General features: G+C 41.2%; 1 protein-coding gene across 2 annotated transcripts; it reads right to left on the bottom strand.

Annotated features, from left to right (window-relative positions):
• Window positions 1-36,248: 36,248 nt before the first annotated feature.
• Nuf2 (NUF2 component of NDC80 kinetochore complex) lies at window positions 36,249-66,174 on the bottom strand. Of its 2 annotated transcripts, XM_059280870.1 has the most exons (16): window positions 65,982-66,174; window positions 65,735-65,886; window positions 64,332-64,407; window positions 59,809-59,945; window positions 58,465-58,539; window positions 57,412-57,488; window positions 56,882-56,943; window positions 51,512-51,609; window positions 49,870-49,943; window positions 48,207-48,303; window positions 47,104-47,166; window positions 45,320-45,457; window positions 42,573-42,713; window positions 41,693-41,868; window positions 40,592-40,727; window positions 36,249-36,850 (listed from the first exon to the last, which is right to left on the bottom strand). In XM_059280870.1, exons 4-16 carry the CDS (start codon window positions 59,929-59,931, stop codon window positions 36,716-36,718), a joined length of 1,395 nt encoding a protein of 464 aa, XP_059136853.1. In that variant the 5' UTR covers window positions 59,932-59,945; window positions 64,332-64,407; window positions 65,735-65,886; window positions 65,982-66,174; the 3' UTR covers window positions 36,249-36,715. The 2 variants fall into 2 exon arrangements, with proteins under 2 accessions (XP_059136853.1, XP_059136852.1); XM_059280869.1 differs by lacking the exon at window positions 65,735-65,886.
• Between the last annotated feature and the right edge of the window lie 5,915 nt (window positions 66,175-72,089).

The raw sequence follows: 72,089 nt of genomic DNA, 5'->3' as shown, positions 1-72,089 counted from the left end.
ACATAATAAATAAATAAGTCTTTTTAAAAAAAGTGACATCATTTAAACTTCAGGCATCCTAGAGGTGCTGGGATGGGTTATACCATGAATACTGGGAACATAAAAGGGGTCTGAGAGGACCACTAAGGCATTGGGGTCCAGGGTGGACTCTAATGTCTCCCCATTACCTCATTGTATAGGAACTCAGGCTTCAGCAACTCTTTTAGGAAAGACAGACTACTCTTGATTTTCAGAAGTGAAAAATGTCATGCTGGTGGGATAGAAGGGAAAAGAGAAGAGAGGAGCACTCGGAGCACTGTGCCCAAACAAGTACCACTCCTCAGAAACGCATGCAAACCTAGGAAAAGGGAAATAGTGAACATGTAGTATTTTAGCTCTATTCCCCCACAGCATAACAGAGATAGTGAATAGACAAATGAACAAGCAAAACTACTTTAGTCTCCTTCAGTTGTCTCTCTGACTCTTTCATTTTGCTCAGCCTTCAGGCTCATGCACGTCTCCTATGTAAGTGTGTGGTTCACCTAGCAGCATTTGGTCTCCTAGGTCTCACTAAAATGAAAGGTGGCCTCCTTGGTTGTTTTCCCTGTGTTTGGCTTCCAGCCCAAGTATTCTGCTTTAAGGTCAGGAAGGTATTCTTCTGTATGTCCCTCTGGCCTCAAACAAGCCCCTTACTTACCCATCCCCGCCTTTGTTCAACCCAGCATCACCAAGAAAGGTGTGATAAAGATGATGTGGTTTCCTTCGTCGCTCTTTAGTGGCAAGTTCATTTTTTTATAATTGGTCAACTCTGAGATTTGGGAACTAATGTTTCAATTCTCTTTGCTATCACAGTGATGTAATGAGCTGTCACAGACAAGGAGTTAATACAGCTCCTGGTCATGTAATTACATTGATGATAGTCTCCGTGTTTCTTCCAATCCTCCGATTTTCTTCTTTGCACAGGTTTTTTGCTTCTTTAGATTTTCCATTTATAAACCTTTACAATCCCCCTAGCTGCTTACAACTATTTTTCCCCAAATTCTCAGGCTCAGTCCCAGCTCCAACTTAAAGGAAAGGAGAATGGAAACACTGTAAAGGTGTCCAGCTTAGAAAACACAGATGGAAAGTATTGCAAACCAATGATGGCTTGAAAGCGATTGTGAGTGAAATTCTGTAAGTCTTGGGACACTCTCTAGAACTAAAGCTTGAAAGGAAACAAATCAAATCAGTGTTACCTCAGAAGATATACTTGCCTCAGGGATCACAGCAATCTTGGGCTATCTCAGACATGGGCTCTGCAGCTGTGCAGTGTATTGGAGAAGAGAGGGGAAATAACCCATAGCATTTTGAGTACTGAATCAATTGTCTCTTTGGGATTTATTGTTGTTGCTCAACATTCAGGTTCATGCAAGACTCCTAAGAAGGTATGTGGGTGAGCTCATAGCATCTGGTGTCCTGGAATCTTGTGGCTATAAATATGCTTGAGAAAGGGTTCCTGAGCACTGATTATGTTGTAAAAAAAAAAAAAAAGGGGGGGGGAGGGAGCAAATAAAGAAAAAGAAAAAAGAAAAACAAATCAAACAAAAAAGCAAAACCCCACCTTTCAACTCTTGCTGTACTCTGACAACAGGAGAAAGAATTATAAGACAACAAGATGACATTAGGCAAGCAAGCTAACACAGATACCTACCCTTCAGAGTATCCTGGGTTCAGGAGTCATTCAGTTTAACTCCTTGCAATACCTCTATTTGCATTATTAGATTATTAGAAATTAGAAGTGTGCATATGCCATATAAGACAGAATAAGATTTGTGCTCAAAGAGAAGTAGATAGCAAAGGAGCCTCTGACAAGAAAAAGGTCATTTGTGTCTAGCTCTATTCAGCTCTAAAGACTAATCAAATTATGAATCTGGAGGAAGATAGATGGAACTGGGAAATGCAATACTAAATGGGGTAACCCAGACCCAGAAAGGCAAATGCTTTAGGTTCTCTCACATATGAAAATCCTACCATTGAAGTTTTTGATTTCTGTGTTTAAGTGGGAGTGAGTATCTGTAGATATCAGGCAACAAGAAAGGAACCATGGGATTCCTTCCTTGGGGAAGAGGGGGGAATAAAATAACAATGATTTTTTAAAAAGTAAATGGGGGAAATACTAGGGGAAGAATGGTTTACATGGGGATAGGAGAGGAGATAAGGGAAATGGAGGGGTTGGATGGAGAATCATCAAATACCCAGGGCACATGAAAAAGCTATATGGAAATTGACTACTTTGTAAGAGAACTAAAAAACCATTTAAAGAATTTGGATGGAAGTACCCTGCATGAGAGGACTACACTGTTTCCCAAAGTCATAGCTTTTGTTTGTTTGTTTGTTTTTTATTTTTTATTTTTTTTTAATGAAAATCTCAATGCCAGATATGAGATACTTTCCTATGTGTTATTGGCCAGGGAGCCAACAGAGGCACCCAAAACAGTGGCAGTTATTGCCACTGCCCTTGGTGATCCACTAGAACCAGATGGAAAGACCCTATTGCTGGAGACAACACACACTTGGGATATAGGACAAAGAGAAATCAAACTAGAACTGAGCTGGACGTTTCCTCTGTATGTCATAGTTCACAGGGCCAGAAAGTGCTATGCATGCAGCTGCAAGGGAGGAAAATTCATCAACATTCTTGCCTAGCTCTGGAATGTACATGCTATGATACTAAGTGGTCAGGCAAGCTCCGTCCACTGATACAATAGGTGCATAGTTGTTTGGTGGTGGGGTTGGGGGGCAACCAACTGCATTCTGATTAGATAAGTTTATTCTATTGGAAGGAATACATACCTGGTACTTAAAACTTAGTCAAATGCTTGTGGCTGTGGAGGTCACAGCCCCTAGGAGAAGAGGGTTTTAAGATACTTTGCTAAACCTCTAATTCTAATAGAGGAGAAAGAAAAGGGAAAAAAATCTAAACAGTGGGTCAATCAATAAAATTAAAGGAATTGGTAAATATTTCTCAGTAATAATCTTTAATGGAAATTTCTCAATTTACCAATAAAGAACATGGGGTAGCAGAGTGGATTAAAGAAAAAGTTCTGATTGTTGTCCACAAGAAACATACTTCGTTTGCAAGGACACCTACAGACTGAGGGTCAGGGGATAGAAGTCTGTCTATCAAGCAAATGGAAACTGGCCTGGCTGGTCTGAAAGCTGACAAAGTGGACTTCAAACCAAACCTAATCAGAAAGATAAATCCACCACACATTGACAAAGGAAATAGACCCTCAAGAAGATATAATAATTATATATGCACAAGAAGTTGAAACTTTCAATTTCATAAAACAAGTACTAATGGACATAAAAATGACAGACACTTCCTAATATAATATTATTGGGTGGTTTCAATACTCCACTCTCATCTCTAGATAACACATCCAAACTAAAATAATTAAAAAAGAATCCTAGGAGTTAAACAACACCAAATAAGGATCAAATGGTCTTAATAGTTACACATAGAATATTCGATCCAAATGTTACACAATGCATGATCTTTTCAGCAGTACATGAAACCGTCTATAAAACAGACAGCATTCTAGGCACAAACCAAGTCTTACTAAAACCAAAAAGAATCATAATAATATCTATTGTATTTTCTCAGATCACCATAGTGCAATAAAACTAGAAATCAATACCAATAGAAAGTGTAAATGCTATACAAATTCTTGGACTCTGAATGTTCTTGAATAAACAGTAATTCCCCATGGAAATCATAGAGGAAATTTTAATATTCTTAATCAAATGAAAATGAACACAGCAATTACCAGAACCTTCAGGATATAGCTAAGGCAATTCTAAGAGGAAAATGTATAGCTCTGCATGCTTACATTAAAAAATGAGATATAGCCGGGCCGTGGTGGTGCACGCCTTTAATCCCAGCACTCGGGAGGCAGAGCCAGGCGGATCTCTGTGAGTTCAAGGCCAGCCTGGGCTACCAAGTGAGTTCCAGGAAAGGCACAAAGCTACACAGAGAAACCCTGTCTCGAAAAACCAAAAAAAAAAAAAAATGAGATATATCTCACATAATCTACTGATATATCTTAAGGATATAGAATAACAAAAGTAAGCAAAACCTCCATGTGGTAAGAGGCAAAATATAATAAAGATCCGAGCAGAAATTAATAAAATTGAGACTACAAGATCAACACCTAAAATTAATCAAACAGAACGTTGCTCCTTTGGAAAGGTAGGTAACAGCAAACCTCCACCCAAGCTCAGCATTGATGACACAGAATACTCAGGTCATTAAAGTTAGATGTGAATGGAAGGATGATCCAACTGATTTGAAAGAAATCCAGAGGCTTATTAGAGGACTTTTTGAAAACTTATTTATAAAAGAATTGGGAAATAGAGAAGAAATTGATGTATTTTTAGACACACATCACTTGCCAAAATTAAATCATGAAGATGCAAACTACTTAAGAGCCATAATAAGTAGTGAGATCATTGAAGCATTAATTTAAAAAAGAAAACTCTCTACAAAGAAAAACCTAGGACTTGATATATTCAATGTCAAATTCTACAAACTTTTAAGGAAAAGTTGACATCAATACTCCTCAAACTTTTCTATACAATAGGCAAGAAAGGGACTTTAGCAAACCCTTTCCGGGGAAAAATTGAAAACATTTCTAATCACCTTCACCGTTCTTACTCAAACTAGTACTCAAAGGCTTAGATTGCAAAATCCAACAAGAGAAAGAATGCAAAGGAACACAAATGGGACTGAATGCAAAGTAGTCTTCTTAGTAGATAGCATGATCCTGTATCTTAAAATACCATGAAGACTCCACCAGAAAACTCTTAGACCTGAAACACTTTCAGAAAAGTATCAGGATGCAAAGTTAATATACAAAAAAAAGTAGCTTTTCTATATATCAATAATGAACTTGCTGAGAAATTGGCTTTAAAAAGAGCTAGAGAGAAACCTGGCAGAGGAGATGAAAGACCTCTGCAATGACAATTTTTAAGACAATGACCAAAGAAATAGAGACACCAGTGTCAGCCATGGCTGACCATGGTATAAAGCTCCTCTCCACTTGGGTTGAACAATGACGATTCCTAAAACTATAGTAATTTGGTTTCCAGATCTTAAGTAACTTCTTTCTCTAGATCTTGCCCTCCATTCTCTATTGAAGCCTAGCAATGGCCACCAGGATAGGTATTCATCAATGTCTTACATTCTCTAAGTCACCACTCACTTTATTGGATTAGCTACTCCAGTCACACACAATGGTCAGCTGCATCCAGTCCTCTTCCTTCTTTCCCTGTCTCCTTCTTTTTTGTCCTATAACTAGCCCAGCCTGTATGAAGATGGTGAGTAGCCTGGTTTCTTGAGCTAGATAATTTCCTTCTGTATGGAGATCTTAAGTAGGAAGTGATCTTCATAATATCTATTCACTCACCTATATCTTTACAAAGACTATTAAAACATATTAAACCATTTCCTTTAAGACCCTTCATTTTTCCTCTTCTCACCCCATCTTTGGTCAGGTGGATTACTGATATCAAAGTCAGAAGGTAACTGAGAATCCTTTAGTTCAATTCCCATTTGTTGGTAAGGGAACTGAGACTTAGCAAGCTCTAGGAGCCAAGCCTGGGCCAGCAGAGGCCACACCTGTAAGTCACACTCCAGAACTTCTCATCTCACCAAGATGCTCCTTAAGAAGTGATTTCTTCATTTTCACTGTTTCCACCCCAGGGCTAGTTTTCTCATCAGCATTGTTAATATACTTTGGAAACATGCCTGGCATGCCATGGAGTAATGGCTTTGCTAAGCAATGCCTTCATTTAAGCCATTTTCCCTTTATTTTTATTTTTATTTTATTTTTTGCCACTTTCCCTTTAAAGAGTAGAAAGTCTACTTGGCTCTCCTCCAAGGATTCTTGGAATATTTAATCCAGTGGGGTACCCAGAAAATAATGTCTAAGCCATGCCTTAAGCTTGCTAGCATGTAGAATGAAGGGTGACCTGCTAATAAACACCAATGATTGTATTGAATGGTCTCCTGTATATGTCTTTGAAAATAGATGAGGTGATGCCAGCCTTTGCCTCCTTGAAGTGGGTTAGATATTAACTGGCTCGGGGAAATGGAAATTACAGTGGTACATTCAAATCCAAAAAAAAAAAAAAAAGTTTTTTCTCATTTGTGAATGTTAGCTTTGAATCTTTAGATGTGTGTATCTTGCCTGTTAGAGACTGTTCTCAGAACCTAGCCAGGTGGCCCCCTCTACAGTTGCTTCAGGTTACAGCTTTTACTTTTTATATTCTTATTCCAGAAGCTTCTTACTTTGTCATCTCAGGACTCTCCTGCCTAGGTCAGGAGATCACCAAAGCTAGTCTTCCATGTGATTAACTCAGTTTTCTGATTGGAACTTGGCTACATCAGCTCAATTCTTTTTGTCATGTAAGGTAACCTTTGTGGGAGTGACAATGTTCCTTATTTACAGGCTCCACTCTACACAGAGAAGAGGTCACACAGAGCATGTATAGCACAGGACAGAATTCTTTGGACCCTCTTTAGAATTGTGCTTATCACAATGCATATGTATCTTAGCTTCCCTTCAAATCCATAAGATTCTCCATGTCATGGATCAGAACTGAATTAATGAAACACTAATTGAAATGAGTTTTCCCCACTTTTAGTGTCTCTAGTTATCAGTTTATATTGAGATACTCTGGCACAAACTGTAATTAAGCATAGATCTTCATAAAAAAGGTAGTTTGTAACAGTGATTTGTCAATACGGCTGACACTTTAAGGAAGTGAAATTATATAAAGCCAGTATAATGACTAATTCTGTCTCCAAGATAGCCCATTCACCAAGTATTTATGGGTTAACAACTCTTGTGTGAAGTGAGCAACCTCTGAGATTTTTATGGGGCTCAAAGTTAGACACCATTTTTTTTCCTCAAGAAGGTCGCAACATAGTGTTGGAGAAAGCTATAAAACACAAGAAAGATTATTATACAATACAAGACAGGGTAGTCGTTAGCTACCCTGAGTGATGCAAAAATACAGTGCAGAAATTTGGGAGTTAGAAATCAAGACTGGCTGAATTAAGAACAGGAGTCAGGTAATCTGAAAGTGTGATGGTATGGTAGCTCCTAATAGTGAGTCAGAGGAGATTCAACTTCATCTGTTAGAATAGAGTTCTGAAAGGCTTTGATCTGTGACAGGGAGCCATGAAAGCTGCATATGAAGAGCTTGAGTGTGAACAGTAGCTGCAAGATAGATGGAGAAGATGATGGAGAGAATCTAAAAAGCTGAGGTAGTGAAGGCTTGGACCACATGCCAGTATTAGGAATAGAATGAAGACTCACTAAGACACATTTTAAATAGTAATAGGAATTGATCCAGGGTTTGACCTAATAGATAAAAATGGGGTTGAAATCTATACATTTTTAACAAAGTTAAAATCTATTGCTTTTAATTTAGGGGGCTGTGGTAGAGATTGATAGCTGCATTTCAAAATTCAATACCATTTCCTTTCTGGTGAAACAGCTGAGTATTTCTATGCTTTAGTAGAAATTGCTTGTAGCCAAGACACCAAGACCTAGTGTCCAGCTTTCAACTTTTGTGCCATGCCCCTATGTGGATGGGATTGTGCAACTGAAGCAGAATTTTTAAAAAAATGGCAAGAGTAAAAGGTTAGTGGATGAACAGTAACCATAAGTTAATTGAAATTCAAGCACCTAATGAATCCAAGGTCTTTCTTGGAGCACTCATCAGTGTTACACCCTGAGATTTCACTGAAGCCTTGGGTCTGAACACAAATGTGCACTTTGTACGGGTGTGCCATCACACCACAGCAACACATGCTTCCCCAAATATATTAGCTCACATATGAGACAATTACATGTTAAGAACTGCAGCGGCTTTTGCTGCTTTTGAATAAGCAGAGTGACTTAATTACAGAAAACAAAGACTTTTAATATTCCCTACTGTCATTCCTCAGCACATAAAGAACAAATTACTATAGCTTTGGGATGCATCATGTTAGAAGGTTTGATTTTAAAACATCTCTGTTTGTGTTACTGACTTGAATTTCATAAATGTCATTAAATAGATTTTGGCCAGGGAGCAGGACAGAAATCCAACAATTTCTGAAATGGCTTTAAATTTCTGCCATGGTATAATATGTCTTTATGTGAAGCAGCATTAGTAATTACAAAATCAAAATTTGATCAACTCTGAAAAATGTCGAAGACACTCTGTATCCGGTAATAGGATCTCTTCAGCCAAGATTTAATGTTTTGTGTGAAACTAGCTAAGCACATCCATCTCATTAGTATAGTATTAGTTACTTTCCTATTGCTGTGCTAAAGCATCACAATCAAGGCAACATATAAAAGAAAGCATTTAATTGGGCTTACAGTTTCGGGGGCTTAGAGTTTATGACGGCACAGAAAAAGCATGATTGCAAGAAAAGCTGAGAGCCCAGGTCTTGATCTACAAGCAGAAGGCAGAGAAAGCACACTGGAAGTCTTTTGAAACCTTAAAGCCAGTGACACATGTCCTCTAACAAGAACAAACCTCCTTAACCTTTCCAAACAGTTCCACCAAGTGTTGACCAATTGTCTCAGTTACTGTTTGATTGGTGTGAAGAGACACCATGACCACGTCAACTTTTATAAAAAGAAAGCATTTAATTGGGGCTGGCTCACAGTTTCAGAGGCTTAGTCCATGATCATCATGGCAGGGAGCATGATGGCATGCTGGCAGACATGGTGCTGGAGAAGTAGCTGAGAATTTTACATTTTGAACTGTGAGCAGCAGAAAGGTAGGAGCTCATGGGGACTGGCTTGGGCTTTTGAACTCTCAAAGCCTTCCCTGAGTAACACACTTCCACTAGCAAGGCCATACCTACTTCAACAAGGCCATATGTCCTAACACTTAAGTAGCATCACTCCCTCATGATTAGGCATTCAAATATATGAGCCTATGGAGGCCATTCTTCTTCAAACCTCCACACCAAGCATTCAAATATATGTAGCTATGAGGTCGATTCTCACTCAAATCACCACGAGCATGAAATTTTTCTTTTCTCGTTAATAAGTGGTAGTAAATATATATACCAGATAATTGTTTTAAGATAAATTTCTTTACAATTTATTATCAGTAATTGTTTGACTCGTATGCCTACTTATAAACCAGTCTATCCAATGTCTCTGAAATTTCTTAGATGAAAAGGAAGTATAAGAAGAAAAGGATACCAAAGACCTGATCTAGCCAAAAGAGTAAATAGGGACTATGAGCATTCTCAGGCCTGGACAAAAAACTTCCTGCGTGTATAGTTCATTCTCTTTCCACTTTCCACCTCCCTAATTTGGAAGCAACCTTCAAGTCCCCAAAGTGGCATCCGTAAGAAGGGCCACAATGCAGCCCTCTCCCAGTCTCCGCTGTTATGTAAAGAAAAAGCTAACTTCTACTGCATGTGAATCATTGTGCACTGTCTGCTTATTTTAGGAACCAGACTACCTTACCATAGACTTAGAAAAGTACCACTAGCAGAAATACCGAAAAAGGTGAAATGCTGAAAAATGCTAACAGAAATGAAAGAGAACTTCACTTGGCAGCTATAGAGAGCACTAAATCTAATATGCCTGGAGTCGCATCACGTCCAAGCACAAGGAGAGAACTCAGGAAGAAGCATAGATTGATTCTTTGCAAATTAGTTCGCTAATTCTATGGAACAGGCAAATTCTCAGCTTAATAGAGTATAAGAACGTAAGAGTTGAGGACTGGGTCTCAAATACAGACTTGCGTTAGGTAATGGAAAAACGAGGGAGAGCTAGTGAAGAATTGAGAGGGGAGATTCGGGCGCACAGGAAAGGAACAAGGTTCAAAGGTAAAATACCACTTCCTAATTCATGGAGCATCTTCCACTGGTCCATGCAAAGAAAGTCAAGGTGCAGCACCCTCCCTGACCTGGGGCCGTGCTGCGGGGAAAACCAGACACCATCGCTGGAATTGGGCTGCAAGGAGAGCCAGACACTACCGCTGTCTTGCTTAACTCCTTCATCTTCCTCTAACACCCGGAAACACAAATGAGACTGCCCGGAAAACAGGGAACATCATCATCTCTGTGTTTATTTTGTTGGACAATGGGTTTATCCACATCTGTGTCTTTCATTTCTTTTACGTTGCCGCCAGGATGTCTTTTCTTACACAGCACAATGAGATGAGCCTGCCGTCATTCACTGTCGTCTGTGGAAGTTCTGACAGGGTTTGGCTGGGTTTTTGTTTCTAGCTTCTATTGACATCACATGAGCAAAACTTCAGAGGTGGCCCATGTGCTGGAAGAATTATCTCCTACTCAACCATTCTGTGGCAGTAGAGTGTGCGTTGCTCATAGTTTTAAAGAAGCAACTCCCTAATGGATATGGTTTAGGTCTGGGTTTAGAAAGCCGACCACGGTGATTTTGTTGCTGTTGTTGGTAGTTCTGTTGGGGTAGTACTTACCTAAAGAGAAAATAAGAAGATCCAAAAACAAAATTATCTTTAAACTCAATGTCAATAACACAGATTTTTTTTTTAGAGGATAATTTTTGGAGAAGAGTAAAGAGTATGATGTTTCTTATGTATAAATAATAGGAGATTCTGTTCATAGTTCAGAAAATACCAATCAAAGACACCCAGAGTCTAGAGGGTGAGCAAGAATTAGAAGGCCCCTGGGGTAGTCAGGTAGGAACCTTGGCCTGCACATCATCAGCATATGTTTAGCCTGCTAGATCTTCTGGCCCATGTCCCACTAGAACTTGCTCCAAGAGCTTTAGCATCATATTTCACTCATCATATTCAACTAATAGGTGGCCTATTAGTTAATTCTTTTTAATTGTTGTAACAAAGTATCTAACAACAGCAATGTAAGGGAGGAAAGGTTTATCTGGGTTTGCTTTGGTGGTCCAGTCTACCATGGCAAAGAAAGCATGGTAATGGGAACTTGAACCAGGTGGCCACATTGCACCTGCAATCATCAAGGAGGGAGGTGAATGCTGGCACTCGGCACATGTTCTCTACCTGATTCAGTTTGAGCCCCCAGGGCCACAGAATGATTGGTCTTACCATGGTGAAAACTCTGAAAATATTCTCACAGTCATGCCCAGAGGCCTGCTTCCTAGGTGATCCCAAATTCTGTCATATTGATAACCAAAATTAACCACCGGGACCTGGGGAGATGACTTAGTGGGAAAGATTGTTTGCTCTGAAAGCATGAGGTCCTGGGTTCGAATCCCCAGTACTCACATAAAAGCCAGGCATAAATGCATATACCTGAAACTTCATATTGAGAGGCAGAGGCAAATCCTAAGAGTTTGGTGGCCAGCTACCCTAGCTGAAACAGCAAGCTTCCAGTTCATCAAGAGACTCTGTATCAAGGCAATAACAAGGTCAGCAGTAGAGGAAAACATCCCATGCCCTGTTCTGGCATGTACATGCAGAGGTGATAACAACCATACTCTCATGTGTGTGCAACACGTACACACCACATGCACATACAAAGGTAAAATGAACCATCACAGGCTGGCAGGTACATAACCTGTCAAAAGGAGTGATTTATTCAAAGCCACTTGTATATGATACCAAAGGAAGAGACCATCACAATCAGTCCAGTCAAAAGAATTACTCAAATTAAGAAAGCTAATAGGGGGCTGGAGAGATGGCTCAGAGGTTAAGAGCACTGACTGCTCTTCCAGAGGTCCTGAGTTCAATTCCCAGCAACCACATGGTGGCTCACAATCATCTGTAATGAGATCTGGTGCCCTCTTCTGGCCTGCAGTCACATATGCTGTATACATAATAAATAAATGAATTTAAAAAATAAAGTAATAAGAAAGCTAATAAGTCAAATAAATGACTGATGGATGTTTACAAAACAAGAGAACTATTTGGCGCACTCTCTTTTGGTAATTTGTGTATTGTGTGAGGGCATAGGACCTTGACATATAGGAAAGCCCTGCTTATTCTCTTTATCAAACAAATCACCACCTTCTCCTTCTCCCCTGTTTTATTGGTGTAACTTCCCCCCAACTTTCAGTTAGATGAAAAACCAATAGTGGAAATGACTCAATGATCTTTTTTAATTTCCTAAGCTCTTTCAACCTCGATAGACCCTACCTTAATGCAAATGAAACTTGAGTAGATTGTACATTACCTACTGAAAAATAGTTTCAATTAGAAATTTAATTACACTGTCTTGAGGAAATGGAAAGGACACTTTCTTTGAATTTTATACATTATGGAAACCTCCAAAGTGCAATAAATCTGCTAATTGATTTCTGTACCTGCTATGTTTGATTAGGTGTATTTTATTGTCTTCTTGGTTTTAATTAACCCTGGGCTTGTCAAAACGCTTTCAACGACAAAGGATATATGATGAAGTGTGATAAACTCTATTAACACAGGCTGACTTTTGTCAGTAATTGCGCTCGAGTACAAGAGTTATTAGAAATTAGCCCAGAGGAGGGGGAAAAAAAAAAGAAGCTGTACTTTTGGTAACAATATTTATGACCACCATAAATCTGAGAATCGGCCCCTATGTGCAGATGATAAGCAAGTGTGAATGACCATAGGGCCCTATAGAAGATCAATTGCTCACTAGGTGTCATATAAATATTAACTGTGACAAAAAAAAAGAATTATGAAGTCTGGATGATAACAGCAAAAATTACGACAACATCCCTGACTGTTCACATTAAGGAAATAGACCCAGAAAGTGAACATAAGTAGGAAAGCCAAATTGTTATCATTGAGTCTGACCCCAAAGGATCCTCGATAGGAGCTCATGCAATCCATACAAGACCAAGCACTTCAACAAATCCATCAGTTTCCCTGATAATGGGGATAGTTTTTCATATGAAAATCATTCTGACCATTAATGTCCTATCAAGGTGCCAATATAGATCTTTCTCTTGAAAAAAATTGAAAAGAAACATTTATATTCTTCTATCTACTGCTCTAGATAGAGAAGAGAGAAAAGCCTTGATAATTCATCTGTCATTGCAGCTTACTTGTATTCTCCTTATAGTCCAGCACCAGAAATGTTTTACAGGCCTTTAATCTTGGAAATCCCATCAGAAGCATGCCTCCAGAAAAAATAACTGTGGGAAATTGCTCTTCTGAAATATTATCATATCAAAACCCCAAACATCTAAATGTGTGACATAATTCATTACAATCGGTGATTTTGCCTAATCAGGTTAGAGAAATACCTGTGATGCCTGGGCCTTGGAAGCAGTCTCTGAGTTGAAAGTCCACAATATTTGGTATCATGAGGTTGGTGGTAACCTGGAGGCAAAGGAACATAAGTGCAGCTCGATTAAAATATAAGCAAAGAAATTGCAGAAATTTGTGACATGGATAAAAAAGAGTAAACCTTCTGGGTAGCCAAGGAGAAGGGAATTAGGGAAAGTAATATTGGAAATTTGAGAGGAAATAGTCCCCACACTCAGGAGGCAGAAACAGTAGGGCCATGTCTTGGAGGCCAACTTGTACTACATAGCAAGTTCCAAGCCAGCCTGGGCTACAGCAAGACTGTCTCTAGGAAAAGTGATAAGAGGAAAAATGCATTCAATGACAGGTAGATGAATTGAATTTCTGAATGAAAAGAGAGGGTTTAGTAAGTTCCTGTAGATTTGGTACACATTATTGTGTGCTCTACATGCCAAACTCAGAGCGCTGTACCCCACAAATTCCCCAAAATGATATTCATCTTCCTGAAGAGTGAATACACAATATAAAGAGAACAGACACCAACAGCTCCTAGGAGGTGGCATAGCACATGGAATCTCAGTTTAAAGAGGACCAACCTTGGAAGCTGAAGTGGATGATAGGTGTCCTATTGTCCTATTGGGATAGACATTGCCATCTCATTCCCATTACCAATACTGCCTCCATACCTGGAAGTCCCTTTCCATCACCAGCACTGACTCCATTCATAGCAGTTCATCTCCATCACTGTCATACACAGAGGTCTTATCCATCACTGACATACATGGAAGGTCCTCTCCATCTTTTCCTGGTTGTATCTCTTTCATTTCCTTGTCTTACTATTTTAACTAAGACTTCAAGCACTATAATGAACAAGAGTGGAGATACCCTTGTCTTATTCCTGTTCTTAGGAGAAATGTCTTGGGATTCTCTCTACTTAATGATGTTGTCTATCTGGAGCTGAAAAGAACAGTATATAGAATCAATCAAACTAAAAATTGGTTCTTTGAAAAAAAAGCAAATAAGAATGACAAACCTGTATTTAAAAAAATATCCAACTGATGCACATCAACAGAAGTTTGCAGGGGGTGGAAAAAGTAGGAGGATATGTGCAAGACCAAGGAAAAGCATAAGGTCACATACTATCTCTTTGTCATTTTTATATTTACACTTACTTCTTTTGACATTTATTATTATGTAAGGTCTTAGATAGCAATCCTTTTGTCTTCTCAAAATAGGTAAGCAGATCCCAGTATCCACATTGTCTATTCCATATCAGATTTTTAAAAGATTTATTTTATATTTACGTGTGTGTATGTGTGCACGCGCGCGCACACAAACACACACACACACACACACACACACACACACCCCTAAAGAATCCAGAAGAGGACACTGGATCCCCTGGAGCAGGAGCTACAAGCAGTTGTGAGCCGCTTAACATGAGTGCTGGGCACCAAATTCCAAATTCCTGCACTTGGAAAGAGCAGCAACCACCCTCAACGGCTGAGCCATCTCTCCAGCCACTCCATATCAGTTTGAAACACCAGGTTCATCATACAATAAGTCTGAATATTTTATGAAGTTGTTTATGCTCTGCTACTGATCTGTTTGCTTATTTATGAGCTGGTAAAAATATTCATTTCTGAGAAAATATTTTCTGGAGGATTTCAACCTACTGGCTGATGAATCTTATTATGAAACATGAAGGATAAACTATAGGATGTCGATATCATTAAACACACTTCGATTTTTGGAAGCCAGATGGTCTTCTCCACTAGAGAAGTCCTGTGTAGATGCCTGTAAGGAAGCAGATTCCTTCGCTGTTAGCAGGCCCACCACCTGCCTTGTGTTTGAAACTGTTATTCAATGGAAAGAGCAGTCGATCTTAACAGAAAGCTCCGTTCTTCCATGTTCACTGACCTAGTTTGGAGCTCAGCAAGTTGTTGCTCAGCTTAAAAAAAAAAATACAAAAAAAAAAAAAACAACCTGGTGACTCCAGAGGATTTTAAAATACTGGTGCCAGGTGCTACATCCCAGCAAAGGCAAAGCTCAGCGTTTCCAGGCTATTCCATCCCTTCCCCAGGCTGAAGCTAGCAGTTCTGTCAGTCTGTCCCCAAGGTAGCTAGAAATCCCACCAGGAAAGGAGAGTCTTGTTAATTTAATTTCAATTTGCTTTAGAGTGCATATACACACATTTTAGTAAGCGCCCGTGAGAACTCAGCTGTTAACCTAGTAACTATTTCATTGTGCAAATATATTTGGACATCATCTTCTCCTGTTTCCAAGGAGATAGAGGTGTACCCTACATAGATAAAATGCATGTAGGTAAGAAAGACTCCCATTTATAAATACAATTAGAACTATTTCTGTTTTTGACCAAAGATTCCGAGTCTCTTCCAAAGGAGGACAGGCACAATTTGGCATTCCAAAAATTTGAAAGTTGAAACCTGGACCAAGTTAGAGAGGATTTTTTGTTTGTTTGTTTGTTTGTTTGTCAGGACTGGAAATCAAACTCAGTGCCTTGAGCAGAGTAGGCAAGTGCTCTACTACTGAGCCCCACCCGCACCCCAGAGCGATCTAAAAGCAGAGAACAATGCACACCTCTTTCACGGTTGGCACTTGAAAATGTATCACTAGTTCATTTCTACCATTCTGTTCATTTCAGGTCCCCTTCACACACCTTTGGGAAGATACCCTGAAGGAAGAGTTGGATTAGTCACCAACAGTTTTTAGTGGGGGTGGGGGTGGGGGAGAGGAATCGCCCGTGTCCTTTTGACGGAATTTCAGTCCTACCGAGTGTGACCGCACATGGCACATGGTTGTGTTCTTCCATCTCAGACGATGAGTGAGCCTTGTCGTTGGAGAAGAGATAGAAACCGATGCTTGTTTTAAATCCCTGTTACACCCAATGGTCTCGGCGCCAGTTCTTCACAGAAAAATAATTTGACAAAGTAAAATGACTGAAGGTATTTACACTGCTTTTTTAGAATATCTAATTACGGGGAGGCAAATCCTAGTAACACGGTACAGTCAGACCAAGACTTCGTCCACCAAGATACTGCTGTGAACACGACAGTAAAGAATTCAGTTTGTATATGTTTTCAGGGCTGACCATTTGATACTGGCTAAGCAATTGACATGCTCCTCCCTGGGGAGGGCTATTTCTCCCGCTCTCGTCATTCCTTGGTTGTCTATAGTTCTTTGTCTAGGGTTGAGGCCTCAGGAGCTTTTCCTCTGTCCACATTAGCATGTCTGTTGGTGTTGTCCTTGTGCACACCCCCACACACAACAACAATTAAAGAAAAAGAGATCATGAACTTGACCTAGAGCAAGAGAAAAGAAGATGGGGAGATGATGTAATTTGTATACATATCAGGTAAAAACCAGAAGAGGTTTGCAGTCTCTTGGGACATATAGATGAACGTCTATAAAGGTAAGCTCTTTGAGTGCAGATATGTTAAACCAAAATAAAAATCACAAAATTAAAATAGTTGAAAACTTGCAGTGTGGTTATCCAAACATAAAAGCCAGATTCAGACTACACATATTCTATGTGTAGTCATGAGCAAGATATTTAAGTCCTCCAGTCCCCCAACAATATGAAACTTGCCTTGAAAAATTGTTGTGACAATTTACAGGAGGTACTTCAATGAGATTTCCATTTTTTAATTGTCATTAAAGAAATAGAAGTCATTGGTAGCACGTATTGCTAATATATAGAATACACTAATAAACTTTAAAAAAAAGAAAGAAAATTTAACATCATACATAAAGAGACCATTGACTCAAAAATAAACACAAAAAATATCATCCCAACTTCACTTACATGAATAAAAAACAGAATGAGATGAATTTCTTGATCACTTTATGATTTATTCATAATTAATAATAAATTAACCATGAAAAGATGGTAGAGAAATGAGCCATCTTAGATGACATGCAGTCTTTCTGGAAAAAGAAAACATCAACATTTATCAAAGGCCTTCAAAATGTTGATGTGGACTTTGGCCCAGTAATTATACTTCAAGTTTTAAGAAGCTCATTAAGCTATAGTTCTCTGTAAAGAAAAAAAAATCTTTATAAATAATGCAGATGTTGAAAAAAAGGTAGTCTTGTCTATGTTAATAGTTTGCCTTATCATAAAGTTATGAAGAATGTTCATCAATAATTCTTTAAATACTTGGGCTATGATTAAGCCATTAAGGAAGAAACAGGAAACAATCTTAGGATTGACAGAATCTCTACTACATGAAGATACATATGTATCAGTTAGTTAGTTTTTGTATAACAAAGAATTGCTCAAAACGTATTAGCTTAAAGCAACTATTTATTAGTCGCATAATTCTACAGGCAAGTTAGGTTGGGCTTAACCGGGCAGGGTTTCTCATTTGGTTGCATCTAGTCAGGCTTGCAAAGGACTTTGGTTAGCTGGGATGGTTAAGCATAGCTTTGGTTGTTATAACTTAACTGTTCTCCACTTGGTCTTTTATTCTTCATCAGGCAAGCCTAAGGTTGATCCTTTTTGTGTTACATCAGAAGAGAGAGAGAGATAGGTAGCTAAAAGGCTGAAAATGGCCACCCTATCACTTACACTATTCTGTTTTCCAAATTGATTCATGAGACCAACTCATACTAAGTGGAAGGAAAATAAAAACTCGCTTCTTGATGACATAGTACCCACAATAATATTATAAATAGTAAGAAAATTAGAGTAATGTTTATGCTCAACCATCCATAATGTACATAGGAAAAAATTGGGAAGCACCAAAATATATATCATATTGGTAGAATTATTGGTGATTTTTAGCATATTTTTCCATTTCTTACCTCACCTACAAAAACCAAGTTTTCCTTTTAATTATCTGGTAAAAATAAATATTTTAGAATGCATATCTCCTATGCATGCTACCTAGTGATACAGGCACATCAAAGTGGATTGGGACCACAGGGGAAGAGACTTTGGTCCAGCCTGGGTTGGAAGAGAGGAGGCTAGAAAGGGTGATATTTGGTCTGGGTGATGAAAGATACATAGAGAGAACATGGCTAAGCTAGGTAAGATAAGAACATCCCAAGAAGAACAAGGATGTAGGAGACAGTATGCTTTTTAGTAAAATCAGAGGATGGAAAAATTGTAAAGAACACAGCCCAAAAGGGGCCTGCATGAGACTGCAGAACAGGTTGAGCCGGGAAACCCCATGCAGTTTTAGGAAGAATTCCAAAAGGAGGCAGAAAGCGGAACTCTCTGGTGGAACTCTAGCTTTACTGGCTGAAAGTGGGCACAAAAATTTGAACCCAAAGCTGGGGAAACTTATCAGTTCATAAAGTACTTGGTATGAAAGCCTGAGGACTTGAATTCAAACCCCAGATCCACGTAAAAAGTCATGTGTGGCCAGGTGGTGGCGGCACACGCCTTCAATCCCAGCACTCGGGAGGCAGAGCCAGGCAGATCTCTGTGAGTTCAAGGCCAGCTTAGTCTAGAGAGAGATCCAGGACAGATACCAAAACTTTACAGAGAAACCCTGTCTCGAAAAAACAAATAAAAAAAAAAAAAAGAAAGAAAGAAAGAAAAAAAAAGAAAAGAAAAAAGAAAGACAGTTGTATTTGTCATCCTAGCCTTGGAGAAGCAGAGACAGGTAGACCAAAGGGGCTCAGTGGCCAGCCAGCCTAGTATAACCCCCTATCCCTGAGTCCCATTGACATACCTTGTCTCTGATGGCTTCTGAGGGGTAATGCCAAAGGTTGGTTTCTGGCTTCCACATGTACCGCACACTCAGGTGCTCATGTACCACTCCCTCACATGCTCATATGTGAACACACACACACACACAGTCCCTTACTAACTCAGAGCTGGATAATTTTGAAGGGATTCTCTTTCATACAGTTCTAACGATACTGTTAGGATCATGTGGACACTGGCACCAGAGGGGCGCTTGCTTTTAACTGAGGCAAGAACTCCCAGAAAATGAAGGCACAAGGATCAAAGGCTGGCAGTCTGGTTTCTCTGCTACCCAGTGCTCCCCTCCTGGGTTCAAAGTCTAGAGAAGCTGGGCAAGTGTTGTGCTATGGGAGACTTTCAGAGCGGGATTGATCAGCTCCTGATGATTAAATTTGGGGTTATAAAACAGCAATATAGCTGTCACAGTTGCAGCGGCTCTTGCCTGTGTTATGTGTTTATCAATGAGGTGCTTAATTAAAATGAATGCCTAGATATGCAAATCCCTAGATTCAATCAATCAGCTGGTTGTTTCTGACGTATTGAAGGTCCCCTTTGTCCTAAGACTGTTCTGGTGTAGGATGTAGTTTGGGGATCCTAACTAAAGGAAAGTAACCAATTCTGAATTGAGTTCACAGCTTCATCAGGACAAGACTGTGTCGAAAAGAGAGAGAAACACCGAGTCACAGCTATCTGCCATGGGGGTGGAGATGGGAAGGAAAATGATGGAGGGTGGGAATCCAGTCACCAGCTTAGGGGTGGGGCCGCCCTCTACCCCAGCAGTGTCTCGGTGTTCTTCCTTAAGAAGATTCTGCCCCTTCGTATTTATGTTGAGTGGAAAAGCAATTGGCACTCAGAAAGAGCTGTGGGAACCCACACTTCCTTCCTTCCCCAACACTCTGTGGCTTTATACAATTATGAGCAGAGAAAACTGAAATAGTATGAAAGATTGTGTGTCATCCCCAAATCAAATTCCACTGGATGTCTGCGTTTCATCCGCATCATTTTAAGTCCTATCAAGGATTGATTATAGAGTCTTTTTCTTTCTTTCTCTCTTTTGTTTTGTTTTTATTTTGTTGTTGTTTGAGACAAAGCCTCATATAGCTGGCCTCAAACTTAAGATGTAGCCAAGGTTGGTTGGCTTTGAACTCATCTTCCTGCCTCCGTTTCCCAGGTGCAGGGACTGCAGGTGTGTGCCTCGTGGCCAGCTTATGAAGCCCATTTTTAGAAATAGCATGGGACGATGACTAGGCAAAGGAGAAGGTGAAGGATTTGCTTGCAGCAGACAAAGTTATGTCAGGAAAAAAAAAAAAAAAAGATAATCCGAGCTCTCCCGAGCCCCAGCAGGAGTCTCTCTCCTCACAAGCTCCAGCATGCTTAGGGTTGGAAAGTCACTAGATGAATGTCATTATCTTCTCAGGGGTTCCATGGAGTTGTGTGTAGTATACCCAGAGAAGAAGAAGATGACTTAATTTGCTAATTAACACACTTGGGCTGTCAGCAGCTACCCAGTCCAAATGTGTCAGTGTGTCTTTAAGAAATAGGAAGTATAAAAAAATGACTTACAAAAATTAAAGTTTACTGTCAAGGACGTGACTAAGAAAGAACTCCTGATACATCTACTAGAGTGACCATAAAAATAGAGTTTGGAAACTCACCTTCAATACCTTCTCATTAAGGAGTTGTTAAACTTGGAGGGGCCAAGAGAGCAATGCCTCTCTTGTAGAAGCAGACAGATTTCTCCTCTTCTGTCTAGTCCTGTCTAATCGTAGCCACCTGCTCACACATTACACGTCACACAGACTCTTGCTCTCCTGTAACCTGCTCAGGATGACGCTTCTGTGGACCAGACCAGGGTCTCGTCTGTTACTATGTGAAGATCTTCCTTAGAACTCATCAGAAATTGTTCATTGTGTGTTAGCTTTCCTCCCTGAGTGCGTTCCAAGAGTACCCCTCAGGACATCTCTTTCTTCCAGTTCATTCCGCCAAATGTGTGCTAATTACTTCCCACCCTAGGAAGAGCCTCTCTGTTTGTCTGCTTGGTGCCACAACTCTGCCTTGCTGGATTGCTTCCATGCTCAGGCGACAGCAGGGCGTTTAGCCATTCTCTCAGGGGGATGTGCTCATTGGAACTGGATTGGAAAATAAATTCCTCACACAGCACTGAAACATTGACTCCCTCTCTCCATTTTTTTCTTTCTTCCACAAATCATTCCCAAGCTCCTATGGTGTGCCAGGCACCAGATTTGGCTCCAGGAATAAAAGGCTGAACCAAAGATTTGGCTCCTGTGGAAATTACTAATTCATTCAGCAGTTCCAATAGTGTAGGATATAAGAGTTATAGAAAATGGCATGTGATGATGTCACAGGTGATCAGCATAGATTAGCATAGAGACAGCTTCTGGAGAGAGTATACTTAAGCTACAGAGCAGTGAGCAAGATTAAAAGAAAAATGGGTGGGTAGTATATGTGTGTGTTTGTGTGTGTGTGTGTTGTATTCTAATGTGTGTATGTGTATATACATATATGTATGTTTGTGTATGTGTGTGGTGTGTTTATGTATGTGCGAGTATATGTGGGTATATTTGTATATGTGTTTGTGATGTCTAAATGTGTGAATGGTGTATGTATATGTATGTGAACATACATGTGTATGTATTTGATATGTGTGTATGTATGTATATGTATAGTATATGAATGTGTGCATATGTATGAGGTATGTGTAGACATATATGTGTGTGTGTGTGTATTTATGTATAATGTGTGTGCTCCTGTATGTGAATGTGTATATGTACCTGTATATGTCTGTGGTGGTTTGAATAGGAGTGGGACAGAACCTCTGAAACTGTAAGCCAGTCCCAGTTAAATGTTTCCTTTATAAGATTGCTGTGGTCATGGTGTCTCTTCACAGCAATAAAACCCTAAGACAATGTGTGTGTGGTGTATGTATGTGTATATGTGTATGTACGTGTGTGGTGTGTGTGTGTGTGTGTGTGTGGTGTGTATGCATTGTGCATATAGCATACACACCACACACACACACACACACACACGACACGACGTGTACATACACATATACACATACATACACCAGCACACACATTGTCTTAGGGTTTTAGGTTGCTGTGGTCATGGTGTCTCTTCACAGCAATAAAACCCTAAGACAATGTGTGTGTGGTGTATGTATGTGTATATGTGTATGTACGTGTGTGTGTGTGTGTGTGTGTGTGTGTGGTGTGTATGCATGTGTGCATATATGTTTATATGTGCATATGTGTGTGGTATATATGTATGTGTCTATATATGTATGTGCATATGTATGTGGGGATAATGTGATGCATGTCTGTGAATGTGTATGTGCATGTGGTATACACACATATATGCATGTGGTGTATGTGTTTATGTGTTCATGTGGCTTGTGTATATATATATATACATGCATGTAGTATGCATGTATGTGTATATGCGTATGTGTATACATGTGTATGTGTGTGTCTTTGTACAGCTGAAACAACATATACAAAGACCCTAAATAAGAAAGAACATGGTATATTTGTGGAAATGTCCATAGCATAAAGGAGTCTTCAGCTGATTCACAAACACACTGGGGTGACTGCTCTATGCCAGGACTTCCCTAGCTAGAGTCTGGGGACAGAGATTGGAATATGACACACACAAGGGGAGTTTAATTCCAGTGGAGAAAGGTGACAGGAGGCAGAAGCACTAAGATAATCTAAGGTGTTGGTGGGAGTGTTGGAACAACACAGTAATGGAACAGAGACTGAGTGTGGAGTCCGAGCAGGGCTGCTTGGCCCGTCTGGTCAAGGAGCTTGTTTCTGAGGTAACATTTGTGCTGAGGTCTACAGATGAGGAGCAACAGCCATGGGAAGGTTTGGGGGAACACGGATATGGTACAAAGATGTCACCAAGGGCTTTTAAAGGACTCAGGAGTTCAGTTTTAAAGCAGCCTCAGTGGAGACTTGAGGTAGGTGTGCTGTGGTTTGTTGTCGAAGTGATGGTTCCCGTTTTGCTACAGGACAGAGTGTACCGGGTGGATCTAAGTGAAGAGAAAGAGACTGGTTCTGGAAACACTTGGAAAGCAGGGTTGACAGGCTTGTTGGTTGAAATATTGGTGGATGAAGAAGAGAGGGGACAGAGGGAAGGCTTGTTCTTTCATGCCTTGTACACTAGGTAGCAGGTGGTATCACTGTCAACCCCGTGAACTCTTTCTTGGATATGTTGAGTTGGAGGCATCAACAGCGCTTCTAGAAAAAAGCCACAGACAGAAATCTGACTCTCAGGAGAGAGGTCTGGTTTGGGCATTAGGACTGGGGATTTCTCCGTACTGGTAACTAAAGCTCAGGGAAAGTGTGAATCATATAAACAGGGCCTTGGATCCAGCCTGAGGAATGGCGGGCTGCAGTTACTCGGGTGATGACAGTTTCTCTTACCCAGTTGTGCCCCCTTGACCTCCTCTAAGATCTCCTGTCACAATGCATGCTAGACTTTTATCCTGCAAAAGTTATTGACTACAGCATGAACACACTCTCTGTTAGGCAAAGTAAAATGCACAGACATACTTTTCGATGTGTTCTGTGTAAGAACCAAGGTGGTGTTGTGGTAGGTATTGGCCCAGAAATTGGGGAGCAAACTGTAAATGGGTTTTGTTTCCTGAGTCTGAGAAGCTCATGTTTCCATCCCCATCGGTTCTTCAGTCCACCCACAAAATTTATTCTGTTTCCCCTTCCCAGGGAGATCCATGAGTGTCCCTCTCTTTGAGCCCCCCTGGTTACTTAGCCTTGCTGGGTCTATGGGTTGTGGCATGATTATCATTTACTTTACAGCTAATATCCACTTCTAAGTGAGTATAGTCCATGTTTATCTTTCTGGGTTAGGGTTACTTTACTCGGGATGATTTTTTTCTAGTTCCATTCATTTGCCTGCAAATTTCATGATGTCATTGTTTGTAATGACTGAGTAATACTTTATTGTGTAAATGTACCACATTTTCTTTATCCATTCTTTGGTTGAGGGACATCTAGGTTGTTTCCAGTTTCTGGCTATTATAAATAGGGCAGCAATGAACGTGGTTGAGCAAGTGTCCTTGTGGTAGGATGGAGTGTCCTTTGGGTATATGCCCAAGAGCGGTATAGCCGGGTAGACCAATTCCCAATTTTCTGAAGACCCACTACATTGATTTGTTTTTAAATATGATTATGAATTTTTAGTATTCAGCTAATGTGTATATTTGAAAATGTCACTGTTTTTCATTGGCTATTCCTTGTTCATTCTACTAGATCCATTCATGATTCTTTGTTCCATTTTGTACTTTGTGACTTTGGCTCTGTTGCTCATTTTTCCTATAACAAGATATAATAATCTGAATTTAAACGTTATGTCATTGTATAGAATAGTACAACTTTCCAGTTACTTAAGAAACCATCATAGAGAACTAATTAAATTCCTCATTAAAGATGAACTTTACTATAAAAGTAGTACAATTTATCTGCAAACCTATTACTTATGTCTGTCAATCCAATGTTTGGGCCACAAATCTGCCCCCCCCCCCAAATAGTCCACTGCACAGAGCATAGTTGACCAAAGGACCTTCTTGCTCTCTTGAATTCACGATCACATTTTTACTGAAGTCACTCTTCTTACAGATTGTTTTCTTGCTGTGTCTGAGCACGATGGGCATGCTCCTGTAGGCCAGTGCACACAGGGCAGAGGGCCCCTTCCATGGGGATCATTAGTCCTGGGATTCTTCACTGTCTTAGGTAAAACTTGCCCAGACTGGTTTGGTCTAAGTCTTCCTGCCTCCTCCTTGTGATTTGCCTCTCCTTCATGAGGGTTGGACCTGTGTCATCTGAATCTTTCCCCTGTCTTCCACTGTTTTGTCTTTTGTTTGTTTGCTTTTACAGACAGGGTTTCTCTGTTTAGTCCTGGCTGTTCTGGAACTCACTCTGTAGACCAGGCTGGCCTCAAACTCACAGATCTGCCTGCCTCTGCATCCCAAGTGCTGGGATCAAAGGTGTGCAACACCACCACCTGGCCCACTGTTTTGTCTTTAAGGAATGGTTGGTTTTTTTTTGTTTTTTGTTTTTTGTTTTTTGTTTTTTTTTTTGAGATAGGGTTCCTCTGTGTAGCTTTGGTGCCTGTCCTGGATCTCGCTCAGTAGACCAGGCTGGCCTCGAACTCACAGAGATCCACCTGGCTCTGTCTCTCAAGTGCTGGGATTAAAGGTGTGTGCCACCACCGCCCGGTTAAAGAATATTTTATACACCGCCCGGTTAAAGAATATTGTCATGGCACCCTTTCCTCAGAGGATATGGATTGCACACCCCCATATCTTTCTCTTTAAAAATATTTTATAAGTATGTGGTATGCATATACATATACATGTGCATATATATATATATATATATATATATATATATATATATATATATATATGCTTGGTAACATGTGTGGTTCTTCACTTAACTAAAGAAAAGACCTTGTTAAATTCTACTATTTCCATAAAGGGTATTAATCTATCTCACCCTCCACCCCCCCCCCAAAAAAGAAGCTCATGGATGATGGTGGTGTCATAAGGAAAATAATAATGAAATACTGACACCTGGACATCTGTTTAAGGAGACTGAGGACACTTAAGACTGTATTAGACTTTTTGTCCCTGGACAGATACTTGGGAGAAATAATTTAAAAGGAAGAAAGATCTAATCCAGCTCCAGTTTCAGCCCATTGATCAGTGGCTGGGTTCTTGTTTCTATGGGGAAAGAAGCAGGAAGATATCCTGCAGGACACTCAAGCTGGAGGAGTTTTGGGCCCTGTGGCTATTGCCCAGCAGAGCCTAGAGCCACTGACTTCTTCTCCAAAGCTCGAGCCATCTGGGCCTTCCTAGGGAGGGTGTTTGGAGGAGGGAAATACCTATCCTCAGTGCCCAGCTCCCTTGGTAAGAGATCCAAACTGAAAAACGGAAATCACCTCAGTTCCCCACAAATCCTAGGCTAATTCTTTCAAGGCCCTGTGGTAAGGCCTAAGAACACACTTAACTGGGAGCATACACTTCTTGTTCCACCTAATCGCTAAGCAACGGGGCAACTGCGCATTTCATCTACTACAAAAATGACTCTGAACGTTTCACAGTTTCCTTCACGAAATGGGGGTGAGGGTGGGTTCCTCCGGCCCCTCTGAGGTGCCATACACACTGGGGCAGGATTTTCTTCTCCTAGCCCAGGCCCTTTGAAAGTTGGTTGGATCCCTCCCTGCACAAATCCCTGTCACAGTGTAATGCCAGGAGTGAACTTCAAAAATCTGGAGCAAGCCAGCGCAGTCTAGTACATTTTTTTAAAAATCCAAATTCATTACCATAAAAATGAGCATCTCCCCTTTCACAGCCTGCAATTCTCCCTGACACTCAACTGATGGATCAGCGGACCTGTGCGTTTGCATTCCTCTTTGATCTGATTTTCCCCTATTTAATAGACAATTATAGGCTCTTTAAATCCCAAGGATTCAGAGACAGCAAATAATTACTAGCAGCAATTTTAGGATAAAGCCAATCTAAATGAGTTCAGTTAAATTATGCAACACCAAATAGTTTTTTTTTATTATTTTAAATAAGAACAGCTAACCAAAACCCCCAAACAATGCTTAAGCTGCCTCCAATCCCCCCTGACAGCCGCCTGTTAAACTTCTGACCTGTTTGTGAAAATCCCCACAACTGTCTACCAAAGGGGATGCTCACATGATTGCAAACTTCTGTTCTAAGGACACTAAATAAATTATTTCTTTAAGATCATATGGCAGATCTATAATTAATTAAACTCACCCTGATATTATCACAAAATAATTTAGCTTTTTCTAAAAAAGGTAAATGTAATTTGCCGATGTGGTATTTGGAAGAATGCTTTGCCCAAAATCAATTCCTTTAGCTTCCAGAGAATAGAAACTAGAGGCAATCTCATTTTAATTATATCTCTTTATTGCTAACAAAGGAATGATTTATGCAATTAAATTAACTGGCTAGAAAATTATTCTCAGCTGGGCTGTCCTAATTCTTTGCTTTCTGAATTGCAGGCTCTTACACTTTCCTGTGTAGATTAATTTTTCTGATATGCAAACAATGCCTCTTGTGTTCGTCTTTTCCATTTTTCTATTCAAGTCCCCTTTTCTTTCTGCCAGCGACATGAGTAATATTTGTTGAACCGCTAGGCTTTCTGACTAGGCTGGTGCTTTTTTTTTTCTCCTCTTAATGTTAAGAAGATGGAAAAGATCTTTTCTTTTCCAATCTCATTATTCCAGAGCAGAGCAAGATTTGAGGGTTTCTTATCTATAGTGCTGGACAGCAGCAGGAACATGGAAAAATTGCAAAAATGTCAGAGTGCAAAACTGGAAAGCCATTTCAGCAGCCCCAGAAGTTATAAATTAGTCCGCGTCTGCAGGGTCGTCTTATTACTTCCCCTCTTCCCTTGCCTACACCACCGGCCCTTCCCACACCTAGTCCCTCTTTGTCTGTCCCAATTATTTCCTACAAAGTACAACCAGGTAAATAACACACTGTATTCTCTGAAGCCCTAAGTCAACACTTACAGAGTGACGTCACTGAGTGAGAAAGGTGGGGAGAGGTCATGAAGGAACTCAGAGACAGGTCAAGTTCTTGAAGATCCAGGGGGGCTATCTTGGGTAGAAGGTCTTATAAAATGAGATCCATTTCTGTACGTGTGGATTAAAGACAGAGTGATGGCAGTGTTTAGGAACTGGTGGTACTATGTGTGGCCTAAATTAATTCAAGTTGTTTTTCATTGTCCTGTAGACTTTGAAATTCAGCTAGAATTAGGAAGGGGGTACAAAATGAATGGCAAATCTCAAGAAAATGGCAGAAGAGAAATTTGGTGAATTTTTTTCTTTCTAAGTCATGTATATGGGCCTACGGTGTGCTTCCCACTCGCCTCTCCTTATCTTCTAGATCATGAATCACAGGCTCCCTCGGCAAAGGGTAGAGCAGTAAATACTCCTCAACCTGCGGGCCAGATGGTTCTGTCACAGCTACCCAACTGTGCCACTCTGACACATCACCGCCACAGATGAAAATGTAAGCAATAAGCGTGGCTGTGTTCCCGTAAAACTTTGTTTGTAGATACTGGGCTGTTTGGCCATGGGACACAGTTTGTCATCTTCTGTCCTTGCTCCTACCAGCTTTTATGTTGCCTGAAGAAGAGAGACTCAGAAGGAGAATGACAAAGTAAAGAGGGCAGTTCAAGGGTCCAGGAAGGGCAATGCATGGCATGAGGCCCTCGGTCACTAACAACCATTAGTCTGCCTGATGGAGCTCTCGATCCAGTGGATATAATGTTTTTAGTGATGTATGCCTCTGTGTGTGTGTGTGTGTGTGTGTGTGTGTGTGTGTGTGTGCGCGCGCGCGCGCGCGCGCGCGCACGTGCGCAGGAACATCACATGTGTCACATTGTGTGTGTGTATAGGAAAACTTTCAAGGGTTGGGTCTCCCCTTCCACTGTGGCCTGAACTTAAGTTGTTAGACTTTACTGCAAGCGCCTTTATCCACTAAGCCATCTTGTTGGCCCCATGTTTTCTTTCTTAAGTAATAGGATGTGAATAAGTCACTATCATCCACAATGTAGTCTGCTGTGGGATGGTCTGTATGTCAAATTGCTCTGATTGGTCAATAAATAAAACACTGATTGGCCAGTGGCCAGGCAGGAAGTATAGGCAGGACTAACAGAGAGGAGAATTGAGATAACAGGAAGGCAGAGGGAGACACTGCCAGCCACCGCCATGACAAGCAGCATGTGAAGATGCCGGTAAGCCATGAGCCACGTGGCAAGGTATAGATTTATAGAAATGAATTAATTTAAGCTGTAAGAACAGTTAGCAAGAAGCCTGCCACGGCCATACAGTTTGTAACCAATGTAAGTCTGTGTTTACTTGGTTGGGTCTGAGCAGCTGTGGGACTGGGGGGTGAGAGAGATTTGTCCTGACTGTGGGCCAGGCAGGAAAACTCTAGCTACAATAGTCGTCTTGTATATTTCTGAAATATAATTCTATTTGTAAAGGAAAATAGAGAAATCTTTTAATTCAATCAATATGTAAAGATTTTGATCACTATGTCAACCAAATTCAAGAAAATCAAACTGAAGATTCTGTTTGACATTCTGAATATTTACTTCCAGGAGAACTATTCAACTGCCAATCTCAAGTTAAATATATTACCCAGTTTTCATTGCGCTCACACGAGTGCTGGTGGCAGTGGTGTGCCAGAACAGTGATTCAAGAGCAGCTTTTAGTTAGATTATCAGGGTTTCTAGACAAGGCTGCTATGTAACATGTTCACATTCTCTAGAAGTCCACCTTTAACCAGAAAAAATATAAAAATGTGGTTCACTCTGGAAAAATAGAAAGCAAGGAATTATTATAGGTGGGAGAGCTTGGAAAAACCTCACGGTAAATACAGAAAGGTCTGGGCTGTGATACCCAGCCCTCTTCCACCACAACCACAATTCAACAAGGTCCAGCCTCCCAGGACAATTACCTGTTACCAGGACTCTGAGGCTGTGTGTCTTCTGTGTTGATGGAAGCAGGACTATCTTGGAGGGCCAACTTCTTTATGACTTCAGTCACCTTTGGGAGGAAAGTCAACTGTTGTCGATACGGTCCACAGATATTAAATTATTGGAACTACTTTGTATTAGTCTCGAATCCTTGAAGAAAAGTTGCCGAGAGCCAAGACGTATTGGGCAAGGAGGTTGGTAGTAACTCCCAGAAAGCCACAGTAGAAATGAAAGTGGGAAAGCCTACATTTGCTCTCACACAGTAGCCAAAGCTCAACAGTCAAATCGGACTTTCCAAAACTTTCAGATTTCTATCTCTGGAATTGCACTGGGCTCCAAAATTCTGAAAATGCAATTAGCCAATGTCTGTTTGCTTTGTACTGAAAATCAGGAGAAAGATCCTGTTTGGAAGCAACTCACTGGATCCTAAGAAATACTTGAACCAATGATAAAACTACTTCTTCCAAGATGAGCAGGTCCAGTTTTATGAAGGCTTGAGTGCCAGCTAAGTAGTGCAGAGTAGAACTAACGAGGGCCCTGGCAGTCGTCTTAGTGTTTCAGGCGAGGAAATCAAGTGGTTACCACTAAGAGCGTCTTGGAGCCAAAGTTTCCCATCTGTTCCACATAAGATAATGAGTCTTCTTCTATGCTCCGCTGTGACGGCAGCACACAGGTGTAACATTCCAATCAAGGAAGAGGCAGTTTGCAAGGGATACATGATGCCCTGAGATAAGTAGGCTACACAGTGCCTTGGGGTGCTCATCAGGGTAAGGGCCAAGCCCCCTGACTCACCATGGCCGGGTTGTGTTCATCTGAATCATCTGAACCTTTAATACAGGGACTGGAAAGACGGTAGCCAACCCCATAGGCAGCTCCTAAAGAATTAAGCTTTTAATAATTGCTGCGTCTGAGAAATAGCTTGATTGTAGCCCTAAGGAGTCAGACTGGAAGTGTGTCCCCAGTATAGCAATGTTGACAGGTGGAAGGTGATTAGGTTATTTGGGGGTACCACCTTTTGGAAGGGATCAATGGAGTTTGGGGTAGGGGGGTCCTAGTTAGTTCCTGACTGTGTTGTTACAAAACAACAAACAATTCAACTGGTCCCTCTCCACTCTCAGGTTTCCTCACTTACCATGTGGTTTCTTCCGAGTGTGCTTCTGCCACTGTGATGTCATCTACCATAAGGTCCTCACCGGAAGCCAAGCAAATGCCAGTGCTACGCTATCAGAACTCCCAGGACTGTGTGCAAAATTAAACCTCTTTCATTTATAACTCACCGACCCTCAAATATTTTGTTACAGCAACAACAAAAGTAGACCAGTGACGAAATCCATGTCTTTGTGTGGTTCCCTTCCACATTGCACAAGGGGTGTGTGTGTGTGTGATCAGCAAGAAAGTCTAGAAGTAATGGCATGTCACTTCTAAGATCAGATGACAAGAGGCAGCTGCGTTGTCTTCCCACCCCATCTCTCTCTCTCTCTCTCTCTCTCTCTCTCTCTCTCTCTCTCTCTCTCTCTCTCTCTCTCTCTCTCTTTTCTGCTCTTTTGCTTTTTTCTTTTTAAATCTCTCTATTTCGTATATATCCAGCCATTTTCCAGAGGATCAGACAGCTGCCATGTCCAGCTCCCCTAGGAAGTCTGAGTGGTAAGTAACTAAGGCTTCCCAGTAATGCTCACAGGAACAGAGATTTTTGCCAAAAGCCACTGGATTGAGTCATCTCAGAAGCAGAGGCCCCAGCTCGCAGCAAGCTGTCAGGGACTTGAAACCCTGACAGACAGACTGGCTACCATCTCGTGAAAGTCCCTACACCAGCATCTACACTGCTAAACCACTCCTGGATTCTTTTTTCCCCAAGAATTCTGTGCAATAATAAATATATTTTTATTTTAAGCAACTAAGAATTGAAATGGTTTGTTATACAGACATGGATTACTAATACAGGGATTTGGGCAGAAATGAAGACTGGTGATATTTGGACTCATAGTTTTTGAAGTGTTGACAGTGTCTGCAGATATATCTTGACAGAAGGGAATATATCTATCAATCATCTATCTATATCTATCTGTCAATCAATTTAGTATGCATGTGTATTCATGTGGGGTACACATATGCATGGTATATGCTCACGCATGCCTGTGGGCACACACTACATGATCTGAGGCCAGAGGAGGGACATCAGTGTCTTCTATCCCTTTCCTCTCTATTACTTTGATGAAATGTTTCTCCCCAAATCTGGGGCTTGAACCTTTTTTTAAAGCTGGTAACTAGTGAGCTCTGGCAACCCTCTCATCTTCACCTTACCCAGTGCCGGGGTTGCTGGTACATGTGGGATCAGGTAGATATGATATTGAGATTCAAACTGCACTCTTAATGGCTGAGCCATCTCTCTAGTCCCAGGAATTATCTCTTGGCCTCAGTTTCTAATATGTTAGGACTGGCCCTGTGGATAGCAGAATCTTAGTAAATGTCCACCGAGTCATTGAGTGGAGAAGAGCAGGCCTAAATCCTACAGAGGTAAAGGAAGCCCAACCATGGGCATGGGAAGAAGAGGACAAAGGGAGCCTGGTATAAGGTGTATGTCTAAAAAGATCCACTGTTCTGGTTCACACCGACTGAAGGGAAGGGTGCCCCGAAAAGGGGAGCATGCACGGCTACAGTCAGGGCAGTGAAGAAAAGAATTCTTTTCAGAAAAACAGAGAAAAGACTGGGAGAACCCAGGGACACCTCATGCATCTTCGAATATGGACGCTTACTTCATTTGCTATTTCCTTTGAGTTTTGTTTCTATTACACACTAAGTCCCACCACCTTGAGAGTAGTGATAGGAAGTCACCTTGATGACAGGAGGAGGAACTTGACCTCCTGATAAAACTCACGGTTCGCTGAGCACTTTTGCAAACATAATGCCTCTGTAGCTTTCCCTAGAGCAGTAGCCTTAAAGAGCATCGCAGTATCTCCCAAGTTCTTCCTCCTTCGCCCGGTGATAGCCCAGCCAGCCAGCCAGCAGTAAAGGAGCATTAGTGGCCCTGTTACAGGTAGGTCACGGTCATGTATGCTCTATGATTTTTTTCTGGTTAGATTCTATTTCTTTCCGATGTAAAAGCTCACACGACAGCTGCCGCGGCTGTTTTTGTCACCCCGATTTCTTGGTTCTACTAGCAATAGCAGCCATTTACAGAGTGCTAGGTACTTTATTATCTGATTTAACCTCTGCGACAGCCTTTCGATGGAAAGAGTACCGAACTCTGCAACTGGAAAAAGATGGCTGAGCGGTGTTCTGTTTGGACCTCAGTTCATGAAGCCAATCGGTTTCCTGGTAATGCAGGAGTGTTTCTCGAAAGCCTGCCCTCCACTGCTGTACTGGACATCTCATCATAATTGTTCCTGTGACGTTTTACAGGCATCCTCCGTCTTCCAGGGCAGAGAACTTGGAGACGCAAAGGTAGGACCAATGGCAGGAGATAGTGAGGACCACACCATGCTACTCCAAGACCCGGCTGTCTTCTAGCCAGGGACATTTTAGAAATGGGAGGATTCCAGATTGACAAGATCACCAGGTGGCTTGGAAGCACAGCAGAGTCTGAGGGGTCCCACCACAAATCTGAGGATACTTCCACCCCAGTCAGTGTACTTCTCTAGCATGGAGCTGCTCTAGTGGTGATCCCTAAGTCAGCCGATTCACCTGGGAACAACCTGACTGCAATGCAAACTCTGGAGCCCACCCGAGCCTACTGATGCAGCCCCGCTGGGTCTATCTTCAAGTGATGCTAATGAATTCGAAGGTTTGAAGATTCGAATTGGAAGTCCTTGCAATCTTCACACTTAGGCTCACCTGAGAAAGAGGAGTGAAAAGTGATAGCCTGGGGGCCCAAAGTCTGCTGTCCTGTGAGCTCACCTGCACTTGTGAGCTCATCTGCCCGGTGGAATAAAAAAAAAATCTGTCCTCTTAGTTCTTTGTATTAAAAATACAAAGCTACCCCTCCCCACCCGGGCCCCAAGAATTGGGGTCTATGTCATTGTGGGTCATGCAGACTAGATTTTTTAAGCCAGCACATTTATTCATCCATCTAGGACCGGGTGTAAAGGGTTGTGATGGAGGTGGCGCCACAGACACAAATATGAAACAGGCTCCCGAGATACCTAGTGAATTTGGTTGTAACAGAACGGGCTGTTGTCGGACGTTAGCTGTGAAATCGTTATTTCCCAAAAGCCCCCAATCCTTAAGAGCTTAGGATGTATTTGTTCTTACAGTCTTATTAAAAAAGGAGTGAGAAGACGGTAGTTTATACTCCTAACCATCTAGGAACTTCTTAAAGCAATCCCCAAGAATAATCATTAAAGCCACGCTGGGGCTGGGGGTATGGCTCAGTCAGTAAAGTGCCCACAGTGAGGACCTGGTTTTGGATCTCTAGTGCCCATGGTTTTTTTTGTTTTGTTTTGTTTTTTATTTTTTGTTTTTTTAAAAAAGCTGATCAGCTCCTCAGGAATGACACTGGAGAATGACCTCTGGCTTCCACATGCACATATGTGAACACGCACCTGCACAAGTATGTGAATGCATATGGACACGCTCCCACATACACACTAAAAATAGAACCACTTTAACTATAGAATAAAGATGCTTTCAATGGGGGAGCTAGACACTCTAGAATCCCAGAGACCTGCATCCGAGGGAGGGGCATGTTTAACAACTACTTCCAACAGATTCTGCACACACTCATTTTGGGAACTATGGTGCTATCATACTGTACCCCACAAACTACTGCTCCTTAAGCGATTATAGCTCTTGTCGGGAACGGACTAGCATCAGAGATTTGGGAAGAGAGCTATATGGACAGGATCAGGCAGTATTTTAGAGATATTCTTGTGTTGGCAGAAAGAATGGATTTGAAGAAGCTCTTGGTGGTAAAGGCTGATGGTCTTACCGGGAATAAAATAAAAAACAACAGAGACACCACACTGAGCTCCAGGTGCCAGGTGGTGGTCTATATTCAGTCCCTAAGACACTTGCCCACTGCATAGAGAGCCTCAAGTTCTTCCCTCGGGCAAATTCAGGTTTTACAGCCCCATGGAATCTGAGGTAGAAATCTCAAACTAGTTGTAATTGCTTTGGTAATTTTAGAGATAAACATAGGGCTGGAAACACCACTTTCAAATACTTTACATATTACTTAGAACCCATTTCAACCAGGCAGATTCTAAGTTCTCTCTGCCACTTTTAGTTTCTGGGTTGTCGCTGTCACTTTAAAACGCTCAGCTTTTGCATTTCCAACCTAAAAACCCACAGCTATTTTTGCCTTGGTTATGCAAGCCGCGTTGTGCCCCCTGGTGGCAATCTGGATTGGAAGATGAGAAGCATATTTCAATCAGAGGGAGAGGGCCGACTTAATTGAAAAAGGTGGCAGGCCTGAATTTGAAATGGAATTTCATATCAAACTTTTCTGCTCTTACTAAAAATAGGAAACATCCTGTTAAAACTCAAATCCGATGTATTAACTTCAGCCTGCGAGGTGCATATTTCAGCTCCCTGGCTTTGTCACAAAATGGATTAGCTTCTTGAAATATGTCAGTTCAACGTGAAATTAAATATTTGCTCTCCATCCAGCTAAGGAGCTGAGCACAGAGGACTGCAGTCTGGCAAAAAGCCTTTCCTCTGCCATCAGGGCAGCACGTGCCACAGACACGTGATGTCACCTGCTCCTTCGGGGTATGCAACGCCCCATATTACAAAACCAGTTGGACACCAGCAGTGCCATTTTCAAGACAGCTCCAGGAAAAATCTCTAAATTTTAGAGTTTACTCTTCAATCAGAAGAACCAAATGGATTTGAGTAGATTATGACGAGGGCTTCTGATTAAATTTTAACTGTTTAGGGGCAAAAAGGGATGATTAAAGATAGTTACTAGAAAATGCATTTGGTAGGAGGAAGTGTCAGAATGCTTCCTGCTACACGGATAAGCCTGCTGCAGTGGCTGTATTATTTGGTCACAAAAACCAAAAATGATTTCTTCCCTAAGTAAACACTCAAGTGATGGGCAAGTACATAAATGGTACAACGCTGAATTTGAAATGTTAAAACAGAGAAGTCACAAGCCTCCAGAACAGAGGGCAGCCATGTTGGAAATGGGTATAGACACTACATAGAACAAACGTTACAGAAAATAGGAAGGAAAAATTGAAAGCTGCAAAAAGCAAAGTGGGCCAGTGAGATGGCTCAGCAAGGAGGGGCTTGCCACCAAGCCTGATGACCTGAGTTCGCTTCCTTGGTCTCACATAGTGGGAAGCAAGAATCAACTCTACCAAGTTGTCCTCTGTCCTTTACATGTGCACTGTGCCCCGCTCCCCCACATATACAAACAAATAAATGTAATTAAAATTTTAGGGACTTGGGGGGATGGCTCAGTGGATAAGAGCCCTTACTGCTCTTACGGAGATCCTGAATTTAGTTCCCAGCATCCACACTGGCAGCCCCAGATTATCTGACACCTGAACTCAAATGCATGTATCTACATAACTTAAAATAATAAAAATACTTTTTAAAAATATTATGTCTCAGTTTGGACTAAGGCTGAAAGATGAATGCTTTCCAGCAGAAGCAGGTAAAGCTGCAATAAACCATACAGAGAAGCATGCAAGCCCATGGAAGTGTAGTGGACTCAGGGAGCTGGAGGGTCCCTGCACTGCCTGAGGACAGTTCAAACAGGATTCAGAAAGACTTCATTTCAAAAGGTCTTGAAGCTCATTTAAGTTTATTTCATGGTATGAGTGAAAGGTTAAAAAAAAATACTTAACAGTTCTGCTTATGACATAGCTTAATCCTAAAACCTTAGTTGTCGTTCAACAACGTGTGCTTAGGAAAAGTCACACCAACCAAAAGAATGCCTTCATTTTACCTTTGAATATCAATTACTAGACCTCTTGCCTATTGGATACTGAACAATTTCTCAAAATTCTATCTATTAAGTATTTCTACCTTTATTTGCTATCCTATTATTTTTGGTATCTAAAATACAAAGAAAAAACACAGGGAGCACACCAGCCTATAAAAGCACAGCAAAGGCAAATGGGGACCAGCGGTGGGTGACCAGGTGACCGGGTAAGTTAGCGGACGTGCTGGTACTTCTACCGGCATCGCTGTAACTACGCCGCCGACGGGAACCGGGAAGGCGGTGTATTGGAGGGCTGGCTGCCTGTGTGGATCAAGGCCGCACTCGGAACATCCTCTTCTTCAGCTCGGCAGTCTTCTCTTCTGTTCTAGTGCAGCACTCCTCCGTGGTCTTCTCAATGCTCTCATGGTACTTCTCCAGAGCGCTTTTCAAGTTGACAAAGATTTCCTAAGGACAAATGACAAAGAATTACACTGAGTCGCAGCCAGGCCTAACACTGAGTTGTAAATGTTTCAACGACCATTCCGGATTAGTTCCGACACAAGGCTGGGAGAGGCTACAGCTGAGAGAGACCATGAACCACCAAGAAAACCAAAGTTTCCAAAAGCTTTATTTCTTAAATCTTACAAGAAAAATCAGGTGAATGCTATTTTAAATAATCAGCACATTCAATGGCTACAGATCAACTTAAGTTTCCAGCTCCACTGGGCTACATGTTTATTTCCATGAACAAGAAAGCTGAGATACCGCTTTGGAGAAACCATCAAAACCAAGTGTGGCTAAAATAAAAAATAAACAAACACATCCTGCAAATCCACAGCCAAACACTTCAATACACTAAAGCAATGCTTTTCTCCTGAGAATAAACACACTCCCCAGGAGGAATTAGTCTCACCAATAGAGCCACTAGAAAAAGAACAGGAAGCCCAAGCCCAGCAGCGCCCCCACCAGAAGCAAAAACGTAGCCAAGGTCCTGAGCAAACTGTCAAACTGAGCTACGCATTTTAGAATAGCCAACGAAAGTCTATACACAAGTGGAGGTTTATACCAGTTTAGGACAGCTCGCAAATAAGAAGTCTTACTGGGAAGTCAAATACTTGGAAAGTCAACACACAGGGCTGGGGATATAAAGCAAAACCTAAGGCTAGCCCAGTGCTGTTCAACACAGAAGCACTAGCCATATGCCACCATTTAAATGTGCAAGAATTCAGATCAAATTCAAACTTCCATTGTCCCCTCAGTTGTACTAGACACATGTCAAGGGCTCAAGGCCACAGTGCCTACCTACCCAGTAGCTACAGGACTGAGCATGACTCTAGCCATGTTTTATGTGACAGTATTGGTCTGATTATCTCATTTTTGAAATTTAAGAAATTTAAAAATTATACAATATCCATGGATTTTTACACCCAGCATCACATTGTTCCCACAAGTATTTTAATTCATCAATCAAAAACATATTTTGGGGTGGGGAGGCTGGAGAGATAGCTCAGTAGTTAAGAGCCCTGGCTGTTCCTACAGAGGTCCTGAGTTCAATTGCTAGCATGGCTCACAACCATTTGTAATGAGATCTGGCTCCCTCTTCTGGCCTGCAAGCATACATGCACACAGAATACTGAATATAGTAAATAAATCTTTAAAATAAAATTAGATATATTGTTGGCTATTTCTGTGAGTAACCTGTGAAGAGGACAGTGAAGGTGAAATCACTCTCCCCGCACAGCAACACAGACTACGCTAAATACTGAGCACTGGAAACGGGGCACATGCAGGCCAGGGCTACCCACGGATAGAATTAGCATTTTGCTACAATTCACAAGACTTACAAAATTATGTTATGAATGTGTGAATAAAATGAATAGTATTACTGAGGAAAAAGAAATCATGAAATTAACTTTGTGAGTCTGAAGGCCAGGGTTATCTCCAGCAAGTCTAAAATGTCAATTCCTTGTGATATAAAATGATGAAGAGAAATATAAAAAAATTATGTCATCTTAGAAATACAGCAAATACTCTAAAAGAAATTTATGAAAACATTGAACAGAAGAGATGAAGTGGGGAGGAGGGGGGAAGGGGGAAGAAGAGGACAGATGGGGACGATTTTGAATTTTATGTCATTTTTGCTGTGACTGTCTGGAAACAGCATCTGTAAAGCTGACCAAATGGAGGAGGTACTAGAAGCTAGAAGCAGGTGAATTACCTATGTGAGGGAACATTTAAAGCAGAGTCAGTGATAACTAGGGTCCGGCAGCCCTGTGTGAAGGCCACTTTGACAATCTGTCATCTTTCCTCTTTGTGAAGGCGGGCTATGAGAAGAACTAGAGAATCCTTTGAGCAAAGGTACATGAGTTCATCCACGTATTCACAGTCATCCTCGGGCTGCTGAGGACCAACTGGACGTCAGCAGACTGGGTAAGAGGAGGATAACACAGCAAGCTGAACGACTGTGTCTGGAGCTCTGATAATAATGCTGCACGCTCTGGAGGAGTGCTACAATGCAGCCAGAGTCCAGTTCCACTCAATGCCTTTTTTCATCCTGGGGAAAAGGCATGCTGCTCAAATCTGCCGCCAACACCACACAATGAGAAATAATCGGTGTGGACGAGAGTTAAACTGATCTTGGCATTTTGACAATCTAGGTTGAAAAGAAACACAATTAAGGCTACACAATACAACAGTAAGATCCTGAATTGAGAGCAATCATTTCATCACAGGATGGGAGAGTGAAAAAAACAACTTGGCAGAGCTGCACGTGAAGAAGGTGTAGTCTTTAACTGACCAAAGTTTGAGCACAAAGAGAAGGCGAGACCCTGCTGCTGACACCCTAGCCCCCAAACAAGGCTTTGTAAACAGAGGCACTGTGCTTCTGGGGCCGCAGCAGTACTTGGGAAGGCTGTGCTAAGTAGTAGGTTCTACACTTCAAAGAAAATAATGACAGGTAAGAAACATAACAATCAACAGGGATAACAATGAACCTGAAAATTAGGCAGGTAAAGAATGGCTGGACAGCTAAGGGTACTACACCCAGAAGGGAGAAGACTGAAGGACACAGGACTACCTTAGGGGCTAGTCAATAGAACAGGTACAGATTAGTCCAGAGGGGAGAGCCCAGTCCACCAGAGTCCAGACACTGAATACTTTAAATTCAGAATGGGAAATAACATTTTAACAACTGCAGCTGTAGTAGAACAGCTTGTGTGGTTATGAGCTCCATCCACAGAAAACAATCACAATTACACAGAGCCCGTCAGTGGCTCTCAAATGCCATCCTGTTCTAGAGATAAACAGACAATTCAATTAAGAGATGAGACCTATTGTGGAGATTCTAATTCAATGTATTTGGGAGGGGACTCGGTCATTTCAAAACCCCTCACTGAATTCTAAATACAGCTAGTTTGAGGACACAGTGCTCAGGGCCCTCTCAACATTACAAATATTTATGGAAAGCAGACTATACCCAAGGCTATTCTAGGAATGGAGTCACACGCCACACTAAGAGTTAAAGAACAACCAGTATCGGCAGGGAATGTCTAATAGTATTGATGAGATACATGTGCACAGAGCCAACAGAAATATAAGGTAGCCGGAGCATCTTTTGTGACTAACAAAAATAGTTCAAATTCCAGCCAGTTCTTAGTTTTAATCTGCTAATAACCAGTTCATTAACTACACCTAGAGCATGTGATAGCAGTCTTTGATTTCTTTAAGAACGTAGGATGAAGTATCTCAAGTCTCTTTTGTATTAGGACCTTTGCAGACTGTATGGACAGAGAGTTCAGCTATCACAAACCAGGAAGTTTCAGAAGCAGGAAGATGGAGATGAATGAAAAAAATCGGCCTAAGATTCTGAAGAAAGAGCTGTAGCTATTTTGAATAGCTTTTGGTAAAATGTTTTTAGACGCATAACTTAAAAATCCTGAGTAAAGTCCATCTACTTAGGACTTCACAACTGTTTATTAAGCAACTGCTTCTACCCCAAGGGATGATATTCTGTGATGCGCTAAAAGACAAGTGAGAAAGAGGCACAGGAGATGCGTGTCTGCTGATTATGAAATGGTACCCAGAGTGGAGCTACAAATGGACAAAGGGCCCATGGAGTCAAGTTCTGCTCCAGAGAACCCCAAGCCCCGTCATGGGTGACATCACTTACGTTCTAAACTCATGGACTCTAGTCCTAGGAGCACGTACCTGAGACTTCAGTTTCTCCCTTTTCTCGGCATCTTTTAGTTGCTGAATCCCAGATTTAATCTTCTGGATCTCTTGATTAATGGTGGTTACCTGCTCACAGACAGCATCTCTTTTTTCTTGAACTTTATTGCAATCTCTAAAGGGAAACAGAGACACCTGATGTAACTTCTCTTGAGCATTTAAAAACCAAAGACGCTAACAGTGAACCCAGAGCCATCATCTGTCAGTTCCTGCTCAACAAGCCTAGAACTCGTTCAGATATAAAAGCAAGTAGACAAACCCCACAAAACCCCACACAGTGTGGTGCACTATACTTACACCATGGCGTATGGAACTACCTCACTCAAGAGCTACCCTTTTCCTTTCCTTATTTTGCAGAGCTGCAGATCAAAGCCAGAGCCTGGCACATGCTGGGGAAGTGCTCCACCACTAATCGACACTTCAACCCTCACACCCTATTCTTTAAAACAAAGGCCCGGCTACAGCGCCTCAGTGTGCACATCTATGCACTGTCAGTGCGAATGGGGATTAGTACAACTTTTCTGCACATCTGGCAACAAATACACAATCCCCAGGTTCTGTCTTTTCATCTGCATGAAAATACTCAGTTCCAATGGCGCATATAAAGGACTAAAGGAAATGACACCGTAAACCTACCTGTGGCATGTGATATAAAGGCACAGTCCTAAGACTGACAAGGAGACTCTACTGGCGAAATACCTCAGCATGCTAGCAGAAGAACTTAGCATTAATTTTTACCTGACTAGTATTAACATTTCTTTTTCAAATGTTAGGTCACCATGTCTCACGTGCACTGAAATAAACACTACTACCACAACCCCTTTAAAGATTAACACAAAGAGATTGGAACTGTGTGCCTCAAAAGGCAACAAGCAGAAAAACACCAAATAAACAAATAAATGAAACAGCCCGAGGTCTTATTTCTACAGACAGAATTATATCTATATCTAATAGATATAGATATATAAATATATCTTAGTCACTAGAGGCAGAATTCTGTCCTGAAAACACAGGAGCTTGGAAAGCCTATCCGCTCTTCCCAGTGTGTACTACCCCACTGGACTGAAATCAAGCTCCTACTCGATCACTGTCCGCTTGTACTGCTTCACGTCTTCCTGCTTCTTGTTTATCTTGAAGCGTGTGGTGGCAAGCTTCTCCTTCTTGACAGTCACCAGTCTTTTGAGTGAGTTTTCTTCAGTCTTCAGTTTCTTTAGTTCTGATGAATCACTTTCAATCTGGTCCTCCAAGTTCAGGCACTGTTTTATGAAGAATATTTAAAGTCATTTCAACCAAACAGGACTTATAAACAAAACCAAAGGGCTTTCTAGGGTGAGCTAGAAAAAACAAAACAAAACAAAACAACAACAACAACAACAAAAACTCAGTTTTGAAATGGAGTAAGTCTTCAGGCTCTGAAAGCTCAGTAGAAAACCACAACTGTCCAAGGGGAAACAGCCCAGTGAGCAGAGAGAAGATGGCCCTGCTTCTCTGCCAGGATTGATGAGGGTCAGGCACACAACAGCCAGGCCCTGCAGCTGAGTGCTGCCATGGGAAGATTCTACCTTTAGTAGAAGAGAGAAGGGCAGAGGCAGACCTCAGAACCAAAAGCAGATCTGTCCTGTGACCCTGGATGGTGGACACACAGGTACAGCGACGAGAACTAAGTCGGGACTCTGCCACAGATGAAGAATGATTATATCCATTAAGGCAAGCTAAAACACTCACTACTATATTTCAAAATACATAACACCACGTGCCATGTTGATTTATTATTCATTTCATCTGAAGGTTAAAATAAGTCCTAACATCCGATGTTTAAGGGAAGAGGGCTTACTCCTCAGCACGTACTACACTACATAACAAGCCAGTGTTTTAGGGAGGCAGTAACAAAGGGTGAAAGGGAACCCAAAGCTGCTGCAGCCCATCACATATGACGACAGAAACCCCACACAACACAAACCTCCTTCAAGATACTGCTCAGTTTCTCCCTGTTATCTGCAAGGTCCTGGATTTTCTTTTGATATAACTGCACCTCCAGCTGACAGGAAGGCAGGCAATCCACAGAGTCTCTATAGAGTTCATACTTCTCCATCACTTCTTGCTTTGGGAGGGAAAAAAAAGACCAGTTTGATATTCTCTTTTATGAAACCAAAAGGCCAATTCGTTTGCTCTTCAATAATTTCTGCATTCACTACTGAAAGCTCAAGAATGCACAACAATTAAGTCCCTAGGTCAGTAGCAAGGCATTACTACCGACATGTGTCAAACACATAACAGGCCTCTTTTAAAACATTTTACTTATTTATTTTATGAGTATGAGAGTTTTGCCTGCATATTTGTCTATGCACATGTGCATGCGTGGTGCCCAGACTAGACAAGGGCAATGGATTCTCTAGGACTGGAGCTAGAGACAGTTGTGAGCTGCCATGCAAGTGTTGGGAATCGAACCCATCTCCTCTGGAAAAGCAGCCAGTGTTTTTAACCACTGAGCCATCTCTCCACACACTTAAAGACGCTTTTAAAACTCCAAATATCCATAACTAAGAAAACTGGCACTACTTAGTACCTGACCAATCCGTGATAATTTCCAAAGATTCTTTATGTTTGTAGGAAAGAGCTCACTCTGGTTGGGCACAGCTTAACTTGCAAATGCTTGCCAAGTGCCTACAAAGCCCTGTGGTTTTCTGCTAATTCTCAAACTACTTCTGAATACTACAGGGAAGTCATATTATCTATTAATAATCTTCCTGTTTGTTTACATAACTATGATTAGCATTCGATTCTTTAAAAAGATAATCTCCTCTTTTAAAACACAATTTACTCAAACCACATACCATTGCAGACATCTTTCCTTCTCCCTAGTAAGCTACTCCCTGCCTTACCTTATTAACCAGTTACACTTCTGCTCAGAAAAGACCTGATTACATTGCTCATCTTTCATTTCTAATTTTTTATGAATTTGTAAAGTCTTTGCATATAGTACATCGAATCTTGCCTTCAAGTCTTAGTTTGCTTCCTGTTGCTGTGATGAAGACCATGGTCAAAAGGAACCTGTCTAGAGAGATGGCTCAGTGGTGAAGAGCACCAGTTCTTCCAGAGGAACTGCTTTAATTCCCACAGCCACATGGTGACTGCCAACTGTTTGTAATGTCAATCCCAGGGGATCTGAGGCCCTCTTTTGGCATCCAAAGGCACCAGGCCCACACAGATCATGGAGATATATGCAGGCAAAACACCCACCCACACAAAATAAAAACAAACAAACAATAAATTTTTAAATGTAACCTGGGGAGGAAAGGGTTTATTTTAGCTTACATCTTACAGTCCACCATGAAGAAAAGTCAAGGCAGGAACTCAAGGCAAGAACCTGGAGGCAGGAACTGAAGGAGAGGCCATAGAACATGCTTACTGGCTTATTCAGTCTGCTTTCTTATAGAACCCTGTAACTATCTGCCTAGGGCTAGCACAGCCCACAGTGAGTTTGGACCCTCTAACATCCATCATTATTGAAAAAAATGTCCCATAGACTTGCACATAAGCCAATCTGATGGAGATACTTCCTCAATTGAGATTCTTTCTTCCCAAATATGTCTAGGTTTTTGTCCAGTTGACAAAAACTAACTAAACACTTCAAAGGCACAGAAAATGTTTTAGTGGGTGTTTTCTCTCTAGGCTTTTCTCTCTAGGTTTTCTTGTTAATTTTAAAACATTTAGTTTATAATCTAAGCCCTCAGGAGGCTAAAGCAGGAAAATTAGGAGTTCCAGGTTATTCTGGGCTATAGAGTCAGACTGTGGGGGTAGGGTGTGTGTGTGTTCCATTTGGTCAAAGATTATGTAAATGTTCTAAATCTGTTAAAATTTCAATTGCTAATTCACATAAGGAGTTCTTTTTATAGACAACCAGCTGTTTTCTCCTAGAGAACCCTTCTTAGTGGGGGGTGGGGTCACGCCCAGGGCCTCCCCACGCTGACTGAGCAAGCACACCCCACCACTTAGTTAAACCCCAAGATCCACCATTTTTAAAATAAGGCAGCCATTCCCCATAAATTTTCAAATCTATTTTTGGGCTCCATTTCTGTTTTGATGATATTTTTTCTCTCTTACTCGTGACAATTTTTATTTTCAGGAATTACCTGGATATGGTAACTTTAAAAACTTGATTCAAAAAAGAAGCCAAATTGTCTACTTCCCGCTAATTTTGTCCCTTCTCACCTCACTCCACCTCTCAAGGTAACCCCTGGCCTTGAACACGTTTCTTCTGCCTTGAATGATCAGATGCTAAGACAAATTCCCACTCCCCTCTCCTACCCGACTCCCACAAATCTAAACTGAGTTCTCTCATTTCCTTATTTCAAAGCACCCTCTATATTTTAATGCTACTTTTAAAACTCATTTAACTTTTTATAGTTTTATATTTGAAGCAAAAATGATCAGGAGAAACAAGGATTTGTCATACGTTCCCTGTGCTTACTCTGTGACTTCATAGTTCACACTGTAATTTTTAGTTACTAATTGTTTGTAATTGTTGAATGCCTTTTTCCTCTAAAACTGAGTGACTAGTTCTCAGACGAACACAGCATTCCCACTGGATCCAGCAGAGCAGAGCCTTAGATGCTGCGGTGGGTCAATGGCTCCCTTGCGGCTCTATTTCTTTGCCGTCTAGATACTGGACAACTCGGAAAGTAGCACACGACCCAGGGAGCTCACCCGGGAACTCTGGAGCTTCTGGACGGTGTCTTTCATCTTCTCTTTCAAGTTCTTCACCTTCTCGGGAGAGTCCACAACTTTGCTTTTCAAGCTGTCTTGAACTTCTTTCAAAGAAGCCAATGACAGCTTTAGTTCATTCTGTTGAGACATTTTCACCGACCAGGTCAGACAACAAAATTGGTTACCACTGTTTGAATAATACAAGAGTGTAGGCTCACATCTGCTGCAACCAGGTAAAACTGAATTCTGACCACCCTGGCCTTCTTAATGGCTCTGGCTACAGACCAAGTTCTTTAATGTGACACTTAACACCCTCAGTGGCATCTCTGAGATCAGTGTGATCCTCCGAAGATACCACAGCATCCTGTTCCTAAGATTATCCATGGATCCTGGAAAACTCTCCTCCCAGTTCCTCTACATCCCTTCCATAAGCAGCACAAGTACTTACAACAGTAAAATTATGTATGTGGTGTGTTTTTATATTACCGAATGACCTGGCTGGAGTTCTAAAAAGTTACTTTTGCTCCTCTGGTACTCAAAGTAATGGCGCACACGCGTGTAATACAAGAGAATATGAAGAAGGTGAGGTCAGGCGACGTGAGCTAAGAAGTCTTCCACTACACTTGAAATCTCTCCACATGTGGTTTCTAGTATTAAACTAGCTTAATAGAAAAGGGTGCTTGCTGCCCAGTCCAGTGACCTACTCACATGGTGGAGGAAGAGAAGGAACTCAACGAGTTCTCTCCAACACCACGTCTTCCCTGCCTCCCGGAATAAATAACACACACGAGAGGAAGCTAACATTAAAACTGTGACTAAACATTCTAAAAATGAATATACATAAATACAGAGAACCTACTGTATGGTGATGGTCAAAAATCACTAGAAAAAAAGAATGTAAATTAAAATGAGGTTTTCCCCATATAAGAGTGAGAAAAATTTTAAAAAAAATGCAAAAACTGAAAGCATTTATTTTTTAGCAAGAGTGTAGGGAGTGGACAAATCTATAATCTCTTGCTAAAAATAGAAATTAGACTCTTTAATTTGGCAACATGAGCCAATTTTAAATGTGTATTTCCTTTCATTCCCACATCCTGAATTAGTGTTTTAGAGAGACTGGTGAACAAATGTCCACATTTACAGCACACACACAGCTACACGGATTAACAAAAAATCAGAATATGGAAGTCTATCAAAAGAGAGGAAAATGATGCATAATACAATACATATACAGATGTCCAACCATATTATACAGCTGTTGAGATGAGAAGGAGCTACTTGAAGCTCCTGATAACCATCTATACTACACTGCTAAGTGTGTGTGTGGCTGGGACTGTAAAATTACACAGAGAGATGTATATTAAAAAATTACACAGATAGATGTATATTAGAAAAATAATCAAATTATATAGCATACATACACATACATCAGATCATATGGTTAACTTTGGGTCCTTTATACTTTCTTCATACATGTCCATGTGTGATGTTGTTTGCTTCTTTTATGATAGTTTCTGTATTTAAGTTGAAAAAAAAAGGTGCCAGGTGGTAATGGTGGTAGCTTACGCCTTTAATCCCAGCACTTGGGAGGCAGAGGCAAGTGGCTCTTTAAGTTAAAGGCCAGCCTGGTCTACAGAGCGAGTTCAAGGGCAGCCAGGGCTACAGAAAAAACCCTGTCTTGGAAAATCTTTGAGGGGAAAGGACGACAGAGAACTACTGACAATCACACAGCTAAAACACTGCAGGTCAAACTTTACATGCAAGGAAACAGAGGAGATACATACCAAACGCTTCGTTTTTTCTGAAATAGCTGATTTCTTTTGGGCAATTCCCTCTTGCAGCACTGCCTAAGAGTAAAAAACAATTGTGTTATAACGATTTGAAACACTAAATTTAAACCACTAGCGACTTCCTCATCCAATACAGGTAAGAAGAGGAGGAAGTGAGAAGATCAGATGGTGTCCAACTGTCTTTATTCAGAAAAAGGGCCTGAGAGCCCTTTCCTCAGGCCTGACGGTGAGTCCAGCTTAAGCACAAATGGATGAAGAAAGCCATGGATTGGGGAATCCCAAGCGCCCAGCCCATCAGTGTGCCTGTGAGGGGATTCTGGAGACAGCTAGCTCATGAGGACTCTGCCCTAAGCAAACCCACTAAAGGATTGTTAGGGTCCGAGAGAAGCCCCCAAGAAAGACCAACAGTTACGAACAAAATTTAGCATGAGCGTTCTGCTGGGATGGACCAAACCCTCTGAGACAGTGAGCCAAAAATCAACCTTCCCCTTGTTTAATGTTAGTACTTTAGTAATGATATTGAAAAGCCAAACATAATAGAAAAATAAATAAATAAATAACTGCATAATCTGTCCTAGCACCTTTTTAAACAATAACTACTAACTCATTAGGTGTGTGTGGTATCTACTGAGCAGCACAAAAAATTCAGGCAACTTGGAGTCAGCCAAGACCTGAAAACAATCATTTTCTCTCATTGATTTGCACGGTTTTTTTTTTGTTTTTTTTTTTTTATCCTGACAAATCCCCAAACCCCAGCTTCACAGAAATACAGGGAAAGTAGCACAAGCTAACACTGAAGGTGGGACTAAGCACCTTAAGCTAGTGCAGGCTGGATGGAGAACACTACTGTCTGTCTTTCCCATAAATACAGACATAAAGTGACCCAATGCCCTGTGAGCGTTCACTGTAGTACCCAGGGGACCACAGCCTCACAGCACAACTAACCACAGAGACTACTCGAGAATTCTATGCATCCAGAATGCACAGAGCACTAGCACACAAACAGGCGCAGCCACACACGGCTTCTTCTGTAACCGAAAGCCATGTTTTCCCTGGCTGTGTACACCCACAGCGCATGTTCAAGGGTCCACACATACCGTTTTCTGCCTAAACTCGTGGTTCAGCAAGTGCTGCAGCTCTTGAATGTCATCCATAAGCTGCCTGAACTCTTCCTGCTCTTCAACTGGAACTGACCTAAATACAACAAAACAGATCAAAAAAAGAGTTTGTGCTTGCTTCAACTGGAAAGGTACAAATAAATCCTGTGTCTTTGATAACTAAGTAAAGGCTCTGAGTCCTTGTTTCTTAGTTATATATTTCAAGATGACCCATTTAATACATGACTTTTATCTTCAACTGAAAGAAAAAAATAATCAGATGAAAGCCTTCAGCCCCACATGCACATACCCATCCACTGTCACACCTACTGGAATGACCACAGCATTCCCCTCTTGTCCAGTGCTGATCTCCCTAACATGGCCCTGGCTCTCGGCACCATACATTTTCCAGTACGGGACCAGCCACTCTCCTATGCCACCATCCTTTCCATCAGCACCATCTGTGCTGAGTGGTCTGGTATATCAACTTGACATAAGCTATAAAGTTATCAGAAGAAGGAGCCTCAGCTGAAGAAATGCCTCCTTGAGATCCAGCTCTAAGGCATTTTCTCATTTAATGATCAGTGGAGGAGGGCCCAGCCAATGGTGTGTGGTGCCATCCCTAGGCTGCTGGTCCTGGGTTCTAGAAGGCTGAGCAAGCCAGTAAACAGCACACCTCCATGGCCTCTGCATCAGCTCCTGCATCCTGCCCTGTTAGAGTTCCAGTCCTGACTTCCTTCAGTGGTGAACAGCAGTACTGAAGCATAAGTCAAATAAACCCTTTCTCCTCCCCAACTTGCTCTTTGGTCAATGTGTTTCTTGCAGCAGTAGAAACCCTAAGGAAGACACTATCCAAAGTCTCTTCACACAAAGGTCCAAGTTTACTTTAGACTATCTAAGACATTAGCCATTTATTTTGATTCGCCTTGGCCTGTGTTTCTATACAGCTAACGTTTGTTTATCCTCCTGGTCTGTAAGAACTCTTCAGGCACTAACTAGGGCACAACATGAGCTCTGTCACCACCTTAGTGGGGCTTTGCATCATCTGCTGCAGACAGTTTCTCCCAGCTGTCATTGTTCTTGTGATTTAGTTTGTGATTTTTTTATCATGCTAAATTGTAATGTGTGTCTCTCACTCTCAGTCTCTTAGTTTACTGTTGTCTATAAAGACAATTTTACCAGAGACCTTAAACGGACTACCTCAAAGGCATCAACAGACTAGAATCAAAGAAACCAAATCTACCTGCTCTCAATCAGTGCAGACAGCCACAGAGCAACTAAACCTTACAACAGCAAAGATCAGTACACACTCAGGAGGAACTCTACTTCAAATTTTCATCTTTTTAAAGCGAGCAACAGAGCTAAGCTGGGACTCCCGCTGTAGCTCCTGGGTGGAGAGTGAACAATCCCTCCACACAGGACAAGGCAGGACAAGGCAGGACAGAGCTTTGCTGTGCCATCACAGCGGGTGGGGCAGGTGGACAAGGTACTAACGAGAAAGAATCAATCTGTGTTCAGAAACAGGGACTGAAATGCCCTCCTCCCGTTCTTCAGGAAGACAGTGAGACTTGGTTGGTGTGGACAGGGGCGCTGAAATCAACGACCCACCACTTGATCTGTACCTGGCAACCGCCATCATCCTATTTCTAAAGTCCCCACTTACTCGAGTTTCTCCAGTTTCATCGATGCTTCCTGGTGCACACTCCTTAACTGCTGCATTTTGTCTGCAGAGGATTTCTGTGAATGTAATTTAACCTCATATTAGCATGTTTTAACAGACAAGACTGTATTTAAAAAAAAAAAAAGAAAAGAAAAGAAAGAAAACTACAAAGACTGCAAATTATTTATTCACCATCAAAAAAAAAAAAAAAAAAAAAAAGTTAGGGCCAGGCCCCTAAGAGCATTTGGTTAGCAACCATAAGAACTTGAGTGTGGATTCTCAAAACCTACATAAAGGCTGGGCACGGTGCATGTGTCTGTAACCCTAGCACTGGTGGGCATGCACTGGTGAATCTTGAGAGCCCTTGAGTCAGCCAGACTAGCCCAAATGACAAGCTTCTGGCCCAAAGAGAGACCTTTTGACAGAGCAATAAGGTAGAGAGGCTAGTAGTATGACTGAGAAAGACACTTAATGTCCTGCTCTGGCCTCCACCCAATGGGCATGTACCCACACACTCAAAAGCAAGTATTACACACATACACCCAACACACAAAATAACAACAATAAGTTTAAGTGGGTAGGCATTTATGACAAATGAGTTGAGAACAGTTTTTCTCTCCTTTTCAAAATGCTGGGGTGTAAACTCCGGGTCATGCCCATGTTAGGGACAACCTCTGAGCAGTATTCCCAAGAATTTCTTTACCTAACACAAATGTTGCTAGACACATTCTCAACATGGCTAGACATGTGTTAGATGCTGTTAATTTTCAAGAAAAGCGTCTTTTTGGTCCTGAGCATATGTCTATCTCTTTGAGCCACAGTCATGAATGAAAAGCTATGAAACAACTAACTAAAGCAGTGAATGTAACAGGAACAGAGACCACGATACCCATCCCAACACAGGCAATGCCAGGAAGGGCAGTCATTCAGGTTCCTTAGAAATGAAATGTCCGTGTTGTGTGTCTTTAAAAAATAAGAGTGAACAGGCAAACAAAAGTGAGTGAGTGTATGTGCAATTGAGTGTATGTATGCTTTGGAGAGTCTTCAGAATCAGGAATGTAAGCTTACCTTGACTTGAACTAATAAGTTTTTATCCAGTTCCATGTAGCTGAATCTCAGATCTAAGTGTTTTATGTTACCCTGGTACTAAGAGTCCAGCACTTGCACATTACGAGCAATGGGAATGAATCCCCCAATAACAGTCCATAATCTTCACAAAGGATATCAGTTGTGCAATGAAAAAAACACCCGTCTGTTAAAGTGATGGTGTTGAAGGCTAGGCAGGAAGACTAACATAGACAGTCCAACTTGGCCTTGCTTAAAAAGCAAACGTATTTCAAATGTCTCAGTTATTTGAAGAACACTATGCATCTTTGCAAACGTCAAGAAAAAAACCTTTTTTTAACATAGGGAGTAATGTTTCAACTACAACATTAAAATTCTATCTTCTTTGTTATCAAGAATATATCATTTCAAAATATCATCCCAAAGCTAAAGTCTACTTTGTATAAATATAAAACCAAATTTAATTCTAACAATGATCCAAGAATTGGACCTGTGACAAAATTTCAAAGCAGATTAATAATTCATACATGAGATTGCTGATCTGATGTGTACATATCTAACAAACATACTTAAATCTTACATTTTCCAAAAGAAATTCTGCATACGTCTCCTGGCATGCTTCCCTGAAGTGAATAAAGTTGATAATGGCACTCAAAAACCGCATTGTCCGTTTGCCTTCTAAAATAGAAAACAACACTCTAATCCGTTGAAACAACAGAACGCAAAAACGTATCATTTTTCACCATATGACTTGGCTCACAGCATATAAAACTCAGCCTTTAATGAGGTGCAAAACATCTGTTTTAACTTAGACTGCAATTACCTTTGTGTTTACAAAGGAGGAGAGCATTTGCCCTTAACAGAGAATGCATGGGTCTTATAGAAGCAAGAAGATAAGGTTTGGGAGTTGGAGAGGCCAGAGCAACTAGAATCGGTGAGACAAAGAACTTCAGGACAGAGGCTGTGGAGAGTTAAAGGGTTCTGGAGGTCCTTAAAGAAGTTGGTTCTAATCAATCAGTATGTGGACACAAGAAACAACTAGGCTAAAAGAAGAACCAGAAATAGTTAAAGTGATTAACGAAAGCATCAGTATGGCATAAGATGGCATAAAATTTGTAACCTAAAAAAACACAAAAAGCAAAACCAGAAATATAATCAATCTATAAAAAGAAAAAAATAACAAAATACCTTGGAATAGTGCTAATGACAAATATAGCAAAACGGGTCAGGAAAATGTCTCATTTGTTCAAGAACAAAGTCTTATAAAGAAGATAAGAGGCTGTTCCTAAATATACCCAACTCCAAATCAAAGACACGAAACAGAAGGTATCTGAACTAAGAATTGTGCCGGAACGGATTAGCAAAGCACGTTAGACCTAGAGATGAAAGGTTAATGGAGCAGAAGACTTGGCCATAGACGCTCCTGAGATGAAGGCCAGCAAGGAGAGCAGCCGCCGCCATCTATGAGCAGAGGCAGGACAAACAGCATCCCACGTCTGTGATGAAATCCCACAGAAAGGAGAAAAAAAAGCTACGTTTCGCCTAACAGGAGAGTAAGGTCCAAATCTTATGAAAACTATAAACAGTGAATAAGTCTAAACTGGAAATCAAAACAACAAAAAATTCCCCAGAACCCCATAATACATTCAAGTAGCTAAGTAGTAATAAAATTGAAAAGCAAAGACAAGAAAATAAAACAGACACATTAAATGGAATAAAGATAAGAGTGGATTTGCTTATCAGGAACAAGGGAATCCAGAATATAATGCAGCAATAAATCTTTTCCTTTCCTGTATCTTCAAAAGTTTGTTATTGGTCTTCTCTGTTAATACTGTCTTCAACAGCATCAGCATGCCTTTAAAGCACTGGAAACACTATCAACTTAGAATTCAATAACTAAGAAAATTAGCTTTTAAAACTGAAGGTGAAGCAGGCATGTCAGGACATGCCAGGAATCCAACACTCATGGTACTGAGGCCAGAGGATTTTAATTTCTAGGCTATATAGTAAGACATTGTCTATATAAACAACAAACAAGGAGCCGGACAGATGGCTCAGAAGCCAAGGGCACTTGCTGCTCTTGCAGAGGACCTGAGTTTGGCTCCCAGTGCACCCCTATGCCACTCACAACCACATGTAATTCCAGCTCCAGGGATCCAACAACTTCTGGCCTCCACGGGCACTAGGCATGTACTTGGTACACATCATACATGAAGGCAAAACACACACCAATACACATAAATAAATCTTTTAAAAGCTATTTTTTAAAAATCCAGTTGCCAAAATAAGACAAGAAATGGAGAACATGGAAATACATAAATATTATAAGGAAGAAAAAAAGATTAAAGGTAAATTTAAGCCTGATCATATTTATTATATAATAAATTTATTATAATTTATGTTATTACATTAAATACAAATGAGCCAAATACTCCAATTAAAAGGCAGTGAGGATGAAAAGAATAAACTTACAAAAGATTTCAATATCTGTCTTAATCATTCAACACAACAACTGAAAGAAAATCTGAAGGAACATTAAAACCAACTGGTCCAAACTCGTGGGGTGCTCTACCCAGTGAGGAAATGCAAATGCGTGCTGTGCAACAAACAGTGCAGGCCATGTGGATGCACATGCAGGTCCCCAGACTTGGAACCTGTGCATGCTATTAAAGTGATACATCACAGGACTTCCAGGACACTGGCAGATTATGACACTGTGTCCTCCTGGTATGACGTGCTGCAGTGAGTAACAAGAGTCAGGATAACAAAGACTAGATTAAGACAGGTGGATCTCTGTGAGTTCAAGGCCAGCCTGGTCTGCAGAGTGAGTTCCAGTATAGGCTCCAAAACTATACAGAGAAACCCTGTCTTGAACAAAAAAAGAAAAAGAAAAAAGGGGAACTGAACAAAAAGTAAACAGCATGGGGCTCCAGCTGCCCAGCTCACACATCCGAAATAAAGAGCCAGTCTACATGCACATCAACAGATGAGTGAGTGAAGAAAATGTGGCTGCAGGAACTCGTGCCTGACTTCAAGTATACTTGCTGTAAAGACAAACATCTAGATGAATGGTGCCAGGAAACTGGATATCCATACAGAATGACGCCAGAGCCTAGAGAATAGTATCCCAGAAATGGGGTCAATTGATGTCTCACATACATCTTCATTTTTCACAAGCTTTCCACTCACGGCAAAATCTGAGTAGGGATTAGGTAGTTCTCCAGAGGCCTTCCATCAGTCTCTCTCTGCCATCTGCATCAGTGGCATTTTTGTTAGGATTGAGGCATCATTATCACTCCGTACTTAGATGTGCTAGCTGCCGTTGTATTGTCTGTGGGGTGTGACTGCAGGATGGCGTACACGTACCACCACTGCAGTAACACACAGAAGCTTCGTTGGCCTAAAAAGCTTGTGTTCTAGCTAACTGCTCCTCTTTCTCCACTGAGCCTCACAATCACCCATTTTTTTCTCTCTTTCTGTCTCCAGTGTTTTGTCTTTTACACGTCATATAGCTATGTAGCCTTTTCAGATTGGCTCCTTTTATTTATAATACACACTTGTGGTTTCTCCATGTCTTCTCACAGGTTGAGAGCTCATTGCCACTTAGCACTAAATAACATTCCACTGCCTGGATGTAGTTTATTTACTGACCCATTGAAAGACAGGATGGTGTCTGCCAGTTAGAAACTGTGAACAAAGCTGCTACCAGCTTCTCTGTATGTGATTGTATGTCAACGCAGTTTGAATTCCTTTGCGTAGATACCAAGAAGCCCGACTACTGGATCATACGGTAAGAACAAGTTTCATTTTGTTAGAAACTGCCAAAGCGGCCATGCCTCTGTGCACTGCGGTAGCAAAGAACTCAGGAGCCTACCATCCCGAGTCCTTCTCAACACTTCAGACTGCTGGGTTTTGGAGTGTTGTCAGTCTTAATAGGTATGCAGAGTATGTGCATTGATTTTTTTTATAAAAAGTATCAAAGTAATTTAACAGGGAAAGGGTAATGTTTCTACAAGTAGTGCAAGATTAATAACACATACAAAAGGGGAAACAGGAAGGGTGACTCACACCATATATAACAATCAAAACATTAAACAAGCAAGACAACACCCACCAAGCACTCGGAGGCAAATCTCAGCAACTTCGATTAAGCTAAGATTTCTCAGAACGACATACAAATTTATTCTTCAAAAATCAATTAAAATGTTCAAAACTGAAATTTTGCGTAACTATATAATTGAAAAGGCAAATAACAGAGTAGCAGAAAAGACCTGCATAATCAGCTGATAATTTATTTGAAATCAGCTGATAATTTATCTGAAGTGTCTATAAGATAAATAGACAAGGCGCTGGACGGATGCTCAGAGGTTAAGAGCACTGCTCTTCCAGACGACTCAGGTTTGATTCCCAGCACCCACATGGCACCTCACAACCACCTATAAGACCAGTTCCAAAGATTCTGACACCCTCCTCTGAACTCTGTGGGCAATGTACACATGCAGTACACAGGAATACATGCAAGCAAAATACCCATACACATATTTTTTTAAATTTAAAAAATAGACTAATGATTTGAAAAGAACTTTGTCAAAGATGACATATCACCATAAAGACGACATATCACCGTAAATAAGCATATGAAAATATGCTCAGTTATATTAGTCATCAAGGAAAAGTAAACTAAAATCACTACATACCCAGCGAATGGTGAAAATTAAAAACATATACTACTCAAACCATGGGGGATACGGCACAATGGAAACTATTGTATATTGCCAATGGGATGCAGCCACTTTGAAAAAGTTTGGTAACTTCTTAAAAAGCGAGACATGCACTTATCACACAGGCTAGATTTTCTACTCTTCAGTATTTATACAGAGAAATGAAATCACATCCACACACTTATAAATATGAATATTCACAGCTGCTTTGCCAATAATGGCCAAACATTAGAAACAATTCACATGCCTACTAATTGGTAGATGGATGGACAAACTGTGCCATACACTTACATGAGAACACTGCAAAGGCAAAAGAAACAAAGGACTAATAAATTCGGTTAATATGCACAAACGTCAAAAGCACTGTTCAAAGAAGCCAGACAGAAATGACTGTGCTCTGCTATGACTCCGTCACATTAAAGCTGATGCAAAGGCAAAGTGAAAGAAACACATCGGTGCTGTCAGAGAATGGTGGCCACAGGGAACTGACTGCAAATAACAAGACGCTTCTGTGGGTCGTGGAAATATTATGCACGGTTACAGCAGTGTAGTATCAGTGCTACAATACAAGCTTCTCATGGATAAAATATAATTGCTAATTTCATAACTTTGGCCAGATTAACTCACTATGCAACATCACACCCGCACATCATTTGTATCTGGACTCCCAATTTTTAAATGTAACCTCATGATTGCATTGCCTTCAAAACAAAATGAGCTCACAACTGGATCTGGCCCTTTTTCTTACAGGTCTTCATCACCAGCATCCTCTTAGACCTGCAGCTGGGCTCAGCAGCCTCAAGCCTCAGCTCAACCATCTTTGTAGTTTTTAGCCTTCTGAGGGAAATGGACCTGCTCTGCCCATCATATGCACTGTTTCTCACCATAACCCACCTCCCAAGGCAGGCAGACAATCTCTGCCCTTCTTGTACTGTGTCACTTAGTGGGGTTGGTGCTTGCCACATTTCTTAAACAAAGTCCAGTGAGTTTTAGGAGCATCTATCATGTGTGGCAAGTGATATCAACACAGAAATAAAGTTATCTTCCAAAATTTTAGGAAAATTTAAAAAATAAGGAGCTTTAAGAAAAATCAATTTAAAAAACAGCTTTCTAGAGATCTATAAGGACAAAAAAGCAATACTTTTCTAAAAGATCTTTCATATCGTTTTCTTTTACATTTATTGGCAGAAAGGGAAAATGGTGAATTAAATAATTGGAAATGTACTTACTTGGATACAGAAGATCAGAGAACTCAAAGTCATTCACTCGGCAGATGGGCATAAAGGAGGCCCTTTAGGATGCAGAACAGTGAAGAGCAAGGTGTTAGGTGCTACACCATGAACGCAAACATCTTACTTTCAAACCTATTTGTCAGTGTTCAAGAGCCAAGTCAGGTCAGAAGTCTACTGCAGTGCAGTCCTGCGGCATTGAAATCTACTTCTATATTGCATTAGTATTGTTTTTTCTGCATGTTACATCAACATTCATGCAGTATCAAGGTAGTTAGACTAATAAACAGCATATATTCTTGGTGATTCTAAGACTCTTCAAGAACGCAAAGCTACCAAACAATTCCAGACTTAGAGCACCTTAGAATGTCATGTGAGAGCATTCTGAAGAGTGCCAGAGGAAAAGACTGAATGCATGTGAGAACTCCGAACACACAGGAGATAAAGGGAGCAAGCTGTTCTTTCACGAAGATAATACCATTAGTCAATTTAATGTAATGTAGATTAAAAAAAGATCACCCTTTACTCACAGATGAGAGTATAAATTGGTGATTGGTAAAAAGCCCTCCATTAGTTGTGGATACATGACTTCTACGTTCACCGGCATCTGAATGAAATAAATCATGAAATCTAAGACACAAGTCAATTAGACGAAATGAGAGGAATCTTCAATTATAAGAAATCTTAATCACAGGAAATGATCAAACGATAGATATTAATTCATTACCACTAAATCTGAAAACAACACAACTCCTAATGCACAGCTAGAGTTGACAGTAATATATGATGCTCAGTTCTCAGTGGGCACTTAATGAAGACTTTTAAGGGCAGAGAAATAACATCAGACCTTAAGCTAGGCACTTGACTTTGTTGTTCTCTTAACTGTTATAACCCTACTTTAGAGGGACACCTCATTTTGTAAAGAAACAACACCTTTGCAAAGTTCCATAGTAAACACAGGGCAAAAATCTTACATCTTTAAAAACATCCAATCATAAGCTAAGAGTGTCTGTAATACAAGCAAGCACACAGGAAGATCATGAGTTCAAGGACAGTCTGGGTTATCAAAACAGTAAAAAATATAGAGCCTGATGAGACCCCGCAGACATTCCATCTTCACGGATCCTCAGACAAATGCCCTGATAATTTCATCACAAAACATGGTCGAGAGAAGCTGTCTTTCTGACTAGAACTACATCGTTTGCCTCATTTCAACTGCTTCAACCTTACTATCTTCTATTTTAATGTCAGAGTCCTTTCTACAAAACATTTGTTTTTCTAAAGACTTGGTAGTTGTTTATTAAAGTCTCTGAAGCCAGAACTACACATCTGTGGACAAACTATATAGAATCAGTAATTTCCAGGTGCCACTGGATCTTCCATTAGTTTTCATCTTACTAAAGAGTCTCACGTAAGCTACTATTTATTACATCTAAAAGTCTTCTCTAAGGGACAGCAATTTTATGTAAGCCTTTAGATTTGTTGGAAATAAAGTCAAACACTTTGTATCCTTTTGGGCAGAGTACATTGTGAGCAGAACTGCTGTAAACATAAACACAAAACACTTTTATCTCCTAACTCACCATGTAGAAGTGCTCCGGCCGGATCCCATACACTATCTGTAAGGCTCTCATGTAGATAGTGTGCAAGACCTCAGGCTACAAGAGAAAACTACAGTCAGTGGTTTAGAGAGCTGTGTCATTACCACCATCACCATCAAATGCTGCAGTCAATGAATGCAAAGAGAAACGGTGAGAAAATCACCCGGTTTCCCTCGAAAAACCTCATAATTTCTCCACATTTTTGGATACCTTATGGTACATACCAATTTGTTCATATGTAGTGAATAAACAAGGACATTGGTTACTTATAAATGAGAGTTAGTCTATCCAAATCCAATCCAATCAATCGACCTAGCCCAGACAGGGTAGACAGGTGAGTCTTCCTGAACTCTGTCAGGAATGAGGAAATGCTGGACCACTCAAGATTTGATTTTTACTTTTTAAAGAAAGATCACTTAGACTGTCCTGCTGCTATGGATAGAAGGTCAACTCAGATTTCAGTTTAGCTGCAACACTTGGAATAATGTCTATGAAAGTAAATGGAGAAATAGCAGGATTTAAAACCCTTGTCTTTTAAGTCAGTAGATCCCAAATGCTGGCCCGAGAACCTGTCCGCCTTGCATTCAAGTTCCTTAGGTGAACAGAAAGGCCTGAACTATGGTGGAAAGGTGGCAATGTTTTCCTAAAGCTGTATTACTGCCTTAAAGGCCTATCACTCACTCTGGCCATTCTTTCCATTTCAAAGAACTCAAGTGCACTGAGATAAACAATTTTGCATTCTGTATGATAAAAGAAGCCTTCCCATATTATAACTTCAAGGCCAACACAGGAAACTGGAGGGAGACTTTGGGATTTTGCTGCGACACATAAATAGCTCATTTTTGCATTTAATAACCAAACACATAAAGAATAACACCTGTCAAAATAAGTCAATTCCCGCCTGGGGCATAATGTAAGAAAATTAATCTGTATGCTTCCAAAGAAGACTGTTTTTAAGCATGCGTGTGTAGAAAACCACTTGGAATAAATCCTGTCAAGCTCTCCAATAAATGATGCCCTCATACCACCACTCCAGTAATATAAAAAATTTAATATACTTTAATATACCTATGTTTTAAAGCCTTTTTTTCTTTAAGGAAAACAGCTGTATTAAAGAACCGAGTTCCCAATGGGGTGAAGAAGTTGCCCCACATATAAACTTCATGTTATTTTAAAATTACACCAGGTGAGAGATTTTCCTCTAGATTAAAAATGACTGGCCCACAACAAATAAGAGGGCACTCGCCTTCCTTCCCACACTACAGACCCAGTAGATTACTTTATTCATAAATATTAGGATCTCCATGTAAAGACAAGTGCATTCACCTTTGGGTTTGGATAGAGATCATTCTTAGAGAGGTTTTTGCCATCAGCTCCCGTTAGTATTTTATTTCGAATATGAACCACAATCTCAGTTACATTGTATCTGGGGAACGACAGAGTCTCCATTCTGAGGTCTCCTCCTAGTTTAAAGAAGAAAAAACAAAGATCAGAGATATGCACAATGAATAGTCCTTATAATCTGCAAGTTAGTACTTAGGGAAAAATGAACAAGCTGTGCTTGAACTGTTCACAGTAGTACTATCATCGAATATCTGAATTAGGTAAAGAATTTTAAGCTAGGCATGGTAATGCATCCTGGTGACCCCCAACACTTAGGAGGTAGAGGCAGGAGAATCAGAAATTCAAGGTAACAATTACAAGTAAAATTCAAGGCTAGACTGACTGTCCTGTCTCAAAACAAGATGAATGTTATTCACACACACACACAAACACACACTGAAAGAAAGGTGTTTTATCCTAAAGTAATTTTTATGACAAAGTAATAGTCATTTCCTGTTAATTTTTCTAACATTCTATTCCATAAGGGATAGAGGCTTTGAGTTGACACACAGTAGGAAAATCATGTTGGCTTCTTTTTACACGAGGGCCAGGGCATTTCACAAGGCACTGAGAGCTACTTCTCAAAGCAGAAGACAGGCGGCAGCAGAAGCTAAATATAAGCAATGCTAACACAAGGCAGAAAATAAAAATGCACTCTGATTTGATATTACACTCAATACACACACAGGAAGATGGCTAATAAGATTTAAGACGCAAGCAGGGGTGAGAGCTGGGGCAGAGGGAAAGGAAGATGTAGAGGGAGAGTGGAAAGAGAGGCTTTAATTTAAGGCAGGAATCCCTTTCACCAGAGCAAGAACTTAAAACACATAAACTAGCAAAAACCCATTTGTCCTAATGTGTGCAGATAATAGATTATTCCTACTGGTGTCCTCTTAAAATAGTACTTGTCATAATTCTGTCTCCCTTACACACCCCAGAGCACAACTGGCAACGTTTGGAGATATTTTTAGTTGTCAAGACAAGAATGCAAGGGCTAGAGGCCAGGCATTCTGCCAAATACTCTCCAATGCTTTGGGTGGCTTCCACTGTGGAGGTGTCTGTCCAAAAGGCCACTACTTCCCAAAGTGAGCAGAGACCCAGAGTGAACATAATTCAGTTCCGCAAATGAACTGAAGTGGCTTACAAGTTTTGAAATCGACTTTAGGCTCTCACTGTTTCTTACAAACAATTATGGCTAAAAAAGAAGCTCCAACTACTTGCCTATCATCCCAATAAAAGGATGCCACCCTAAAACATGGTTGTTAAATAGCGCCCTGATTCTGACCCCCTCTCAACATCACAGTCCCCAGGAACTCCAAAGGCTATTTCCTTCTACTCTAGTGTGTCTCTAATAAGTAGAAGACACTTCCCCACACCACTGAGAAATGCTGCTGTAACCTCATTACTGATCCTATTTTTAGACACTGTAACTGCATAGAATGCATTAACCCCTATTTACAGGACATTGCTATTGAAGAATATTATTTTAAGTTGTGTTACTTTTGTTTATGTTGCATTTGTTTAATTCTGTGAAGCTGTGTTACTGTGCCTGTCTAAAACACCTGATGGTCTAAGAAAGAACTGGCCAATAGCAAGGCAGGAGAAAGGATAAGCAGGGCTGGCAGGCAGAGAGAATATATAGAGGGAGAAATCTGGAAAGGGAGATCTAGAAGAAGCCAGAGGAGGGGAGGACACCAGGGTCCAGCCACCCAGCTACACAACCAGCAAGCCACAGAGTAAGGGTAAGATTTACAGAAGTAATAGAATGGGAAAAGCCCAGAGGCAAAAGTGTAGTGGGGGGGTAAACTACAAAATGCCTCTGTGTATTTATTTGGGAGCTGGGTGGTGAGCCCCCAAAAGAGTGTAAAAAAAAAAAAAAAAAAAAAAAAAAAAACCAACAACACATTGCTTTCAAAAATATGAAGAAAGCTGTGATGTCCCTTCTAAGTCTTCTCTGCTACAAGATTAAATACTACTTCCTTACATGTGGCCACTCCTTTATGAAACTATTTTGGAAACCTTACCATTTTGAGAGAGAAGAATACACATTTTCCTACTCCAACAAAAATCAGTACAGACTTGTACCTAAACTGGAGTAGTTTTTGGCAGTACTATCAGGCAGGTAATAATTCTGAAGTGGCCGTCACTAGGCGTCCCATCATTAAGTTCTGACACTCCCTCCAGGTCAATGACGTCAGAACCCACAGATGAGCCCCCCCACCCCCCCAACCATCCCCTTGGACACTATGGTCACAAGCCCAGGCCATTTTACTTATGCTTCCGGCAGCCTACCCTACACTGTAGTTCCTACCACGACCCCCTGGGGTCTGATTCATCTCTAGAGTGGCTCAGGCACATATTAGGAGGGATGAACAGCAGATGAAGAGACAACCAGGGCCAGGAGGAGGGAAGGACTTGGAACCTCTAGGAACTACAAAGTGTCTGGCTACCCAAGAGTTCCTCAAAATCAGCCCTTTGGGGATTCTACAAAAGTTTTATCATGTAGGCATGACTAATTTTATCAATGCCAACAATTTCCAGTCTCTCCCTTCCCCAGGATCAGGGGACAGGGGCTGAATGTCCTAACCCCATAGGATTGCCTTAGTTTTCTGGTAAACTACTCCCCACTGCCCCCCCACTCCCCATGCCCAAGGGACCAGAGGCTGCCAGGCAACAGCTAACCATTAACATATAAAAGTTCACTTATCTCCAGGCAGTGGTGGTACATGCCTCTAATTCCAGCACTCGGGAGGCAGAGGCAGGCGGATCTCTGTGAGTTCAAGGCCAGCCTGGGCTACAGAGTGAGTTCCAGGAAAGATGAAAAGCTACATAGAGAAACCCTGTCTCAAAAAACCAAAAGAAGTTCACTTATCACTGTGACCATTCCCAGGATTTGGGGATCTGTACACCAAGAACTTTGGACAACGACAAAATGTATATTTCACACTCTCATACTGTCCTATTTAAATTACCCCTGAAATACTTTGTCAATATCTTTGATAAGTTTTAAGCCTCCCTCTCTGCTGTCACAACAAGCCGAATCAGACCAAATCTGGAAAAGCCCAGGTTTAATGGGTAAAGCACTCCTGGGTGATTCCCTGGCCCCAGAGAGGAGAAGGGAAGGAGAATGGAAGAACCACGAGTCTGTTTATATATCCCCTGTGGATGCTGCTTATATATCTCCTGTGGTAGTCATCCTGAGCCTCTCTGGGGGAGGAGCAGTGTTTGGCGGGCTCTGAAGCTGTGTGAGGTGGAGCTCCCACCCAAACAATCTTCCCTTGTGCTGGTCTATGTTTGTGTGTGTGGAGGTCCACGTGGACCAGAGGCAGTCTCTAATTTTGTTTCTCAAATACCATTCCCCTTATTTATTTAGATATGGATTTATTGATTTATTTATTTATTTATTTAAATATATGGTCTCATAGGCCTAGAAGTCACCAGGTAGGCTAAACTGACTAACCTGTAACACAAATTTCAAAAGGTCTTATTAATAAAACAAACAAACCCGGAGCCAGATATCGGGGTGAACACTGAAAGATCAGAGAAACATAATAAGCCACAGTCAACCTCACCTTGCCTTGTTTCCTCAGACTGAAAGCCTCTGAGTCCTCACTGGAATGGATCTCAGCTGAACTCCTGCTAAAAAGCCTCTAGTTCCTGATCCTCACGCCTTTATATACCTTTCTGCTTCCTGTCATCACCTCCTGGGATTAAAGGCGTGTGTCCTTCCCAAGCAAATACATGAGATCTCAAGTGTTGGCATTAAAGGCCTGTGCCAGCACACCGGGCTCTGTTCTTGAACTCACAGAGATCCAGAGGCATCTCTGCCTCCTAAATGATAAGATTAAATGATAAGATGTGTGCCACCACGCCTGATATCTATGTCTAATTTGGTGGCTGGCTCTGTTCTCTGATCCCCAGATAAGTTTTATTGGGCTGCACAAATAAAATATCACCACAATGACGAGCAGACATCTGTCTGTCTCCATCTCCACAATGTTGAGAACTATCTGACCATGCCCAGAACTTAAAACAAAAGGTCCTGCCTTTCCTAATTGAGCTATTTCCACAGATAGTCAATATCTTCTTAAAACATAATACCAAATGAATTCAACACTCCAGATCCAGTCAATCTAGGGCAGAGTATTAATACAGCAAGGAATGACCTCTACTGATTGTGGGTAACTGTAGCACTCATGTAGAAATACATTTACAGTCCAGTGAAAGAAACGCTAAGAGCTTCAACATGGCCCTCTTATGTGAGCCTGGATTTCCCCCCCCCACACACACTCTTCTTACATCAATATTTGAACTTTAAGCTATTTTCATTTTCTACTACTGAATTTCATAATTGCAAACTTTTGTTTCAGAGATAGGATCATCTCAGATCTAGATTTGGACCCTTCACACATTAGCTCTCTATTTCAGTATAAATTATAAATGTACGGGAAAGTAAATTATCCTACCACAAGTATAGTAGTTTGGTATGTTTCAAGAAACTACAGCCCTCTGCAGACTCAGGAATGGCTCAGCAAGGTCCTTCTGTAGAAAGAAGTTTATGGATATTTACAATAGAAATGTGCAGACACAGGCAGAGGCTCCTCCACAGTACAGCTCCCTCTCTATAGAGGAAAGATCTCTGCACAAGAAAAGACTATTTCTGATCCCTGCCCAGGTACAGATGACATGGGAGAGACTTCATCAGTAGAACAATACAGCCTCCCTTCACTGTGCACCTCCTCCAGCCACAGTTCCAAATCCTCAGGCACTTCCTATCCTCTGACCAATCTCTTTATAATCAGCCAGTCTAGTCCCCCTTGTGTTAGGCACATATTAGATTCTGGGTTGTCGTCCCCCCCTCCCCCCAATATTCTGAGGTCAGTTTATTTCATGGATTAACATGATGAAGCTTTCAGAGGGAAAAGAGTAAATAAGCATTCAATACGTTTCATCTAAGTCTTGGTTTTTGAAACGGTTCATAAAACCATTACAAAGAGGACACTTGCTAAAGCAAGCTACACCTGGATTAGAGATTTTAACAGGGCAGTAAGTCTAAAATATCTTCATGATTATTATCACACACAGTCCTTCTGCTGATGTGATGTACACTGCCCTGGAGTTAATCCTTATAAAACATCAAATCCTCACAAATGTACAATTGGCTTACCTACCACACAGATTTCAATCTTTTCCACTGAAGTTTCTAAAGCCTTTAATAATCTAATGCTCTTTCTGGTTCAAGTTAATCCCTTCAAGACTTCTCCTAAACTTCCAATGCCTCATCACACCTGCGTAGAAATCTCTGCAGAGTTTCCCAATCTAAAGCTACCAAGAGGCTTACACCTGCAATTAGTGGGCATAATGACCTCTTCTCATATCCGAATTCTCAGTCTTTCACAGTTCCAATTCATTCATGTGTATGTGTGTGTGTGTGTGTGTGTGTGTGTGTGTGTGTGTGTGCACAGAAAGAGGAGGAGGCCTTTAGTTTGAGTTCATAGGTCAGACTAAAGTAATTTATATACAGTAAAATGACTCTGACATGCTAGCTCAAGTAGGGCAGATTTCCGCTACTGGCTCCTCTTTCTCCTTTATTTGTAACACTACAATGCAAGGCACAGCATGCACTGGAATAGCTGTTAAATTTTATACATTAGGTTTGGAAATGCAAAACTAAGCAAGTAACTCCCAATTTTAATGAATTAAATAAGAAAGTTCCTGAAAATCGTGGGGAGGGCCTACTGTTACACACGAGTAGAGCCATGTACACTCAGCTCCCTGATTTTGGGTTAAGTATGACATCTTCGCCTTCTGATTCATGATTCTGGGTGTAATCAAGAGATGGAGCAATGGGGGTACCTAGAAAACTGACCTGCATTCACCACGAAACAAGTCCCACTGATACCACTCCTGCGGCTCACACCTGTAATTTCAGCATTCGGGAGTTGGAAGCGATAGGATTAGGAGTTCAAAACAAGCCTCAGGTACATGGTGAGTTCCAGGACAACTTTGATTCTTTAGACCCTGTCTCAAGTCAACACACAGAAGCTTAAGTCAGCGAACCCAGGCGCCCCGAGCCTAGGCCTCCTCCCGCTCCTCCGGCGGCCGCTCGCACTCACCTGCGGTCGCAGCAGCTCTCAGACGACTGGAGACAAGCGAAATAACAAACCCAAAGCCTCCAACTGTGGTCACTTTTCAAACCAGCCGCCTTCCCGTGCGAGGCCCGCCCCTTTCCGCAGAGCGCGCTTCCTCCGCGACGGGTGCCCGGAGGGCTCAGAAGATCCACGGTGGGTGGGGCTTGATGTGCGGCGCGGCAAGCCTGGCCCCAGGCCGGCGGAACCATTGTTCAGGGAGTTGGCTTCTAGTCGGAACTGTGACTCCGCTGGACAGAGGAGCACAGCTGCTGGGGGGCGGAGTTCCGGGCGGTGTTTACTCGGTTGTCGGTGACTTCCTCCGGAACTTTATGGCGGGTGTCCCGTTTAGCGAGCAGACGGTTTCTGCGTCCTTCTATTAGGCTCTGAGAGTACAGTGGGTAAAGGATGTGTTGTCTCTACTGAATCAAAAACATTGTAGAGAAACCTGCTGTAATAGTAACAATGTCCCTGCCTGATAAGCGTTGACGGGGTCAGATTCTGCCTTGCTCATTTCACTTAAGGGTCAAGAAAGCTTGGGACGGGAACATGAGTGGGTGGATACGCGTTGTTATTTTGCCTTAGAAAGAACGCTCTACGTTAAAGAGATTGCGTGAGTGACCCAAAGCCACCCACAGGAGTTCAAAAGCAGTCTAGCCGTAATTTGGGTACAAAGGACCTGAGTCCTCTGTAAGCAAGGCTTGTAGAGATGGGAGGTCTAATAGTTCATCTTGTTATGACCAAATATCGGGGACCCCCAAAAGACCACCACGGACACCGAATCCCATATTTAAAAGCAAAGAGCCTTCATTTTCCAGCTCTGAGCTAGGAGGTCCCTCTGTCTGTAAAAGCAGAGAGCTGTGAGCCCAGCCAGGGTAGGTTTGTTTGTTTGTTTGTTTGTTTGTTTGTTTGTTTGTTTGTTTGTTTTATCATAGCAGAGGTTGGGGTGAGGAGATTTCCAGGGTGTACATGTGCATGTGCATGGCAGAAGAAAACCTTGCATGAGTGACATCCTTGGAGACACCATATACTTTCTTTGAGATAGGTCCTCTAAGTGGCCCGCAGCTCACCAATCAGGCTAGACTGAGCCAACAGTGAGCTCTAGGGATGCCTACCTCCTCCTTCCCAGTACTGGGATTACAAGTGCATGCCACCATGACAGGCTGCTGGGGAACTAGTGCAGGCCTCATGCTTGTGAAGCAAGCCCTTTTCACCTTACTGACTTGTAGAGACCCACAGAGGTTTCCTAGTGAGAAATTATTCAGGGTCCGAAAATCTGAGCTTGCTTTACCCAGCTGGGCTGCATAAGGGAATGATTTGACCACGGGCCAGTTTACCAGGTGTTTGGAATAATAAATACCTAGTAAGTGACTGAGTTTTCTTGCTTAAGCACCTTTACAACTGAGGTGCCATTTTCTGCTTTGGGTAACATAGGTTCACTTGGGAAGTGACTGGTGGTTTCATTTTCTAGTAGATCTACTTCTGGATGCCTGTGAAACACACCTGATAATATCCAGATAATGACAATCAGTTAAATAATGTGAAACTCGAGGGACATCAGAGGTGGAGTTTTTCCATACAAAAAACCCAAACAAACAAAACCTACTTCATATCATCTGTGTTGTGTCTGTCTCCTCTCTTCCTGCAGTCTCGTTCCTAATAGTCTAGGTTCCCAGCACCTAACACCATACCTTCTATCCGCTGATGCGCAGTGTTTGTTAATGAAGTGAATAATTTTCTTAAAAATATCTGTGGAGGGGCCCCCAAACAGCTTGACTACACAGCTGCCATGACAGGCTTAGAGGCCCAGACACAGCTTCTGTGACAGGCTTACTGGCAGGCAACACCCAGATCCAGGAAATGTTATAAGCTGACCCCACCCAGGGATCCACCAAGGGATAGGGAAGTACCTAAAGCTAATCAGGGCCCTGAACCCTGAAAATCCCCTCACCCCAACCTCTGCTATGATAAAAAGCCTACCCTGCCTGGGCTTAGGGCTCAGCTCTGCTCAACGCTGCATCAGACAGGTAGAGGGACCAAGCCCCCGAGCTTAAAATAAAGGATCTTTGCTTTTACATGTGGGATTCGGTCTCCATGGTAGTCTTTTGGGGGTCCCCACAATCTGGGCATAACAAACAACAAAACCCTTTTTCCTTCCTTTCTTCCTTTTTTCCTTCCTTCCTTCCTTCCTTTATTTTGTGTGGTGTGCGTGCGTGCGTGCGTGCGTGCGTGCGTGCGTGCGTGCGTGCGTGTGTGTGTGTGTGTGTGTGTGTGTGTGTGTGTGTAGATCAGAGGACAGCTTTCAAGAGTTGGTTCTCTCTTCCCACTGTGTGGGGTCCAGGGAAGAAAAGGAAGTCATAGGATTTAGTTAAGTGCCTTTACCCATGAAGTTGTCTTGTTAGCCCAAGAATCACTTTTTAAAATGTGGTGCCTCTGACAGGAGAAAGAAACTGTAAAAAGCCTCAAAACCATTTTTTAAAAAATATGTGCACTTTGATTCTATTTGCCCTCCCAATGCATTTATATTTTCTATGAGAAATAAAGGATGACAAAATATCCCATTCAGTTTTTACAACCCGAAAACAGTATCCCAATATTTGATGTGCAGTAGAATATTGTAATGCTGTCTGGTTATATTAGCATTTGAACATGTCACATTATGGCGGCTGATTTATAAATTCTGTGGTGGTATCATTGATAACCTCATTCCGTTTACTCATGAATAATATTTACTGTTGTCTTAAAAATGATGATCATCCAGGAGTAGCAGTCTGAAGTAAAATTATAAAAATTCATTTTATGTCAAGGACATCTGACAGGAAACCTTTAAATTACTCATTAAGAGGAATTAATGAATGTAGGAATATATACCAGAGCATAAACATGCAGGAATACGATTCTACACTTGCTGAACATCTCATATGAGAGGAATCACCAGTGCCATTGTGGCTTGCTAGCCATTATAGGTAACACAGGAAATACAGAACTCTTTATTCGTGGGTGTCATGATATGCTTTGAGTATATTTACTAGCTGATTTTGAATAAATAGGTAAGATGTGTAATTGTTTGTTATATTCTTGAGTTAGTATTATAGAGCATAATTTCATATAAATAGCTGAAGCGTCCCTACACTGAAAATACAGTACAATTTAACATGGAAAATTCCAGTAACATATTTGTGTGTTCAGTATAGTCACTGGGTGGCGCTGCTGTATCGATTTTAACCTTACTGAGAATTCCATTCCAGTTCATTTTACATAAGCAATCCAAACTACAGCGATACACCTAGGACACAATGTTCTAGATTAAAAAAAAAAAAAGATTCTAAATTTATAGTCCTTAAAGTACATGTTTAGAGTCCTGGCTCAGGCAGTAAAATAGCAGTGAATTCAAAGCCGTTGTCTGAATTTTATTTCCCTTTAATCATTCCAAGCTTATTAATCTGCTTGCCTCCTTCATCTTTGTTGGAAGTTTTGGAAACTGACTTATACATTTGAAATACTTCAGGCAGTATTTGTTTTAAGGACTATATAGTCTGTAGCTGTAAAATACCTAACCTTGGCTGATTGTGATGATCTCTAAATAAACGCACAGATCTGGCATTGTGCTCTAACTAGAATACTTGCCTCAACTTTTACATGAAGTTATATTATTTTAATGTAGCTAATATAGGAACCCTTCTGAATCAGCAGTCAAACGAATTTGATATAAGGAAAAATATTTGCTCAATGTGACTATTAATTCAAAGTTTATATTATGGTAAATTTCCAATTTCGATTTGACAGCCTATGGTGTATTTCAAGGGAGCTGACAAGGATTTCTGAGGAGAATGTTAAAATTGATATATTTCATCAGCTGTGGTGGTGTTTGCCTGTAATTTCAGTACTCTACAGGGAGAGATAGGCAGATCTCTGAGTTTGATGCCGGTCTGGTCTACGTAGTGCCAGTCTGGTCTACATAGTGAGTTCCAAACCAGCCAGAGCTATACAGTGAGACTCTCACAAAAGAATAAAAATTAATATATTCTAATTTTAAAGTTAATTATTTATGTCAAAAGTAGTTGCTCATACCCACAATCCTAGCATCCAGAAGGCAGAAGCAGGACGATCATCCCAAGTTTGAGGTTAACCTGCTTAACAAGTGCCAGAAGATCCTGTCTCAAAATGACAACAATAAAGGAATCAATTATAACATAAATTTTACAAGTGTGCCGTATCTGGGCTCTTATAGCTAGGGTATATTGTATAGCTATAAATTGTGTACTCATAAACAACAGTTGTTTATTTCTTACTGTTAGTGTAGCCTCTTAGTCCTGGGCACTAGACAGTTTAAGGTCAACATGCCAGGAAATCCAGGGTCTGGAGTGGGCTGTTCCCTGGTTCATAGTTGGTCCTAGGTAGGGGGCGTACTTAGGTGGTGGAAAGTTCTTCCCATTCATCTCAATAATGAAGGCTTTACCCTCAGGACATGATTATATTTCTTTTTTTTTTTTTTTGCGGGGGGGGGGGGGGAGGGGAGGCGTGGTTCGAGACAGGGTTTCTCTGTAGCTTTGGAGCCTGTCCTGGACTAGCTCTGTAGACTAGGCTGGCCTCGAACTCACAGATATCCACCTGCCTCTGCCTCCCGAATGAGTGATGGGATTACAGGCGTGCACTGCCACCACTGCCTGGCATGATTATATTTCAAAGGACACATCTCCAGCTCTGCACAGTAGCAAAATTGTAGGCTGGGTGTGGAGCTCACACCAGTCATTCCAGCTCTTGGGAGGCAAAGGCAGGAGGATTGGCAGTTTAAGGTCAACCTTTTGTACCCAGAAAGTTTGAGGCCATTCTGTGTTGCATGAGACTATTTCTTTAAAAAAAAAAAAATTAAAAGATATGGATCTATTTGCCTTCTTCTTCTTCTTCTTCTTCTTCTTCTTCTTCTTCTTCTTCTTCTTCTTCTTCTTCTTCTTCTTCTTCTTCTTCTTCTTCTTTTTCTTTTGGTTTTTCAAGACAGGATTTCTCTGTGTAGCTTTGCACCTTTCCTGGATCTCGCTCTGTAGACCAGGCTGGCTTTGAACTCACAAAGATCCACCTGCCTCTGCCTCCCTCCCGAGTGCTGGGATTAAAGGCATGCGTCACCACCGGCCAGGCTATTTGCGTTCTTCTACATGCGGACATCCAGTTATGCCAGCACCATTTGTTGAAGAAGCTTTCTTTTTTTCCATTGTATAATTTTGGCTTCTTTGTTAAAAATCAGGTGTTCTTAGGTGTGTGGATTTACATCAGGGTCTTCAACTCAATTCTGTTGATCTACCTGTCTGTTTTTATACCAGTACCATGCTGTTTTTATTACTATAACACTGAAGTCAGGGATGGTGATACCTCCAGAAGTTCCTTTATTATACAGGATTGTTTTAGCTATCCTAGGTTTTTTGTTTTTTATATGAAGTTGAGTATTGTTTCTTCAAGGTCTGTGAAGAATTGTGTTGGGATTTTGATGGGGATTGCATTGAATCTGTAGATTGCTTTTAGTAAGATTGCCATTTTTACTGTGTTAATCCTGCCAATCCAAGAGCATGGGGGATCTTTTCATTTTTCTGATATCTTCTCCAATTTCTGTCTTCAAAGACTTAGTTCTCATCAAATAACATTGGCACAGGAGACAACTTCCTGAATGTAACACCAGTAGCAGAGACACTGAGATCAGCAGTAAATGGAACCTCCTGACACTGAAAAGCTTCCTTCTGTAAGGCAAAGGACACTGTCAATAAGACAAAATGGCAGCTACAGAATGGGAAACGATCTTCACCAACCCCACATCTGACAGAGGGCTGATCTCCAAAATATATAAAGAACTCAAGAAACTAAATATCAAAACACCTAATAATCCAATTTTTAAAATGGGGTATAGATTTAAATAGAGAATTCTCAACAGAAGAATCTCAAATGGCCAAGAAACACTTAAAGAATTGTTCAACATCCTTAGCTCTCAGGGAAATGCAAATCAAAATGATTCTGAGATACCATCTTAAACATGTCAGAATGACTAAGATCAAAAATGCTAATGACAGCCTATGTTGGAGAGGATGTGGAGTAAAGGGAACACTCTCC

The sequence above is a fragment of the Peromyscus eremicus genome, chromosome 15 (assembly GCF_949786415.1).
Source record: "Peromyscus eremicus chromosome 15, PerEre_H2_v1, whole genome shotgun sequence".
Lineage (NCBI taxonomy): Eukaryota > Metazoa > Chordata > Mammalia > Rodentia > Cricetidae > Peromyscus > Peromyscus eremicus.
Note: the sequence above shows the minus strand (reverse complement) of the source record. Positions and strands in the feature narration are given on the sequence as shown.

What these genes read in the sequence shown, in the direction of transcription:
- Nuf2 (XM_059280870.1), bottom strand. Translation starts at nt 59,931, where the DNA reads ATGGAGACTCTGTCGTTCCCCAGATACAATGTAACTGAGATTGTGGTT. An exon ending in CAGAAAAAACGAAGCGTTTG is followed by an intron (nt 45,458 to 47,103) that starts GTATGTATCTCC and finishes ATGTCTCAACAG; the next exon opens with AATGAACTAAAGCTGTCATT. An exon ending in TGAGCAGTATCTTGAAGGAG is followed by an intron (nt 41,869 to 42,572) that starts GTTTGTGTTGTG and finishes TTCATAAAACAG; the next exon opens with TGCCTGAACTTGGAGGACCA.